The following is a 71,756-nucleotide window of genomic DNA, read 5'->3' as shown; positions in this document are numbered from 1 at the left end:
TTCAGCCCCATTTAGCACGGTATTTTTTAATTTTGATCACTGAGTCACGTTGATCAGCCTATGGAGGCTACTAGAAGTAGGGCTATTTTGGTTCATGTCATCAAGGTAAATGAGAGCTATTCTTAGCAGCCGCTGGTATTTAACTCATGCTGCTTCTTATCGCCCATAGATTAAAGCTATAAATTGCCTCCTGTAAAGTTGCTGAGCAGGTGTGGTTGCTCCAGCCACCAGCTGCAATAAACGTGTTCTGACTCCTAGCGAGGTGCATGTCTCCGGTGGCCAGAGTATGGAGTACAGAGTAAGGTATAGGGTGGTGTTTATGTGACCATCACTTATTTGCACTGTAGGGTCAAGGAAGTGGATCTCTTGTGTGGACTGGTCCAGGCTGAGGTTGATGGTGGGGTGGAAATTGTTGAAATCCTGGTGGAATTCCTCAGCGGCCTCCTTCCCATGGGTCCAGATGATGGAGATGTCATCAATGTAGTGTACACCCTTCTCTGCCAGAGCACAAGGGAGGCCCCTGCATCTGCTTTGGCTGGCCAGGGGAGCGCTTCGCCTCCCATTTCAATCTACTTTAACCCCTGCCTGCCTCTAGCTCCCTCCAGCAAGATGTTCAGTAAGGGGGGGGGGCAAGGTTGCTCTGTGATAAGTGCAGTGACTGGCTGCTGTAAGTAGCTGGGAAGAGCCCCGTGTGACAGTGTCCGTTCTGTAAAGGAGCCCAGAAAATGCTGTCACTCCTTGTCATATAAACAGCAGAAAACCCTCCTCACAAACAGTTAAACTGCTCAGAGCACTGGGCAGGTCCCAGGCCAGTCTGATCTCAGGTTATGTCTACGCTGGCAGAGTTACAGCGCCGCTCAGAGAGCGCTGAAGGGAAACCGCTGTTGTGTGTTCACACTGACAGCTGCCTGTGCAATAGCATGTTCATACTTGCAGCACTTGCAGCGGTATTCAGAGCGGTGAACTCTGGGCAGCTATTCCACGGAGCACCTCTTTCTCTTCTGCCGCTAAGAGTTGTGGAGAGGCGGAGGGGGTCGCGGGGCATCCTGTCCCAATGCCCCGTGATGCATTGCTTCGCATCCCAGCAATCCCTGTGCTTCTGTCCGCATTTGGCACCATCTTTCAACAGTTTGTGTACTGTGCACTCTGCATCTTCAGTCTACAGCAGGGGTGGCCAACCTGAGCCTGAGAAGGAGCCAGAATTTACCAATGTACATTGCCAAAAAGCCAGCATACTACATCAGCAGCTCCCCAGCAGCTCCCTTCCCCTCCTCCCCCGCTTCCAGCACCTCCTGCCCACCGGCAGCCCCACTGATCAGCACCTCCCCCTCCCTCCCCACATCTCCTGTTTCGTGGCGTGCAGGAGGCTCTTGGGGGGAGTGGGAGGAGGGAGGAGCGAGGGCACTGCAGGCTTGGAGGCGGGAAGGGGTGGAGTGGGGGCAGGGCCTGTGGCAGAGCCAGGGGTTGAGCAGTGAGCACCCCCCGGCACATTGGAAAGTTGGTGCCTGTAGCTCCAGCCCTGGAGTCGGTGCCTATACAAGGAGCCGCATATTAACTTCTGAAGAGCCGCATGTGGCTCCGGAGTCACAGGTTGGCCACCCCTGCTCTACAGGAATGGATCCTGCACTGTTGACCAATATGCTGCTCGTTCTCACTAACATGTCATGAGTGGCTGTGGAGTTATTTCTTAAACTACAAAGGCAAGAGGAATGTGACATTGATCTCGCCATGCATAGCAGCTACGACACGAGATTGTTTGTGGCTTTCACAGAGGTGCTGACCACAGTGGAACGCCACTTTTGGGCTTGGGAAACAAGCATTGAGTGGTGGGATGACATCGTCATGCATGTCTGGGATGACGAGCACTGGCTGCAGAACTTTCAGATGAGGAAAGCCACATTCATGGGACTGTGTGATGAGCTTCCCCCAGCCCTGTGGCGCAAGGACACGAGAATGAGAGCTGCCCTGCCATTGGAGAAGCATGTGGCAATTGCACTGTGGAAACTGGCTACTCCAGACTGCTACTGATTGGTCACTAACCAGTTCAGAGTGGGAAAGTTGACCGCTGGACTCGTGTTGATGGAAGTGTGCAGGGCCATTAATTGCATCCTGCTCCGAAAGACCGTGACTCTGGGCAACGTGCGTGACATTGTAGATGGCCTTGCACAAATGGGCTTCCCTACCTGCGGAGGGGCAATAGATGGCATGCATTCCAGTTCTGGTACCAGACCACCTAGCCTCCGAGTACGTTAATCGGAAGGGGTATTTCTCTACGGTTCTCCAGGTGCTTGTGGATCACCGTGGGCGTTTCACAGATATTAATGCAGGCTGGTCTGGAAAGGTGCATGAAACACGCATTTTTCAGAACACTGGCCTGTTCAGGAAGCTGCAAGCCGGGACTTTCTTCCCGGACCAGAATATCACCATAGGGGAAGTCGAAATACCCATTGTGATCCTGGGAGACCCTGCCTACTCCTTAATGCCGTGGCTTATGAAGCCGTACACGGGCTCCTTGACAGCAGCAAGGAACGGTTCAACAACAGGCTGAGCAAGTGCAGAATGACTGTGGAGTGTGCTTTTGGCCATTTAAAGGCTCGCTGGCACTGCCTATATGGGAGGCTGGACCTGGCCGATGACAATATTCCTGTGCTTATAGCCGCGTGCTGTACGCTCCATAATATTTGTGACGGGAAGGGTGAAAGCTTTGCTCAGGGCTGGACCACTGAGGCTCAGGGCCTGGAGGCTGAATTTGAACCACGGCTATTAGAGGGGCGCAGTGCAAGGCCAGGATCAGGGGTGCCTTGAGGCAGCAATTTGAAGCTGAAAGACACTAATATTTGTTGCTATGCTCGGGAGTGCAGTGCTTGTAATGCTCGGAGGTGATTGTGATTAGTGCAAACGATGCAATATGAAGGTTTATTTGTGGGGCTCTGTTTGCTTTTAATTAATAGAATAAAGATTGCTTTCAAACCAAAACAATTCTTTTATTTAAAAAACAACAACAACAAAAAAGACAACCGGAGGAGAGAGACAAACAAAAAAACATATCAGCACTGAGAGAGCTGGGGGAAGGGAGGGTCCCAGGAGGAGGTGGGGTCCCGGGATGGTTAAAGATTTGTGTATGCCCAGGAATCATATCCAACCTTCTCCATTGGAGTACAGTGCAGCGGGTACTGTACTTCAGCAGGGCTACACTGCAGAGGGACGGGTGTTGAGTGCAGTGGGGTACTGGGAGTCCGCAGGGCTGGGCTGTGATAGGGCAGGAGTGGAATGCAGCAGGTAGAGACTGGAGCCAGGAGGTTGATAAGAGTGTGTTGGCGGTGTCTGGGGGGCGCATGGGAAAGAGTTTTGCAACAGCGACTGCAGGGGAAGGGGGTGCGGAGCTGTTCGGCTTGCAGTGCTAGTAGCACCTGGAGCATGTCTGCTTGGCGCTCCATAATGTTTAAGAGCCACTCCGTGGCTTCATTCGGGCGCACCACATTCTCTTTTCAGTCCCTCTTCTCGCTGTCCCACCACTCCTTCAATTCTTGTTTTTTGGCCGGGGAGTGCATCATGACAGCATGCAGAAAGTCCTCTTTAGTTCTTTGGGGTTGCTTTCTACTTCTGCGCAGCCATTCAGCCGGTGATAACAAAGAGGGAGGCTGGGCTCCCAAGGTCATATCTGTGAAGCCAAAATGCAACATTTTACAGAAGCAGTATTGTTTGCAACACAGAGACCACTGATTCAGTGATTTAAATACAGCCAGTATTCACGTACCTGTCACTAACTGACTGACATCAGACAAGCACACATGAGCCACAAGACCCCCAAACTGGTGAGTAACCGCAGGGGCAGGGGAAATCAGTGTTCCAGGACCGTACTGTACACTGGGCACGTGGTTCTTGGGGAGAGCCAGCACTGTAGGGGGGGGCCTCCGACAGCTGTGACTGGCTAGAGCTCCTGGCTGAATGCATCTCTGGCCTCTGAGTCATCCTCTGCCTCTGGGTCCCCCTCCACATCCTCCTCCAAGATTTCCTCCTCCTGGTCCACTCTTGACTGGCACGCGAGCCAACGAAGTATCCACAATGGTCTTCGCAGTGGAGGTGGGGTCGCCACCGAGTGTCGCATCCAGCTCTGTGTAGAACCGGCAGCTTGTGGGCGCAGCACCGGAACGGTGGTTTGCCTCCCGCACCTTGTGGCAGGCGTTCTGCAGCTCCTTCACTTTGACCCTGCACTGCAGTGTGTCCCGGTCATGGCCCCTTTCTGTCATGCATCTAGAAATCTGTCCGTAGGTATCATAATTCCTACAGTTTGAGCACAGCTGTGACTGCACTGCGTCTTCTCCCCAAATGCCGATGAGGTCCAGCAGCTCGGCATTGCACCAAGTGGGGGATTGCCTGGTGCATGGAGCAGGCATGGTCACCTGGAAAGATGTGTTGAGACCACTGCATGCATCACCAAGCAAACAGGAAGGGGACTTTCAAAATTCCCAAGCAATTTAAGGGGTGGGGCTCACAGTTGGTCACCTGAGGGCAGGGCAGTAGAGTTCAAACCGATGACCAGAGAGGCAAGAAGAGGCACCCGGAGGCCAATCGCAGTGCTGTAATTGACCAGGATGTCTACACTGGCACCGCAGCGCTGGAGCCCCGGCGCAGAAAGCTGAACGCCTCCCGTTGGAGTGGTTTTTTTACAGCGCTGCAACGGTGCAGTTTCTGCGCACTCAGTGGCTTGGCAGTGTGCGCACATCGGGAGTTACACTGCAGAATGCTGCTTTACTGCGCAGAAATTTGCCAGTGTAGACAAGGCCTCAGATACTCCAGTATGAATGTGGAGTAACTCCACTGAAGAGATATTCACATCACTGTCACCGATGGGAATCTGACCCAGTTGCCACAGCTACACAGTCCAGGTGTGCATTACGGACCTGGCCTCATCACGTCTGCTGTCAATCCACCTTTCCAGCTATGCTTGAATAGACTGTTGTGTGTCCATTACTGACAGAAGCTAACTGGAATAGAGTCTGGAGTGAGAGCTGTGTGTCCTTAGGAGAGGCTGTTTCCAAATGGAAAAACATTTTTCTGGTGAGCTTTGGATTTAAATGACTCTAAAACTTCTGAACCCACTTGGAAGCAAACATCTTCCCTTTGGCAAGAGCTGACTCTTCTGGTCACCCTGCACCAGTCCCAGACTGCCAAAGGAACGCTGGCGGACGCTTGCCTCACACAGAGAGGGGTGGGTGGGTCTCACATCACTCAGCGGGACCTCTGGCCGAGAACTGCATTTCTTCCTGTCTTTTTCTGCTGACTTTCATGGCAATTTTAGGAACATGCAAGTGCCAGACTGGATCAAAGCTGGGGCCCAACTGCTCTAGCATCCTCTGTCTGCCAGCTGCCTCAGAGGAAGGTGCAAGAACCTCCACAGTTATTGGATAACCTGTCCCCAGAGAAGGCTTCCTTCTAACCCTGTTAGTTGGAGGCTGGCTTATGCTCTGAAGGAGAGTTTCTGGCCCTTCCAAAGCTGCTCTTTATTTAATTCATACTGTTATACCCATGAATACTGTTATCCAGAGAAATGTCCAATCATTGTGTGAACCCTGCTCAGTGCCTGGCTTCAGTGTTACCTTGTGGCAATGAGTTCCACAAGCGAATGGCACATTGTGAAAAGTATTTCTTTTGTCAATTTAGAACTGGCCCCCTTTCAATGTCCTTGCATGTTTCCATGTCCTTTTATTGTCAGAGGGTGAATACAAGTTCCCAATCTGCCTCCTTTATACCAGTGTTGTTGTAGCCATGTTGGTTCCAGACATGGGTGGCGGGTACCATAGGCTGGGGCAGGCATGGCCCTGTTCATGCTCTGCCCCCAAACCCTCCCCCTCCTGCTTCCGCTCGGCACGGCTGCTCCAGTCTCCCTCTGGGGTGGCCCCAGCTTGGGCCGCGCCACCAGCTCTCCCTTTGCTCTGGGGCTGGAGGGCTGCGGGGGGTCTGGGCTCCGGCGAGGAGGTGGCGATGCAGAAGGGGCGGGGCTGGGGGCTAGCCTCCCCCAGCCAGAGAGTCATGAGCCACCCATGAGTCCCAGACCTGAGGAAGTCATGAGTCCCAGACCTGAGGAGGAGCTCTGTGTAGCTCCAAAGCTTGTCTCTCTCGCCAACAGAAGTCTGTCCAATAAAAGGTATTAGCTTCCCACCTTGCTTCTATACCATAGGTTACATGTTCACCATGGTAAACAGTCCCAATTTCCCTCTGTGACCTACTATACCTTGGGGGAGCGTCTTGTAACCCCCATATTCCTCATCTGTATATAATGGTGATATTGCATATAAAGCAGGCCATGTGAGGTATCAGGGAAAGGTTATGATCTGCTGAAAGACATTGTTCTATCTAAATATGTGTATCATCAATGCATATGAAATTATAAGAATTGTGTTGTATGGTTGTCACTAAAATATGCTGTGGGTTTGGGAGGCGCTCAGATACGAGCTCTCCAGAGACAATGGCAAGGGAGGTAACCAACACCCGGGTGGATGCTGCTGAACAGACATCACCAGCCATTGTCCAGCAAGGGAGCTAGAATGCAATGACTCACCTACATAAGGCCACACCAGGGGAATTGCTCAACCTTGCCTGGGGACTCAGCAATGCTCCCAGACGTGCCTGGACTTGTGGTCTCTAAGCACATGGACTAAGGTAGGGTTACCATACATCCGTATTTTCCCGGACATGTCCGGCTTTTTAGTTCTTAAATCGCCGTCAGGGGAGGAATTTTTAAATATCTAAAAATGTCCGGGAAAATACGGACATATGGTAACCCTTACACAGGGCAACTTCTGACACACACGTGTGCAGAGCCCACGACAGGGAGGCGGGAAGCAAGGGCACCCCCTGGGCAGGCGGGGAACTCCACTCTTAGTTTGCAACCTGTAGCGTCCCCATCCCCCTTCCCCGGTGCCTGGGACTCCACCCGGCGGGGGAGCCAGGTCGCCAGCCCCAGAGCACAGTGGTGGTGGGTGCTTACATGTCTCCCGTGGCTGCAGGGGTGGCTGGTTCCTTCTCCCGCCGCCTCTCGCTGGCAACTCTCAGCAGCGGCTAGCAGTCCTCGCTCGCAGCTTCCCAGGCTGTGTGGAGTGCGGAGGAGCGCTCCCCCGGGTCCTGGTGCTCGTCGTCACTGTCGGGCTGAGTGCGAGGGGGGTGCATGGGAGCTGCTGGAGCCGTGGAGCGGGGCTTGCAGGTGCCAGCAGCGTGCACAAAGCCTTCCGCTCCCTCCCCCCACCTCCCGACCGAACCCTAAGAGCCAGAGGGACCTGCCAGCTCTGGCAGCTCCCATTGGTGCTTTTCCCGGCCAATGGGACCCACGGAGCTCGCGATTGTGGCGGGGGCAGCACGTGGAGACCCCTTGGCTGCCCCTGATCCTAGGACCAGAGGGACCTGCGGCAGGAGGGGTGAGTAGGTGAGCAGGGCAGGGTGAAGAGGCGAGCGGTGAGCCAGCAGCGGGTGGGGAAGTGAGTAGGCGAGCGGGGGGTGGTGGTGAAGAGGCGAGCGGTGAGGGAGCCAGTGGCGGGCGGGCAGGTGAGGAGGCAAGTGGCGGGCAGGGATGGTGAAGAGGCGAGCGGCGAACCAGCTGCAGGTGGGGAGGGTGAAAAGGCCAGCGGCGGGCAGCGGGGTTGAAGAGGCGAGCGGCAAGGGAGCCAGCGGTGGGTGGGCGGGCAGGGGTGAGGAGTCAAGTGGCGAGCCAGTGGCAGGTGGGGGTTCTCAAGGCGGGCATGGGGGTTTCTGGCAGGGGAGTGAGGAGGTGAGTGGCAGGTGGGAGGAGGCGAGCGGTGGGTGGGGGACTGAGGAGGGATGCAGCAAGCCAGCGGCGGGCCAGAGAGTGAGGAGGGGTGCGGTGGTGGGGCCGAGGGGGGAGGGGGCGGGACCTGGGGCAGAGTGGGAGCGTGGGAGGAGTGGGGGTGGACTGGGGGTGGAGCTGACACCCCCTGTGGAGTGTCTTCTTTTTTGAATGTTCAAATATGGTAACCCTAGACTAAGGGTATAAAACAGAACACAGTGGCCACAAGCTTGGCCTTTTCTCCTGCCTCCACCTATGCTGCAAGCAACAAGGACACTCACTGAAGACTCCAGCGGAGGAGACTGGCCCAGGTTTCAAGGGTGAAACCTGTGTACTATGAACTGCAATATGCAGTGGGGTGAGAAAAACTGCTTAATCTAGTTGCTGCCCAGTCTAATAGGGTTGAGAGTTTAGACTGAGTGCTTATATTTTATTTCTTTTGGTAACTGACTTTTTGCCTATCACTTATAATCACTTAAAATCTATCTTTTGTAGTCAATACATTTGTTTAACTGTTTATCTTTATCAGTGAGTTTGCCTGAGGCGTTTGGTAAGGGTGCTTGCTCAGGTTTGCAAAGGCTGGTGTATATCCACTTTCCATTGATGAAGGGGATGACCCAATTAATAAATTTGCATTGCTCGTCTTGAGCAGCGCAAGACGGTACATTCCTGGGGTACAGTGCTGGGAGCTGGGGGGATTTGGCTGGTGCCTTTCTCTGTGTGATTCATGAGTGGCTCTGGGAGCATTCATGCAATCCAGCTGGGTGTGGGGCTCCACATACTGCTGTGCTGAGTGATAACAGCTCCTGGAGGGGTTTGCTGCTTGTCACTAGCAAAGCATTATGAGAGACAGTCCTGGCTGGAGAGAGTTCAGGGGGCACAGTGGTCCCACAGTCCCAGGCTGCACCCCGGGGGTCCCGTCACACCCTCCCTGTGAGAGTTTTCCATGGTCTGAATCATTCTAGAACTCTGTTTCAGAGATCAGGCGAGCAGCACTGCACATAGTGTCCCAGGGAGATAGTATCACAGTCTCCATACCATGCTATATGTGTCCTACCATTGAGTTTGCTCTTTGCCGCTTCTGCTTAGCTCCAAAACCCCTTCTGTTTAATGCTGGGTCTGGAAAAGCAGGAGCAGATGCAGTATATAGCAAGTGCAGACAGCCCTGCGTAAGATACAGTAGAACCTCAGAGTTACAAACTGACCATTCAGCCATTCACCTCATTTGGAACTGGAAGCACACAATCAGGCAGTAACAGAGACCAAAAAAATCAAATACAGTACAGTACTGTGTTAAACCTAAACTACTAAAAAAATAAAGGGAAAGCAGCATTTTTCTTCTGCATAGTAAAGTTTCAGAGCTGTATTAAGTCAATGTTTGGTTGTAAACTTCTGAAAGAACAACCATAACGTTTTGTTCAGAGTTACGAACATTTCAGTTATGAACAACCTCCATTCCCGAGGTGTTCGCAACTCTGAGGTTCCACTGTAGCCCTGAAGAGACCTGTGTTCTCTGCTCTGTGCCTCCTCCCTCTGTGCAGCAGCTCCAGAACGCCACCAGTGGCAGCAGGTGGTACTGTACCCTGTAATACACCTGCCTCTCCACACAGGTGTGTGTAGGGGTGGTTGAAAATTTTCCATCTAAACTGTTTGTTGATGGAAAACTGTGGGGCTTTTTGACAATTTTTTTCATGAAAAGTGCCTGCTTTTTATGGCGGATGTAGTGGTTTTTGTCAACAAAACTCAACACCCCAAAACAGAAATACTGTGATTTGGAAATACTGCTGCAGGGCCTCATGGGAGTTGTAGGTTGGTAGCCTCATGTTCTCAGTCTCATCTAAGGCTGGGTTCACAGGCCAGACTACATCTATGATGCACCACCTCCCCTCACCCCTTTGCAATGGTGCATTATGGGAGATGTAGTCCAATCAGGGAGCCTGACCTATAGAAGGGAATCAAAGCAAGAAGCACTTAAACTGCAACTCCCACAAGGCATGGTGGCAGCATTTCCAAAATGATTTTTTTGGGGGTTTTGGCTGAAATTTTTCAATATTTGAATTTTTACTGAAAAGTCAAAATCTTCTGCTGTAAATTTTCCCCCTTCCCCCGACCCCCAAATCAGTTCTGGTGAGGAGCCCAGTGATTCCCTAATCCCAAACTGCCCCGGATCCTGAGGCAGCGTCTGTCCAAGGTTTGTGGTTGCCTTATTTAATCCAGTTTCTTTTTCCAACAGTTGGCTGAGCGGGATGCTTTTTGGCAGCGGCTTCTCTAGTATAATTATGAGCTGTTTCAGATTCATAGATTCCAAGACCAGAAGGGACCAGAGTGATCATCTGTCTGATATCCTGTATAACACAGGCCAGAGACCTGCCCCCAAATAATTCCTAGAGCAGATCTTTCAGTCTATCTTGACTTAAAAATTGCCAGTGATGGAGAATCTACCACAACCCTTTGTAAATTGTTTCAGTGGTTAATTACTCGCTGTTAAAAATGTATGCTGTATTTCCAGTCTAAATTTACCTAGCTTCAACTTCCAGCCATTGGATCATGTTCATCCGTTCTGTGCTAGATGGAAGGGCCCATTATTAAATATTTGTTCCACATGTTGGTACTTCTTGCTGGTAATCAAGTCACCCCTTAACCTTCTCTTTATTAAAATAAATAAATTGAGCTCCTTAAGTCTATCACTATAAGGCATGTTTTGTAATCACATCACAACTGCAGTTCTAGCAAGGGCTACTGTTTAGGACAGGAGACTGGCAGCAGTTTGAGATTTCATCTGAGTCAGAAATGCAGATGAATAGCCACATACCTGGTATTTACTGGATACCAGGAAGTGCAATCACATCTTAGAGTGTTAATTGAGGTCTTTGAACCACTTCTAAGTGTTAATGGAGTTTCAGGATTCAAATCCTACCTGGTGTTATGCAAGTGGGCAGTGGCGGCTCCAGGCACCAGCACTCCAAGCGCATGCCCGGGGCGGCAAGCCGCGGGGGGCGCCCTGCCAGTCCCTGCGAGGGCGGCAGTCAGGCAGCCTTCTGCGGCATGCCTGCAGGAGGTCTGCCGGTCCCGCGGCTTCGGCGGCAATTTGGCGGCGGGTACGCCGAAGGCACGGGACTGGCGAACCTCCCACAGGCATGCCGCCAAATCCGCAGGACCGGGGACCTCCCGCCAAAGGCAGCCTGCCTGCCGTGCTTGGGGCGGCAAAAAAGCTGGAGCTCTGCTGTCTGTACTACCAATGCAAAGTGCCAGTGAGGCAGAGAGCCTGGGGCACTGAGGCCAAAAGAACTGACGCACAGTGAACTTTCTTTAAGTTCGATTATTCACTGAAATCTCAGATTGGGAGCATGCTATCTGAGAGAGAAGCCTGTGCAACTTAGTAAAAGGTCTCTGCATGAGGCTTGAAGAAATGTGGAAACAGGGTGGGAGAGTGAGGCCCCCTCGTTGCCTATTGCTGCATGTTTTCACTAGATAGGTGTGATCCTAAAAATACAGTGAGCCGAGGCCTAAGGAAAACATTCTGCCAGAGCTCTCGCCAGACTCCCTGTCTCATGCTGGTGTTATATTAAAGCGCTCATCGGGCACTGCATTCATGAAATAACCTCACAGGAGGCAGCTGCTTTACATTTATTCTACCCTCCCACGCCCGAGGGTAATAGTGACTCACCATCCCCACAAACCTCTGCTAGCTCCCTGTCTGACTACCCCAAAACGTCCAGGAGAACAGATGAGCAGTGCAGTGCTCCTAGAAGATGAATAAAGCCAAGCTCTGGCTAAAGAAGGGCAGGAGAAAATTCCAGAGTCCAACACCTCCAGCAGTGAATGCCTGTCCAGAAGCCTTCTTTCCTGGAAACCATGGGCGAGCAAACTGCAGGGTCTCCGCTGACCACAGGTGCAGTCCCGTTGAACTGTCAAACCATGCACCTTCCTGCTAATAGAAAGGGGTGTGGTGTGCCCCAGAGCATATGCAGATCTTCTTGCAAGACCAAACGGGCTCAACATCACAGACAGGTTGCAGATACTGTAATACATGCACAAACTATGGACCTTTTGAAGCTGTTTGCCACACTAAGGCCTGGTCTATACTACCCGCCTGAATCGGCGGGTAGAAATCGACCTCTCGGGGATCGATTTATCGCGTCCCGTCGGGACGCGACAATCGATCCCCGAATCGGCGCTCTAACTCCACCAGCGGAGGTGGTAGTAAGCGCCGCCGACAAAAAGCGGCAGAAGTCGATTTTGCCGCCGTCCTCACAACGGGGTAAGTCGGCTGTAATACGTCGAATTCAGCTACGCTATTCACGTAGCTGAATTTGCGTATCTTAAATCGACTCCCCGCTGTAGTGTAGATGTACCCTAAGGCAGTCAGGGAACTGACTACTACAGACAGTCGAGCCACTGGTTCTCGGATCTGTCACGTGATGACACCCACCCTGCCTGCAGAGTGAAACTGAATGGTCACGGAAGGATTATTGACTTTCAGACTGACTCAGAAACAGATGTGACAGTCTTAGCGGAAGGACTGCATCATCGCCTTCAGCCCCTCCCAGAGCTGAAGTCACCTGACCCACACTGACTAGCCCTGGAGGGATCGGAACTGCCTGGGCCAGCTCACCACAGAAACCACTTCCAAAGACAAAAGTAGTGTATGAAAGTATCTTACAGAGAGCACAACTCTTGCATCTCCTCCAAGGCCAGTAACCAGGCTCACTGTGCAACCCTTGCACTCTTTCCAACCCACGGCAGTATTTCCTGGAGCATGGCAATGCAGACTCCGCATGCACAGACATGCACAGATTTCCTGACATGCTCAGCATTGGCCTGACGGCTCCCACTGACTTCAGTGGTAAAACTCCAGGCAATGGGATGGGAGCAGAGAGCAATGAGGAGCATAGGCAATGACTCTGTGGGTGCTCCGGGGCTGGGCACCCACCGGCAGCCCCCCTATCAGCTCCCCCCTCCCTCCCAGCTATTCCAGCCCACCGTGATCAGCTGTTTCGCTGCATGCAGGAGGTGCTGGAGGGTAGAGGGGAGGAGCGAGGACACGGTGTGCTTGGGAGAGGGGGGGAACGGGGCAGGAAGAGGCGGGGCAGAGGTAAAGCGGGGACGGGAAGATGCGGGCAGGGGTGGGACCTTCAGGGAAGGGGTGGAGTGGGAGTGGGAGTGGGGCCTGGGGCAGATCCAGGGGTCGAGCTCCCTCCAGCACATTGGAAAGTTGGTGCCTCTGATGAGGCGGCTGTGACATCCTGGGGGGCGGGTCACTTAATCAATCCCTGCCATTGCAGGGGCCCTGGGCATAGGGGTACCTGGGGCTCTCCTATTCTTTGCCTGTGGCACATGCTGGTTCAGTCTTCTGTGGGCTGTGATGCTTAAGTCTCATTTCAGTTTCCAGGTTTACTGTGCGGGTGCTGCGTGGTGCTGGTGGCCCGTGCTACGCAGGAGATCACACTAGATGGCTGGTGGGCCCTCCTGGCATTCAGCTTGATGACTGTGAGTTGTTGGGTGCTGAAGGAAGCCTGAAACCAGGAATCCCAGGCGATTATCAGCCTAGAGGTAACTGAGGCTTCCTGGGTGCCAGGCCCAGGAGATAGTGATCAACTATCAGAGCACCAATAAAGATCGCCTGTCCCTATGGCAGGCTTTGAGCCAGAGCAGCCGAAAGGCTCTTCAGAACACTGTAATCCTGACACCAGGGCCAGATTGCCACATCCAGGTCAAGGGTTAGCCTTTCCAAACACATGCACTGCTGCTTACCTGAAAGGGGCATTAGCCACTCGGCACTGTGTGCGGACTGAACCCGCGGCCACGGGACTTAAATGCATGAGGCTGTAGGGCTTCAGCTAACGGGCTGGCAGAGCCCCAAGCTGACGTGTGTGGTCTGACTGCTAGGGGGGGCAGAGAGCTATGTGAGTGCTCCAGCCCCTCACCCCACTGGGAACACAGATCTCCCATATAGGCCAGTACTGTATCAGCCACGCTGCAGGGACTGGCTGCAGTCCTAATGCGCCATGCGTGGTCTGACTGCTAGAGGGGGGCAGAGAGCCACAGAAGGCTAGCCTGGGTTCCATGTGGAAGATGCACTGCTTTCCCCAGTGTGTGTGTGGGTGGGGCTCTCCTGGGGCACTGGGACTCTGCCACTGTGCAAAGGGGAGGTCAGGGATGGGCACATGCCCCTGCACTATAGCCCAGAGCCCAATTCCCTGCACACTGTTACATGGGGGAGGGTGCTGGAGAGGCGCCAGGGTGCGGGGGCTTGGGGATCTGACACTACATAGTTCCTCTGGCCCCTTGCTCTAGGAGACAGGGGCTGCAGAGGCTGCTCCAGCCGCATGACTGGCACTTCGTGGGGGGCGAGGCCCAGACTAATCCGGCCTGGCTCTTCCTCCCCCTCTAGTGGCACACAATTAGCTGCCATCTCCAAGGCCATGATGTTGGTGCTTGTAGCCACACTGTGTTCCTGTGGGTCACCTGTAGAGGGATTCTTCCTTCGCTTCCCTTCCAGCCCCAGGCCCATTGCCTGGAGAGGCAATTAGTGTTAGTGAGAACCAACGGCCAGAGCCTTTGGCCTGGTCTACAATACAGAGTTAGGTCGACATAAGGCAGCTTACATCAACCTAACTCTGTCAGTGTCTATGCTGCAGTGGTGCTCCCACCGATGTAACTCACCCGCTACACCAACCTCCATGAGAGGCGCAGTGCTTCGGCCGATGTAGTTATGGCGACGCAGTGCCTATGTAGCCACTGCTTTGATTACATTGCCTGGTGGCTGACAACTGGAGCCCCCTGGCAGCTGACAGCCCACTGTCAGGCAGCAGGGCTCAGGCTGTCAGCCCTGGTGCAGGGGGGCTCTAGCTGTCAGCTCAGGGTAGTGGGACTCAGCTGTCAGTGCCCCACACAGTTAAGTCAGTGGACGATCTCCTGGTGAGGACAGAAGGAGCATAGTGTGGACGTGACCCACCTCTTTAGTTACTGTGGTGGCTGTACATCAACTTAACTTAAGGCGACTTAATTTTGTAGCGTAGGCCTGCCCTTACTGATGGGAAGAGCTATATGGCCGCTAGATCTTAGTACAATGAAAGCCCTGGTGAGCAGGGAGCTGGCTATTGGCACCTCGTGGTGAAATGAGAGAAGCATAGCCCAGAGCTACCTGAAAACTACGGTGGCCAGGGACTCCATAGGGGAGGGAGCGCTCTGGTGCCATCTCAGGGTGAGCCATGAGAAGTGAATGACTGGGCCAGGCCTCACTGTCATTTCGGTTATGTGACAGTTCAGGATATTTTAGTCAAAGTTCCATGACGTTTTAAGTGCGAGGGTGACGGGCCTTTATTATCCCTGTGGGAAACTCAGGGGGCAGTGAACAGCATTAAATGTACCTGCTGTGAAGGGTCACCCTGACCAAAACCACAATCTGGCAAGGTTGGGCAAGAGAGCCTGGCCCAGACTAGAAAGCGTGGGAGCAGTTCATATTTGCTGCTGGGAGTGGCTCCCTGGAAACAAGGAGAATATGAAGGGCCCTACATGCCCCTGACCCCTCTCTGAAGACTAGCCACCAAGCTGAGGCAGGTAACAGGGCCAAGCAGCTTGGGCTGACACCACAGCAAGGAGCTGTGTAATCCAGTGACTCCAGTGGAATCGCGCCAGGTAATAGAGCCCCACGCAGCAATCCCCATTGAGGCAGGAGACAGGCTGGCAAGCAAGTGTGAGTGGGGAAGCTGGGAAGCGGCTAGAATGCAGTAGCCACTCATAACTGTGAGAGGAGGACCGAGGGACTCTTGCTAAGACATCCTGGAGGGAGGGGTGGGAATCTTACCTCGGAGTACTGTTGGCTTATTAACTGCTGCCTTTCCCAAGTTTATTCTGGTGCCCACTCCCGATAAAGTTCTCTTTGTTTTAAACCCCTGGAGGATGAAGTATTGGCTTTAATTTAACCCAGCCCTTTTTGTTGCTGACAACACCTAACAGAAGGCTTACAAAGCTTAGTCTAGCCATGGCAGTGAGCTTTTAACAGGTTAAACTGCTTAGTCCCTGTTAGAAGCACACCATCTTATCCACACAAGACAGTTCAATCATTATTTAACATGTGTTTGCTCCCACATGATAGCACACCTTTTATCCTAGTCTAGCCAAGGCAAAAGAGTGCTTGTTAATACTGTGAGCTAGCTGCAGAGAGCTAGCAGTCTGGCTTTGTCTCGGTGAGGAAAAGTGGAGGAGGTTAGGTCTGGTTTAGCTAACATAGAATCATAGAATATCAGGGTTGGAAGGGACCTCAGGAGGTCATCTAGTCCAACCCCCTGCCCAAAGCAGGACTAATCTCCAGACAGATTTTTGCCCCAGATCCCTAAATGGCCCTGTAGCGGGGTGGCCTGGCTCCCAGGTGCCCCAGGAAGGGACGAGCCCGAACAGCCGCCAGAGTGGGCGGAGCCACCGCTGCCTGTCTCCGCCCCCCGGAAGTCAAGGGGCGGAACAGGAAGTATAAAGGCCAGGCCACAGCGCTCAGGAGCTGGCCGGCAGCGGGAGAGGACAGATGCTGGTGCCCAAGCTCCTGTGGGCCTGAGCCTGCCAAGAGCCCGGTATCCAGAGGAGGACTGGCTGAGCCTGCCGAGAGCCCGGTATCCTGAGGAGGACTGGCCGAGCCTGCCGAGAGCCCGGTATCCTGAGGAGCGGTCTGAGCTTCCCCCTGCCGAGGGCCCAGAGGGAGCGACAAACCTACCTGCTGCTCAGGGCCCGGAGGAGCCCATGATCTGGGACACAGCAGATGAGGCTCAGGACGTGCAGGTACCCATGGAGGAGGAGATGGGAAGTGGCCCGGGGATAGCAGACCCCGAACCCATGTCAGTGTGTTGCGGTCAGGATCCCCACTGACTGCGCGGCAGACGGACTGCTGTGGATAGGGCCCCGGGCTGGAACACAGTGGAGTGGGTCAGCCTGTGTTCCCCCTGCCACCCCGCGCCGGGTGGCAGTCTCTCCTCCTCCCTGCCTGAGGGGCCTGGGCCTCTGACAGACTATTGGTTTGCTGCTCCGCCCTGATCCAGAGCCAGGGCTGTTACTTGTGTGCTCAGCCCCGGCCTAAGGGCCTGAGCCCTGAACTGTTATTAGCTTTGTAGCGGGACGGCCTGGCTCCCAGGTGCCCCAGGAAGGGACGAGCCCCACCCTGGAACTACTACATGCCCCCTCAAGGATTGAACACTCAACCTTGGGTTTAGCAGGCCAATGCTCAAACCACTGAGCTATCCCTCCCCCCGAGCTTGCTAAGCCTGACCTAACTCCCCACTTTTCCTAGTGTAGATGAAGTTCACTGTTGGAGCCTAGATGTAGACTCCAGGAGCTAACTCCAGCTAACACAATTGTAAATGAATCAGGTTAACTCACTTGAGTGAGGTACCAGGATTTAAAAATGCCCTCTTTCATCAGCTAGACAAGGCCTAAGTGTGCGTGCCAGGGTGCAGTCCTGGGATCAAGTAAGTCACTCGCTGAGGAGGCAGCTCTGGTGATGCAACCTAGGCTCTCCAGGGAGGAAAGGGCAAGAAAAACCTTTGGCTGGACTCAGACTCTGGCTGTGCACAGCTTTGGGCTGGATACAGGGTAGCTACCAGAAGCATGTCTACACACAGGCTGGCACTAGTTTAGCTAAAGGTGCTCTTTTAACTAGTGCCAGCTTGTGTGTGACATGTGCAGTTTGGTTACAGGCAGCTTATTTTCGGTTTAGCTTCATCCCTGTGTTTTATCATGTAAGTTACATGGCCACGGAACACTCTGCAGCTGAAATGAGAGCGCTGCCCCACAACAACAAAGGGGGGGGGCATGCAACCCCATTGAGTTACTCCAGTGCTGGTTTGGGTGGAAACCAGTCTAAGTACTAACCCCCACAGCCAGGGAGTCAAGCTCACCTGCTGACCTGGGCTGAATGCCCAGCAATGCCCAGACAGTGGCCATTCATGCACAGATGCCATGGGTGCTCTCCTCCCAGCCCCTATCACAAGGTGGCCATCCCAGAGAGCTCTTGCGAGGCAGAAGCAGGAGGCTGTTTGGGCCCCTCTCTCGGCTGGCTGAGGCCTGCCCAAGTCATGTTTGTGCCCCGGGGGATGTGTGCAGTGTTTGTGCTCTGCAGTATTTGTTCTACGAACACAGCCAGGACTTCAGTCTCTGAGCTGGCAGGCTAGCAGCTTCTCAGCACTCTGCCTTCACGTGATTGCTGCCCAGCGCATACCCTCTGGTGGCCTCCCCCCACTGTACTCACTCCAGGTGGGTTTGATATTCCCAGCTCGCTGTAGGGGGAGGCAACAGCAGCAATGGGAGCCAGTGTGGGCTCCTACAGGAGAATGGGGTGTGCCCTTGGAAACTGCCTTCCTCCCCTCCGTGCCACAGAGCGTGGACCTGGGGGGTTCCACCCTGGGTGTGACACTGACACAGCATAAGCCTTACCCAGAAGGAAGGGCCTGGATAATAATTCCCTCTCCATTGCTGTGGTAAGCCAGGGCTACCCACAACCCCGCAAATGACATCCTGGCATGTCTTCCTCTCTTTACTTTTCTTCCTGTTTCTGGCTATTGAGCCAGGCTTGGCCCCCCCTTGGCAGACTGAGATCTGATCATTTGCACCTCTCCTTGCCTGGCTGCGCTTGCTGCAGTACCCCTCAGCACCAGCCAACACCTTCCAGTCACATTCCTGAGTCAGCTGGAAGCCAGGTGCCTCGATGGGAGCAGAGAGACATCAGCCAGTGCCTGCTTTATCTGTCTGTCTGCCTGAATTTCAGTGAGGTCACCCATGGGGGTATCTGAGTGCCCCCCACAAGGAGCAAACCCCAATTCTCTCTCCCCACCTGGCCCTGAGTGGGCATTGGGGCGGCTGCACAAGGCTGCAGTGTAGCCGAGGAGGTTTCTGGCTTTGGGGAGGCAGCGAGCCCCGTAGGCTCAGGCTGGTCCCTGGGGAAGTGCTGTGTCCTGTGCACGCGAATCTGCCCCTGTGCAGTGGCAGTTTGAATCCCACCATGGACCAAAGCTGCTGAGGAAAGCCATTAGGGGACCTTTCTCCGGTAGCTGTGGCCAGGCCCACTGTCACGGGGTTGCTGGCCCCTTTATGGGGTGTCCATGACCGGTCTATCCCAAAGAGCTCACTTAAAGGGAACGAGGCCACCTGGGCAGTTCATTGACTAATGAGCAAAGCCATCAGGGCTGGGTTGGAGAGAGGAGCTCCTGGAGGCAGCAGCAGGAAGAGCTCTGAGAGAAAGGGGCCAGCTGGGAAGAAGCTGACTGAGGGCCATGGGCCTGAAGCAGTGCTTGAGTTACAAGGGAGCTGGACCCCCTTATTACTTCTAGGAGCTACCCCACTTCTCTCCTAGTCAAGAGTGCTGGGGGAGGGGCCCTGTTTAAATTTGGCCCCCTTACTTCTCCCACTGTTCCCTGCAAACTGTGCATCTCAGCAGGGAGCGCATGCCCACTGCACCCGACCGGGAACATGCACAGCAAAGGAACAGGTGCAAGCCTAAAAATGTGCCCATCGTATTTAATCAGGCCTGGAGGGTCATCAAATTCAAGGTGTGTACAACTGCCCAACACTAGCAGGGAACATCCACAAATTTCCAACATGGTCAGAGATTACAGAGATACATTGATCTTTTGCCATATTAAAACATGTACTGTTTGCTTGCACCCAGCTTATAAGCGATCCAGATCACTCTGTATCAGTGTCCTGTCCCCTTCATTATTTACCATGCCCCCAACTTTTGTGTGGTCTGAAGATGACTTTATGGTTTTTTCCCCGTGTCATTGATGAAAATGTTGACTAGTGTAGGGCCACGAACTGATGTCTGTGGGTCCCCTCTAGAAACACACCCACTTGGTGATAATGATTCCTCGTTTATAATTACATTTTGAGACCTACCAGTTACACAGCTTTTAATCTATTTAATATGTGCCATGTTCATTTTATATTGGTCTGGTTTTTAATGAAAATGTCATGCGGTAACAAGTCAAATGCATTACAGATGTCTAAGTATACTATATCAACACTCTTACTTTTATCAATCAAACTTGTAATCTCATCAGAAAAAGAAGTCAAGTTAGTTTGACAGGATCTCTTTTCCATAAGCCCACGTTGATTGGCATTAATTATATAACCTTTCTTGAAATCTTTATTAACTAAGTACAATATCAGCTGCTCCAAGACTGCCAGGTCTATAATTATCTAGGTCATACCATTTATCCTCTTTAAATATTGGGGCAACATTAGTTTTCTTCCAGTGTTTTGGAAATTTCCCAATGTTCCAAGTCTTACTGAAAATCAACCTTAAAGATTCAATGAGCTTCGACCAACTCTTTTAAAACACTTGGATGTAAGTTATTCATACTTGCTCATTCAAAAAGGTCTAACTTTAGAGGCTGCTGTTTAACATCCCCATGAGTTACTGTTGAAAGGGAAAGAGTGTCATCATCATCATGTGATAGGAGCACATCATCTCTTTTTTTTCCCAGGTACAGAACAGAAATATTGATTTAATGCGTCTGCCTTGTGTGCATTATTACTGATACTTCTACCATTTCTGCCTAGTAATGGACCAATAACATTGTTAGAATTCTTTGTGTATCATACTTAAAAGTCTCCTCCTTATTCTCCTTAACTCTGCTGCTCATAGATTTCTCTTTGTGTCCCTTACCAATGTGCTACAATTCCTAGCTTCTGATTTATATTCATTACTATCAGCATCCGCTTTCTTCCATTTATTATATATATATTATAGCTCCTTCACTTCCCCTTTAAGGTAGATCATTTTTTTAACCATACAGCCTTCATCCTTGATTGGCCTTTTGGGCATCTAGTAAAATGTTCTTAAACGGTTCCCACTTGTGATTCACAGTTTTCTGACTAAATTCTTCCTCCCAGATGATTTGGCTCATGATGGTTTTCAGCTTTGTTAAACTGGCCCTTTTAAAGCACCAAGTATCTATATTGCTGGTCTGGACTTTGTTCTGTTTGCACATTACAAAAGTCACGATCACTTTTACTTCAACTGCCACTGATTTACCACTCCTGTGACTTCAGTGGAGTTATTCCTTATTTACACCAGTGTGAGATCAGAAACTCTTCCACTGCACTCTTCTGTCCAAAGTATCCCAGCCCTGCCTCACCCCTACCTGCATGATGCAAATGTCCTGCCGTTCTGCAGGAGATGGTCCAGCGCTGGGGCCTTACAAAGGAACTGAGCAGAAATGCATTTGGTCTCTTTCCACTAAGTGCTGAGCTGGCAAAGTGTTTCCACACAGCATTCTGTATTGTGTTTCAGTGGGTGGGTGATCCAGAGGGTATTAGATAGCTTTGCTATCACGTTTCATGTCCTCTGAAAACACTCTGGGGACACCGTGCTTTGGAAACCACAACTCCTCCAATTGGCAGGATCACTCTGGCATGGTGTCCAAGAGATCGGATGAGCCTTTCCTTTTGGTTTTACCTCAGTCAACCCTTGTGTTTGGTTTTATTTTAAGCTTGTCCCTTATTATTTCTTTGGCAAAGGAAGGACTATGGATGGCCATGCAAAAACAGCAAAGGGGGCAGGGCAGAGATTTCTGCTAGGCAAATCAATGGCTTTTAAAATTACTAATAGCAATATGACAGCTACATTGAAAAGCACCTTGATCTGAGGCCCTCATCTTGAGAGTCCCTACTCCACACACATTCATGCATGAAACTTCAAAGTCTGTACAGTTGGTAAATGATTCACAGGGGTTACTATCCCCCATACACTCCAACGGAATGAGAGCCTCTTCTGGGTGTAGTAACAGAGCACAGAAATGCTACATAGGAGTTTAGGACAGGAAGTCAAGCCAGTGGAAACTATAAGGGGAAGCATAACTATCCCTTCCATGTAGCTACATGAACTGTGATTATCCGAGCTGGAATGTAGTCAGGACACTCAAATGTTCGGGGCCTCTACTTCCATCTTAAATGTATCCCAAATGCTGGTGAGATGTTGCCACCAACCACAATGTGTCAGGAATGGACTCTCCCTCCAGGAGCCCTTGGAGGTTTGTTTGTTTATTTAGCTTAACAAAGACCAGGCTAAGGGGTGACTTAATTTTAGTGTATCAGCCTAGAGAGAGCAAATATTTGAGAAGAGGCTCTTCAGTCTAGCAGAGAAAAGTCTAACACAGTCCAATGGCTGAAAGCTGAAGCTAGTGAAATTCAGGCTGGGAAAAAACGTAAGTTGTGACCAGTGAGGGTAATTAACCGTTGGAACAACGTACCAGGGGTTGGTAGAGTCTCTACCACTGACCATTTTAAAATCAAGATTGGATGTTTCTTCTGAGAGGAATTATTTTGGGGCAGGTCTCTGGCCTGTGCTCTACAGGAGGTCAGACTAGATGATCGCAGTGCTCCCTTTCCCTTCTGGCCTTGGAATCTGGGTATCCATGAAGTCTTATGCCTCCTTTCTGGGGCAAACTCCTCTTCTCCCATCTGCAGGATGGATCTCAGATTCAAAGAGATCTCATTGGCATGACAAGCTACACAAATGTTTCCCCACTGTGAATGTCTGTCACTCATTCCACACCCGGTTCCCAGGTAAAGCTCCCTTTCATAGGATCATAGAATATCAGGGTTGGAAGGGACCTCAGGAGGTCATCTAGTCCAACCCCCTGCTCAAAGCAGGACCAACACCAACTAAATCATCCCAGCCAGGGCTTTGTCAAGCCTGACCTTAAAAACCTCTAAGGAAGGAGATTCCACCACCTCCCTAGGTAACCCATTCCAGTGCTTCACCGCCCTCCCAGTGAAAAAGTTTTTCCTAATCTCCAACCTAAACCTCCCCCACTGCAACTTGAGACCATTACTCCTTGTTCTGTCATCTGCCACCACTGAGAACAGTCTAGATCCATCCTCTTTGGAACCCCCTTTCAGGTAGTGCCAAGAGCTGGACTTAGGAGCCTAACTTTAGACTACTTTTTTTTTTTTAAATCTTGGCCAAGCAAACTAGGTTTGTGGGTCCAGCTAGCGGGGTTCTGGCATCCCTCTAATTCTGTTGTGTTAACACTTGTGGTGTTTTCTCTCCCACCTTCCTATGCAGAGGAAATGAGTCTGTGACCCCTTGGGCAGAAAAACAGCTCTTTCTGTTAGACCTGGACAAGCATTGGAATGAGATTCCTTGATCCTGCTCTACCGCGTGCCCAGAGAGCTGGAGCTAGGGTGGAGAGCAAGGTTGGTGTGAATGTCACGGACAGGGACAGACATTCTGGGCTGGGAGGGGCAGAGGGAGGAGGGGCAGGGAGGAGAGTCTCAAACAAAGCTGGGCCATTGTTTCCAAAGCAGCAGGTGCTTCTGCCCAGCAGTGTAATGAACCAAAGTGAATCCTTTGCTTTCCCCAGGCTTATGTTCCAGGAATGTCTCAAGTTACTTATGATGTTGATGATTAAATATTTATCTTGCTGAAGCACACACAGGCCCCAATCAGGCCAAGGCCCTGTTGTGCTGGGCCCTTCACAAACCCACCTGAAGACAGCATGCCTGCTGCTGTCACAGGACTCCTCCTTTTGTGGGCTTTCACAACATGATCATTGCACACTCTGGGTTGCTTGGGGCATAACAAGAGACACATCTGGTATCAGAGCAGGGGGTAGGTAAGCCATGGCGGGGGAGGGAGAGGCAGTGCAAACAATTAAACATCAAAGGAGAAACAGCAGCAATGTGACTTGGGAAACAAAGACTGGGGAATAAAACAGGCATATGTTCAGAAAAAAAACCAGCCAATTTGCAAGTCCAGATCACAGGAGACTCATTCAAAGAATCAGGGCTTCGGCCCAAATGTTACCGACTCTGGCACTGGTACGATCCTGAAGGGGAACCTTGTGGGTTCTACATGCTTTTGTCTTTCTAAAGAGGTGATGAAGTGTTTTTCTGAAGAACTAGGAAAGCTGAAAGTGCTGTTTAAAATTGCCATGTTCCTTTTGATTCCATGTGAAACACAGTAAAGGAATTTGACTCACTGCAGCCTTTTGCAAACTGGCAGAGTGATGAGGAAGATGAGCTTAGGTACATGCCTAGGTGGGTTAGGTACATAACTCTCATTGATTTAAATGGGAATTAGGTGCCTAACCTGCTTAGGTGCTTTTGAAGACCCCATTAGGTGTTTACCTGCTTCTTTGTGTGTCTAAATACTCTAGAAAATCTGGCCCTGAGGCACTTCTGAAAATGTTGACCTTGAGCTCTGACATGCCTAAGTCACTTTTGAATATGGCACTTAGGGCCCTAAATCACTTAGGCATATTTGAAAATGGTCCCTCTCTTCTTTCCCTCTTCTGGGGCAGGAGGAGTCTGCCCCCTCTCTCTTTTTGTGCACTTTATTCTCGCCCCAAATAAAACTGCAAGAAGAGCCCATGCTGGGTTCATGTCTCATTAGAAACTGACAAGAGAAAGCAGGCTTGTTTGGAAGGCGCATGGAAGATTCTCAAGCCTTTCTGGGGATCCTGGATCCAGCTGCAGTCAAACCTGGGCTGATCTGTGCTGGTGCATTGAAGTTGTATAATGCCTGTGCTTTCATGTGGCCTCTCAACCTGTCAGTTGCTTTAAATACAAAACTCAGTGAGATGAGGGCATTGGGAGGTGATGGGGGGGGGGGGGCATGGCGATTGTGTGCAAAGCATTAGTGCGAGCCCAGCCTGGCTGACAGGCTCCTGTTGTGCCCACCACCATTCTCTCTAAAGCAGGGGTGGCCAACCTGAGCCTGAGAAGGAGCCAGAATTTACCAATGTACATTGCCAAAGAGACGCAGTAATACATCAGCAGCCCCCCATCAGCTCCCCCCCACCCCCGCTCCTGCCTACTGGCAGCCCCTCCGATCGGCGCCTCCCCCTCCCTCCCCGCATCTCCTGATCAGCTGTTTCGTGGCATGCAGGAGGCTGCGGGGGGTGGGGGGAGCAAGGGCACTGCAGGCTTGGAGGCGGGAAGGGGTGGAGTGGGGGCAGGGCCTGTGGCAGAGCCAGGGGTTGAGCAGTGAGCACCCCCCGGCACATTAGAAAGTTGGCGCCTGTAGCTCCAGCCCTGGAGTCAGCACCAATACAAGGAGCCGCATATTAACTTCTGAAGAGCCGCATGTGGCTCTGGAGCCACAGGTTGGCCACCCCTGCTCTACAGGATCAGACTGGCTTCATTAGAGCCCTTTGGTGCCATGCGTTACATGACCAGAGGAGGTGCAGCAGTTCTGTGTGAGGCACTTTTTCCCCTTACCCCACTCCTGACATTTTGACTATTCCATTTAAACTCGTTTGTTCTACGCCTCCTGTTTTCCCCACCTAATTTATTTCCTTGAAAGCTTGTGTATTGTTGACCAAATGCAAAAATATCCCACCCATCATGTATGTTCGCATTTCTTAATCTCTTATTCATTAGCAAAAGGCCCAGTTCCCACATACATGGCTCTCCGTGTAATTCCTCCTTTCAAACAGAGCTTAAAGAACCCCTTGAAGATTTTGCACGGGTGGCAGACAAGTGTCTGCAGCATCAGTTTGCAGCCGGGGCCAAAGATCATAAATGGTACAGAGTCTAAAGAGTGGAATACGGGGCACAACACTTCTGTGATTTTAGTTAATGTGGAACACAGCTCTCTGTGTGCACACAAATGTATGTGTGTGTTTGGTTTTTGTAAAACAGCATGAGAATTCATCCAAAGGGCAGAAGGATCGGGACAGATTGCTAAAGCTAACATAAGATTTATTGTATTTTATTCTTTGCTATGAAGACGGTGGTTGTGTATTGCGGGCAACACTTCACCTCTTCTGTCTCTCCTCTGTGTGTACCATTAACTAGGACAAAGTAGAAAGTGTTTAGTATGTCCACCTGCAACATGGGCATGAGGACACCTGATCTGCCATGAGGTGTTGCTCACACATCTCAGTGCATCCCCAATGCATGGGGGACGGGTTAGAGTCCTGGGTGAACGTCCATACAAATTCCCCTGAGCACTGAATTCCTAGAATGGGGATTATGGAATGGACTGCGGGGTTGTGTGGAGAAAATATCTTGTGATAACATCAGTGCAGAATGTGTCATAATGCGTCCACACAAGGGGACTGAATGAAGGTGTAGGCCTACCCTGACATAAGACCTCATTTCCATGGGCATGATTGGGAAGGCGAATGGAAGATTAAGTTATAAATAGGCTGGAGAGGGTCTAGCTCAAATAAGCAGGAACATTCTGGTACTAAGGACAATGGAGAGGATAAACCTGGAATGCAGCACTCAGATTATAGTGAACATGGACAGAGCATGTTGTACAGGGATTGGTTCCTGAAAAGTAGCCAAGCCAGTCATGAAGTATGCGATACAATGTATAGTCAGGAATGCAGGTCTTAGTAGAGATGAGTATAAGGAGAAGTTTTGTGGTGTGACGTTGGGTTTATGACGTACCCTGCATCTGCCCCCCTGCGCCTGAGCCTGCCCACCCTGGGTGTAGTGTTGCTGTATGCCAAATAAAGGTACCTGAGTGGCGAATTCTGGAATTGAACTGTGTGTGGGACCCAAGCAGAAGAAGGTCTCGGGACATCCCAACAGAAGGTCTCATGGAGACCATAATTCTGGCATGTCCTAACTTTTCAGGGCTTGACTCTTTGGACATAAAACTGATGTGGTGTCCCAAAGACAAGCGCAGAGAAATGAGGCTGCCCTGAAGAGCTAGGTGGGCACTTCTCCCACGTGGGGTTGGGGAGTTCAGGAAGTGATTACATCACGGGGGAGGAGGGTACAAGTTATCTGGGAGTGGAGTTGTGCTGGGGTTGGGGGAGGGGGCATGCACCTTCGTGCACTTCAGGGTTGGTAAGCAGTGGCAGGAGCACACAAGAAGAGTGCATGCGTGTGTGTGTGTGTGCTGGGTGCCTCTCCACCCTACCCCCTGTAGGGTGATGCATGGCCCCAGCCCCTGCACTCCCTGTATTCCCCCAAGCACAGTCCTTGTGCTCTTCCCACGCCCTCTGCAGCAGGGCCATCCCTCGCTGGGTCCCTAGTTAAGGTCAGAACAACAGGAGGAGATGCCAGCACAGGCTGAGGCCGAGGGAGAGGCTGGTTGGAGTATATGGCCATGTGTCAGGTTCAGACAGCGTGGAGAGGATAACAGAGAATGGGGTTACGAGGACAGCAACAGTCTCTGTGCCTCCTCCAGGGAGCTGGGGGTAACGGCAGAGCTGCCCCTTCTCCTGGTGTTGCTGAGGCCCAGAAGGGGCATTCCAAAGTCCTGGTTACAGTAACCAACCCCCACTCCACTTCTAGCACTGGCTTGACACAAAGCTGCAGAACTGAGCGCCTTGTTAGTCTAGTCTGGGGTGGAACTAGACCAAACTGTCTGGGAAACTTGCCCAGACAAGGGCCCAGCTCTCCAGCACTTTCTGTCTCTACAGCAGCGATACTCAGACTGAGGCTTTTGAGTCACAAGTGGCTCTTTAATGTCTCCCCTGTGGCTCTTTGCAGCACATGATATTAAAGTGATTAACCAATCAGGATACTTCTCCTATATTATTAACCAATGAACTTATCAACATGTTATTTCCGGGAGAATGATATATATATATTATATCCAAACGAAATATTTCCCCATCATATTGTTTACATATGAACAGTAGATGAAAAAATGAATTCACATGACTGTGGCTCTTGTGGGTAATGTTCATTGCTAATTTGGCTGCTGAACCGCTGAGCTCTGAGTATTGCTGCCCTACAGTGTAGCTTCCCGAGTTATCTCAGAATAATACAAAATTATCCTGTGAGCATCTCAGGGTCTGTAGGAGATACAGTCGTCTAGTGCTGGTGTTAGCTAACACCATGGTTGGTGATGGCAGACATGTCACTCTCTGTGTAGCTATGGTCCAGTATCTGTGCATGTCTGGATGTGAGGCATACACTGTGTGTGTGTGTGTGTGTGTTTGCACATATATCTATATGACTATGGATACATGCTCACACACATATATCAAACCTATAGATACATATGCACACACATACATCTGTCTCATATGTGTGTATATATGTACTGTTCCCCCTGAACCTAATTCATATTGAGCCTGCAATGCATTCTAGAATCCTGACCGCTTTGGAGAGAGCTGTCGATATTGTATTTGTTCCTTAAGGCTGCTCAGGATCGGATCCTGACCGGAGCTACTTCCTGATTGCTCAGCTGAGGAGGACACACTCTCTGCCAGCATACTGCACTCAATAGCAATTCTCTCAGCTCAGTGGGTGCAGCAGGGATCGCGTCAGTCCTTTTCTCAAGCTGGCATTAGCTTCCTGATCTCCGTTCTCTAGCAGGTCAGGTCAGCGGGAACAGGCTGTGAGCCCCGCTGGCTGCCTGTCACTGACACCTAGTGCTGTGCTATTTCACCATCCTCCCATCTGACACAGCTCAGGGACGCTCAAGGTTACGCTGTTTGCTACAGTCTGGCGGGCTAATCTGGGCCTGGAACAAGCTTTTCCTTGCTGTGGTTCAAGTCTCTCCTGTGTGCCCTGCTAATGAGCTCAGAGGAGCTCAGTCCGTAACAGCTGGGTCCTCTTGGGGACCCCCCCGGAAATAATGCACTAGAATGTAAATATCATTATAATGACAGCATTTATTAACACTCTCTACACACTGTATAACTCCATCCTGTGTGGGACACATGAACTACAGGAGAATCTCCAGTCATTGCCTTACAAAGGGAACGGTCAGAGGAAGATTTAAACACTTAATAAAACTGACAAGCATCCAGCCTGCCACTGCCTGGGGTGCTGGAGTCCCTGGGACAGCCCCCATCAAGGACTGCCCGCATCTTTTTGGTTTCAGCCTTTAACTGCACAGCCCTGATCTCAACATTTCTATCTCGGAGGTGAGCAGTGCCCCTTGCCAGGCTCTCTGAGCGAAATGCAGCCCCTGAGCGCTAAGCCTGGCTCTAACACCAGGGCCCATTGTGGTCCCTGCAGAGCTTTGCCGTCTGACTGGGAGGGGTGATCCCGAGCTTCCTTAAGTTACCCGCTGTGCAGGGACGAGGTGAAGGGGCCTGGCTTGTGAAGGGCTGCTGGGCAGAGCAGCAGGAACACCTTCCTTGGCTTGGGCACCTGCTCCATAGTGAATAGCTGTTATTTCCTGGCATTTCCTGGCACTGAGGACTGAAGAATGAGTGCCTAGTCACAACCGTTATTAATGTCTCCCTCAGAGCACCCTGGCAGGTAGGGCTGCGCCCTTGCTCCCTGCAGGCAGGTTAGAAATGGAGGCACACAGAGACTGAGGCCAGACTTTCAGAAGTGCACAAAACCCCAGTTGGAGGGAGCTTTTCAAAAGAGCCCAGCTGTCATTAGTGGCCTGATTTTCAGAAGCGCTCAGCAGGTCAGGTGCAGTTGGGTGCTGAGCTGTTTTGATGATCTGTCCATAAGGGTCGTCGTGGGACCTGCACAGTTTGGAAAATCTGGACTTTATTTATGTGCCCAAATGGGAGTTGAGCTGTTGAAAATCTGGCACTGAGGGATTTGCCATGGGTCCCACAGGAAATCTGTAGTAGAGCAGGGAAATGAACCTAGAGCTGAAGGGTGCCAGTCCAGAAGGCCAGCCAGGTATGGAGCAAAGGAAAGAGAAGACAATCTAGAGCAGCTCCTGCACCCTGTCTTGCACAAGTGAGACTAAGGAAAGCTATAGACCATTCCCTGTGTTGTGGTCAGGATGTTGGCGATGTGGTTTTGATTTCTCAGTTTAATAACAGAGAATTCTCTGAAAACAGGGCAACTAGCTCAGCTGTATGTTCTCTGAGCCTCACTGCCAAATTTTGGAACAAAAGTCTCAGCAACTGTTTTTATTCCCCATTTCTTATTTTGTTCAGATCCTGCGTTAATAATTTAAAGGGCTCTTTGTCCTTGAGACATTTTGAGACAATGTTTACTTCGATACCAATAATCAACAGCTCTCTTAGTTCAGTATACTTGTATGCATGTAGTTATCCTAGAATACCGGGGTTGGAAGGGACCTCAGGAGATCATCTAGTCCAAGCCCCTGCTCAAAGAAGGAGTAATCCCCAACTAAATTCCTAAACAGCCCCTTCAAGGATTGAACTCACAACCCTGGGTTTAGTAGGCCAATGCTCAAACCACTGAGCTACTGATCTGATAAAATAACACGAGAAAAGGATGTAGTTTAAATAAACACCAATTAAAGTATTTTATGTTCTACAAAAGATAATTAAAAAAACATTATTCAGCTGTGGCTGAGGGTTTGGGGATCCACACTGCTGATGGCTGTGCATTGTGGAGGTTCCTGGGGTTAACACTCTAGCCACAGCAATGGCATCTGTTCAGACCATCAACATGCTGACATGTTTTGTTTAAAAGCGCGCCAGTGCTGGAACTGGGCTGGCACTGAGCCCTGGTATTTGAAGGTATCCCAGGACCTTGCATATGGGGAGGTCAGACTAATGAGAAAGGGGCCCCCTTCACTCCGCAGCTATATTCCAACCCTGAGCACAGCAAGACCGTAGTTCAGGAGAAACAAAAGTGGAGCTGCAGTGTCCTGAGCCGTGGCCATTGCCATGAAGTTAGCAGCCTCCTGCTACGTGCCTAACAGGGACAATGGTCTGTGCTCCGAACAACTGCAGCCCCTTTCTCCTCTACTGGCTGGAGTGACTGGAGTGGAAGTCAACCTGAGAGCTGCTGTCTCATTTCCTTGAAGAAAGCCCACAGATCCTGCATGTGCGACAAACCGAGGTTAACAGAGAAGCAGTTCTATCAGCATGAAGGGTATGGCTGCTCCCACATGGGAAGTGAATGAGCTGCACCAGAATAAGGCATGTTTATAGCAGTAGAACTGCATCCTTAATAGGGATTTTACAGGTAAAACTGGCCTAGCATAAACAGTATACCCCTCTGTGACACAGCTACAAAAGCTGTATGTAGGCCAGGCCTATCCATAAGAATGGCCATATGGGGTCAGACCAATGGTCCATCTAGCCCAGTATCCTGTCTTCCAACAGTGGCCAGGTGCTTCAGAGGGAATGAACAGAACAGGCAATGATCGAGTGTCGGCCAGTCCCAGCTTCTGGCAAACAGAGGCTAGGGACAACATCCCTGCCCACCCTGGCTAATAGCCATTGATGGACCGATCCTCCATGAACTTATCTAGTTCTTTTTTTGACCTCAGTTATAGTTTTGGCTTCACAACATCCTCTGGCAACAGGTTCCACTGGTTGATGGTGAGTTGTGTGAAGACTCTGCATTGTTCTCCCTGTCCAGGAACTCCCTCTGGCTAAGCCAGGGAGGTGGGATCCATCCTTCCTGCCTTGGTGCAGCAGCTCTTAGTCCCCTTTGTGCCACCAGGGGCTGTGGGGAGGGGGAGGGGTGATGCACACCCAGGGTGTGTGTGTGGGGGGGGGGGGGGGGATGTACAGCTGGCATGTGGGATGTGTGGGGGGGGTGATGCACACCCAGCATGTGTGTGTGAGGGGTGATGCACACCCAGCAGGGGAAAGGGACGTCTGGGGTGAGGTACAGCCAGCGTGGGGGAGAGGGGGGAGGTGATGTATATCCAGTATGTGTGTGTGGGTGTGATGCACACCCAGTGTGTGTGGAGGGGTGTAATGCACACCCAGTGGGGGGGATGATGTACACCCAATGTGTGTGTGTGGGGGGGAGGGGGTGATGCACACCCAGCATGTGTGCATGGGGGTGTGATATACACCCAGAGTGTGTGTGGGGGGGGATATGTACATCCAGCATGTGTGTGTGCGGCGGGTGAGTGATGCCCACCCAGCGTGTCTGTTGGGGGATGATGTACACCCAGCATGTTTGTGGAGGTGATGCACACCCAGCATGTGTGTGTGGTGATGCACACCCAGCGTGTGTGTATTGGGGAGGGTGATGTACACCCAGTGTGTTTGTGTGTGTGGATGGGGGATGATGCAAACCCAGTGTGTGTGTGGGGGGGATGATGTATACCCAGTATATGGGGGGGTGATGCACACCCAGCTTGTGTGTGTGGGGAGGGTGATGCACACCCAGTGTGTGTGTGTGTGTGGGGGTGTGATGCACACGCAGCGTGTGTGTGTGTGGGGGGGTGTGATGCACACGCAGCGTGTGTGTGTGTGGGGGGGGTGATGCACATGCAGCGTGTGTGTGGGGGGAGTGATGCACACGCAACATGTGTGTGGGGAGGTGATGCACACCCAGCGTGTGCGTGGAGGGGGGGTGATGCACACCCAGCATGTGTGTGTGGGGGGGAATGCACACGCAGCATGTGTGTATGGGGGGGTGATGCACACCCAGTGTATGGGACGAGGGGTTGGGGTGATGCATACCCACCCTGGGTGTCCTGGGTGTTAGGGAGTGAAAAGTGGCACTGTGGCTGTCCGGCTCCTTCACATTCCTAGCTGCCCCAGCACACATTACCATATGTAGCATTCCCTCTTGCTGCCATTATTCCTATTTATGGACCACTTGAATTCTTGTCTCTTATCAGGTTTTCCAGATTCCTCTCATGCTGTGTTCTGACACCACCAGCTGCTCCCGCGGCAGCCAGCCCTTCCCAGCATTGCACAGAGCCAGGGGTGGCTCGGGATTTTTTTGACAGGTGAGGCACAAATCACAAAAATGATTTCCACCCCCACCCAGTGTAAGGTTTATGGGCTATTAAAAGCTTATCCTCTTTACAGTGCAGCAGCAGCAGGCGGCCCCAGGAGCTGCTCTGTGGGCTGGCACAGGCCTGGGGCCCACCCCATGGGAGAGGGGCCAGGCAGGTGCATGGCACAGGGCCCATCCCTGCCCCCTGCAAACTCCCTCAGCCCAGGCTTAACTGCTACCCTCCTGTCATAGCCTCACCAAGCAGTGGTTACCACAGCAACGTCCTGATAAAGTGTCTCCTGGGTGTGGTACATTGCCATGGTAACAGGGCAGCTTCCTAAGGCACTATTAGCAACACCAAGACTGGAGCCTCTCGCAGCTCCACATCCGCAAACTGTCTGGTGTTGGATGATTTAGTTGGGGATTGGTCCTGCTTTGAGCAGGGGGTTGGACTAGATGACCTCGTGAGGTCCCTTCCAACCCTGAGATTCTATGATTCTATGATCTCGCTACCAGAGAGAGGGAGTTAGGACATTTAAATCAAATCACCACTTGTCCTTTATTCTGAATGGATTTAGCAATGAAGCAAAAAAGACTAGGCAGGGTGTATTTTTTAGTTGTGGGGAACTGTCGGTTAGGCTGTGCTTCACTGGCCTGGGCTGACAAGCCGCCCCCGGGCAGATCTGGCCCTTTTTCTCTTACAGGAACTGGGCTGATGGGGAAGGAGAGCACTGAGCTAAAGCCAGAGGGGCTGAATCACTAACTCATGACTGCCCAGTGGAGCTGAGAAATGCTAACACTCAAGGCTACATAAAGAAAAACAAACGGAACTTTCAGGAGGTGCATGTGTGTGTATGTGCGTGTGTGTGCGCACGAGTGTGTGTGAATACACACTTTAATGAGCTTCAACATCATTCCATGCCCTTGTTTATTGTCAGCCCTTGTTGTATTTCTTTAATTCAGAATGTGAGATCCTCAGCACCTATGGTTTTAATAGGTCTGTAAAGTGCCATGAGGAAATAAATAATAATAATAATAATAATAATTAATGGAGATGCTAGGAAATGTTACTTGGACACATTATAGTTTCCTGTGTAGCTAATGCCCAAGCAAATGTCATGTGGAAAATTGACAGGAAGTCCAGTCCACTGGTCAAAGCACAGGTCTTGAATCAGAAGATCTGAGTTCTGTTCCTAGCTCTGATGTAGATTTGTTGTGTGAACTTGGTAAGTAACTTTACCTCTCTGGCTTGAGATTGCCAAGAGCCCAAAGCAATTATTTGGGCCCCTGACTCCTTGAGGCTCCCTTGAACACACCAGATTCAGTGTGGAGGTTTGTCCATCTGTAAAGCAGAGTGATTAGTACTTTTAGTATTACAGGAGGAACCAGTCCCATTGTTCCGGGCACTATTCAGACACACAGTCAGAGACAATCCAGGCCTGAAGAGCTCCCAGTCTAATTGGAGACAAGCTGCAGCACGTGGCCAGGGCCGGCTCTGGCTTTTTTGCCGCCCCAGGCAAAAAAGCCTCCCGCTGCGCGTTCCCCTCCCCCCCCAGTGTGGCAGGGGAGGGCGCCGAGCCCGGCCTCGGGCCCGCTCTCCCCGACCGGCCAGAGCGCCGGAGGGAGGGCGGCGAGCCCGTCGTGGCTCTGCTGGTGGCCAGAGCCTCGGGAGGAGAGTGGCGAGCCCTGCCGAGGCTCCGCTCTCCCCGGCGGCCAGAGCGCCGGGGGGAGGGCGGCAAGCCCTGCCGGGGCTCCGCACTCCCCGGCGGCCAGAGCGCCGAGGGGAGGGCGGCGAGCCCTGCCGGGGCTCCGCGCTCCCCAGCGGCCAGAGCGCCGGGGGGAGGGCGGCGAGCCCTGCCGGGGCTCCGCTCTCCCTGGCGGCCAGAGCGCCGGGGGGAGGGCAGCGAGCCCTGCCGGGGCTCCGCTCTCCCCGGCGGCGAGCCCTGCCAGGGCTCCGCTCTCCCCGGCGGCCAGAGCGCCGGGGGGGAGGGCGGCGAGCCCGCCGCGGCTCTGCTCTCCCCGGCGGCGAGCCCGATGCAGCTCTGCTGTCTCCGGCGGCCGGAGTCGGAGCGCCGTGCCGCCCCCCTCCTGGTACCGCCCCAAGCACAAGGTTGGTGGGCTGGTGCCTGGAGCCGGCCCTGCACGTGGCTATAGCTCTGAGACAGAGAGAAAGCAGAAGGGAAGACACACATGGTCACACAGACAGTGGGAGCAGTGTGCAGTCAGATGGCTTACAGGGCATTCACAGCTGTATTGTTGCTTAAAGTACTAAGTTATAAATCTCAGCAATCCCTGCTGGCCGCCCACCTCCCCATTTGCAGCTGGCAATTTTCCAGGGGTATCACAGGAGGGGCGGGGCTGGAGGAGGGATTTGAAGGAGCACATGGAAATGATGCACAGATTACCAGCGATGCCATGGAAGAAAGCACGACGGTGCTTGTGGGAGAAGGGGACGAATGGGCAATGGAAGCTGGTGTAGGCAGTTGAGTAGAAGGGCCAACATTCTAAGATACAAGAGCTGATACACAGGAAGGGGCAGAGCTGGGACAGGCCTTTAAGGGGAGAATAAGAAGCTTCACTTTGCTGTGATGGAGGCGGGAGAACCAGTGCAGGGACTCAGAGAGAGGTGACATACTCAGAAGGTTTCAGAGGAGCAGCCGTGTTAGTCTGTATCCACAAAAAGAACAGGAGTACTTGTGGCACCTTAGAGACTAACAAATTTATTAGAGCATAAGCTTTCGTGGGCTACAGCCCACTTCTTCGGATGCATATAGAGTGGAACATATATTGAGGAGATATATATACACACATATAGAGAGCACGAACAGGTGGGAGTTGTCTTACCAACTCGGAGAGGTCAATTAAGTAAGAGAAAAAAAAACTTTTGAAGTGATAATCAAGATAGCCCAGTACAGACAGGTTGATAAGAAGTGTGAGAGTACTTACATGGGGAGATAGATTCAGAATTAATGGACACAAATCTGACATCAGGAATCATAATACTCAACAACCAGTGGAAGAACAGGAGTTTGAGGCGCAAGTGGTGTTCTTGTCCATCCTTCCTGTGCAAGGAAAAGGCCTGGGTAGAGACCGTCGAATCGTGGAAGTCAACGAATGGCTACGCAGGTGGTGTCAGAGAGAAGGCTTTGGATTCTTCAACCATGGGATGGTGTTCCAAGAAGGAGGAGTGCTAGGCAGAGACAGCCTCCACCTAACGAAGAGAGGGAAGAGCATCTTCGTCAGCAGGCTGGCTAACCTAGTGAGGAGGGCTTTAAACTAGGTTCACCGGGGGAAGGAGACCAAAGCCCTGAGGTAAATGGGGAAATGGGATCCTGGGAGGAAGCACAAGCAGGAGAGCACAAAAGAGGAGGACTCCTGTCTCATACTGAGAAAGCGGGACGATCAATGAGTTATCTTAAGTGCCTATACACAAATGCAAGAAGCCTGGGAAACAAGCAGGGAGAACTGGAAGTCCTGGCACAGTCAGGGAACTATGATGCGATTGGAATAACAGAGACTTGGTGGGATAACTCACATGACTGGAGTACTATCATGGATGGATATAAACTGTTCAGGAAGGACAGGCAGGGCAGAAAAGGTGGGGGAGTTGCGTTGTATGTAAGAGAGGAGTATGACTGCTCAGAGCTCCGGTATGAAACTGCAGAAAAACCTGAGAGTCTCTGGATAAAGTTGAGAAGTGTGAGCAACAAGGGTGATGTCGTGGTTGGAGTCTGCTATAGACCACCAGACCAGGGGGATGAGGTGGACAAGGCTTTCTTCTGGCAACTAGCAGAAGTTGCTAGATCGCAGGCCCTGGTTCTCATGGGAGACTTTAATCACCGTGATATCTGCTGGGAGAGCAATACAGCGGTGTACAGACAATCCAGGAAGCTTTTGGAAAGTGTAGGGAACAATTTCCAGGTGCAAGTGCTGGAGGAACCAACTAGGGGCAGAGCTTTTCTTGACCTGCTACTCACAAACAGGGAAGAATTAGTAGGGGAAGCAAAAGTGAACGGGAACCTGGGAGGCAGTGACCATGAGATGGTCGAGTTCAAGATCCTGACACAAGGAAGAAAGGAGAGCAGCAGAATACGGACCCTGGACTTCAGAAAAGCAGACTTTGATTCCCTCAGGGACCTGATGGGCAGGATCCCCTGGGAGAATAACATGAGGGGCAAAGGGGTCCAGGAGAGCTGGCTGTATTTTAAAGAATCGTTATTGCGGTTGCAGGAACAAACCATCCTGATGTGTAGAAAGAATAGTAAATATGGCAGGCGACCAGCTTGGCTAAACGGTGAAATCCTTGCTGATCTTAAACGCAAAAAAGAAGCTTACAAGAAGTGGAAGATTGGACAAATGACCAGAGAGGAGTATAAAAATATTGCTCAGGCATGCAGGAGTGAAATCAGGAAGGCCAAATCACACTTGGAGTTGCAGCTAGCAAGAGATGTTAAGAGTAACAAGAAGGGTTTCTTCAGGTATGTTAGCAACAAGAAGAAAGTCAAGGAAAGTGTGGGCCCCTTATTGAATGGGGGAGGAACCTAGTGACCGAGGATGTGGAAAAAGCTAATGTACTCAATGATTTTTTTGCCTCTGTCTTCACGCACAAGGTCAGCTCCCAGATTGCTGCACTGGGCAGTACAGCATGGGGAGAAGGTGACCAATCCTCTGTTGAGAAAGAAGTGGTTCGGGACTATTTAGAAAAACTGGACGTGCACAAGTCCATGGGGCCGGATGCGCTGCATCCGAGGGTGCTAAAGGAGTTGGCGGATGAGATTGCAGAGCCATTGGCCATTATTTTTGAAAACGCATGGCGATCGGGGGAGGTCCCGGATGACTGGAAAAAAACTAATGTAGTGCCCATCTTTAAAAAGGATCCGGGGAACTACAGGCCAATCAGCCTCACCTCAGTCCTGGAAAAATCATGGAGCAGGTCCTGAAGGAATCAATTATGAAACACTTAGAGGAGAGGAAAGTGATCAGGAACAGTCAGCATGGATTCACCAAGGGGAAGTCGTGCCTGACTAACCTAATTGCCTTCTATGATGAGAGCAGTGGATGTGTTATTCCTTGACTTTAGCAAAGCTTTTGATACAGTCTCCAACAGTATTCTTGCCAGCAAGTTAAAAAAGTACGGGCTGGATGAATGGACTGTAAGGTGGATAGAAAGCTGGCTAGATCGTCGGGCTCAACGGGTAGTGATCAATGGCTCCATGTCTAGTTGGCAGCTGGCTTCAAGTGGAGTGCCTCAGGGGTCGGTCCTGGGGCCGGTTTTGTTCAATATCTCTGTTAATGATCTGGAGGGTGGCATGGACTGCACTCTCAGCAAGTTTGCAGATGACACTAAACTGGGAGGAGTGGTAGATACGCTGGAGGGTAAGGATAGGATACAGAGGGACCTAGACAAACTAGAGGATTGGGCCAAAAGAAACCTGATGAGGTTCAACAAAGACAAGTGCAGTGTTCTGCACTTAGGACGGAAGAATCCCATGCACTGTTACAGACTAGGGACCGAATGGCTAGGAAGCAGTTCTGCAGAAACGGACCTAGGGGTTACAGTGGACGATAAACTGGATATGAGTCACCAGTGTGCCCTTGTTGCCAAGAAGGCTAACGGCATTTTGGGCTGTATAAGTAGGGGCATTGCCAGATCGAGAGACGTGATCGTTCCCCTTTATTCGACATTGGTGAGGCCTCATCTGGAATACTGTGTCCAGTTTTGGGCCCCACTCTACAAGAAGGATGTGGAAAAATTGGAGAGAGTCCAGCGGAGGGCAACAAAAATGATTAGGGGGCTGGAGCACATGACTTATAAGGAGAGGCTGAGGGAACTGGGATTGTTTAGTCTGCAGAAGAGAAGAATGAGGGGGGATTTGATAGCTGCTTTCAACTACCTGAAAGGGGGTTCCAAAGAGGTTGGATCTAGACTGTTCTCAGTGGTGGCAGATGACAGAACAAGGAGTAATGGTCTCAAGTTGCAGTTGGGGAGGTTTAGGTTGGATATTAGGAAAAACTTTTTCACTAGGAGGGTGGTGAAGCACTGGAATGGGTTACCTAGGGAGGTGGTGGAATCTCCTTCCTTAGAGGTTTTTAAGGTCAGGCTTGACAAAGCCCTGGCTGGGATGATTTAGTTGGGAATTGGTCCTGCTTTGAGCAGGGGGTTGGACTAGATGACCTCCTGAGGTCCCTTCCAACCCTGATATTCTATGATTCTATGCTTTAGAGGACAGGATTATAATTCAAAATGATCTGGACAAACTGGAGAAATGGTCTGAAGTAAATAGGATGAAATTCAATAAGGGTAAGCAAAACATGAGAAATAATTCTTCTGCTCTACTGCATGCTGATTAGGCCTCAACTGGAGTATTGTGTCCAGTTCTGGGCACCACATTTCAGGAAAGATGTGGACAAATTGGAGAAAGTCCAGAGAAGAGCAACAAAAATGATTAAACATGGCCTATGAGGGAAGATTGAAAAAACTGGGTTTGTTTTGTCTGGAGAAGAGAAGACTGAGAGGTGACATGATAACAGTTTTCAAGTACATAAAAGGTTGTTACAAGAAGAAGGGAGAAAAATTGTTCTTAATCTCTTAGGATAAGAAAAGAAGCAATGGGCTTAAATTGCAGGAAGGGAGGTTTAGGTTTAGGTTGGATGTTAGGAAAAACTTCCTAACTGTCAGAGTGGTTAAGCACAGGAATAAATTGCCGAGGGAGATTGTGGAATCTCCATCATTGGAGATTTTTAAGAGCAGGTTGGACAAACACCTGTCAGGGATGGTCTAGATAATACTTAGTCCTGCCAGGAGTGCAGGGGACTGGACTAGATGACCTCTCGAGGTCCCTTCCAGTCCTATGATTCTGTGATTGGCAGCACTTAAAGCTTGCAAGATGTCAGTTAAACATGCAGCATTTCCTTTAACTCTTAAGAGTTTATATTTTTAAGTTGATCCAGGCAGTATACAACCTGCTCATTGTCTTCCATTTCTTTTTGTGTTTATTCAGTAATATACAGGACTTGTTGATTGTCCTAAGCTCGGTCTGTTTTTGCTTTCTTTAACACTGTGTTCACAAAAAGGGGGCCGCAGAATAACGTTAGCCTCAGGCATCCCATATCATTAATCCAGGCCCCAGAGAACTCATGAGTGCAGCCTCTCTCAGGGTCAGGTGCGTGGCATCCATATTTGAAAACTTTAGCCTAATGACCATCTCTACAGACAGACAAATTAGTGTTTAAGATCAACTATAACCAGATATAGCACTTTCAGGCACAGAGCTCAAAGCACGTCTCAAAGAAGCATCAATATTATCACTCACGCTACAGAAGGGGAAGTGACCTGTACAAGGTCACACAGCAGAACCAGGAGTAGACTCAGCTCCCTGGCACTGCAAGCCAAAGCTTTATCCGCTGGGTCACGTGGCTGCTAGCCTGAAATGACCTCCTTTGTGAGCCAAAGACCTACCACAGCAGAGACAATGTCAAACAATCTTGATCTGCTCAAGGATGTTGCTAATTCTTCACTTGAAAGGTGCACTCAGGAAGATCAACCACCACCTCCAGACCGTTTCACAAACCCTAGTTTGAACAGAGAGGTTTTCATGATTTTTCAAAAGATGTGATTCTTTCTCATTTAAACACCCCTCAGCAGCCTTCTCAACCTAAACAAAAGCCCCCGTCCTTAGCTCTCCTACATGTAACCCCCACCCTCGTGACCTGCAAAAATGCAGACAGAGGTCTGCTCTCCAAATTGATTTCTTGACCCAAAACTACATGCAATATCTTAAGTGGGAAGTCCAGAATAACAGGTTAGAGGGGGAAAGGGAACTGTGGATGGTTGGCTCTACCTCAGTACTGTACTGTTTGTTTATGTTACAGACGTACGTGAATTTACCTACTAAGGCCAGGTCTATACTACAGACCTATATTGGTATAACTAGAGCCCTGCAAAGCCATGGATATCCATGGACCATGTTTGTGGATCACGGATTGGATGCGGATACAAATTCCGTATGCACGCAGGGCTCTAGATATAATTACATTGCTCAGGGTGTGAAAAATCCATCCCCTGAGCGACATAGTTACAGCTTCCTCCCCCCATGTAGACAGAGCTATGTCAACAGAAGAACTTCTCCCACCAACACAGCTAGTGCCTCTTGGCGAGGTGGATCAACCAGGCTGATGGGAGAAGCTCTCCTGTCCCTGTCTTCACTGAAATTCTGCAGCTGTGCTGCTGAAGACAAGCCCCCAGGGAAAATCACAGCTCAATAGCAGGAATGAATTAAGGGAAGAATTCAATAGCTGTGCATAATCCCACAGTATAGTAATAAAATACCATGGGCTTTTGCAGAGTGGCTGTCTGTGTGCCCTGAAATACAGAAACACTGGCTTTATCTGTGTGATAGCAACAGACTTAATAATGCCTTGCACTTCATTAGCATAGCACTCTCCAGCCACAGAGCTCAAAATGCCTGACAAGCAGAAATAAGTTGAGCCTCCCCAAAGCCCCCTGTGTATGGGGCTATTATCAAAGACCTGACATCTCCTCCTGGATATCTCTCTACCACTTACATGTGCCATGGGCAAACCCTCCCTCGAGAGCTGCCTGCCCAGTGCCATCCCCCTGTCTGAGGGTGCTCTCTCTCACCCTCCCAGTTGCTCATTGTGATGAAGTTGGGGATTTTTGTAGTGTTTTACACGAATAGTGTGTGCATTCCTCAGTTTCCCTGTGTGCTGCATGTTTAACAAGGTGCTGGGAGAGAGTTTGTTGTTGCAGAGGACCAGGAGTGACCTCGCCTAGCAGCGGACAACGGCCTGGAGATGGGAACCCTAACAACTGGTGACCTGGTGACTAACAAGCCCACCCCAACTTGGCAGCCAGCTAGTTTTGGCCAGTGGAAGGACAATGGGCTGAGGAGAGAGGACCCCGGTGACCTGACCAACCAGTTCCAGCCAGAGGAGAACAAAGGATGGAAGAGAGAGGGCCCCAGTGACCAGTTTACCTTGGACTGAAGACAAGGGACAGGGGAGAAGCTGTTGAGGCCGGTGATATTGGATGGGGTCTCTGGACTGGAGAGAGAGAGCAGGCAGAGCCTACCTTGATGCAGGGGAGACTTAGATGTACTGTGCTGACGGAGGCCAGGCCTGAGGGGCCTGAGAGTTTCCTGTGTGGGGTTCAGACGCTCAATAAACCCTCCTGTTTTATGCTGACTGAGAGTCACTCTGGTCTAGAGAACAGGCTTGCATTATTCCCTCTGGGAGTGGAGGCCCTGGGGGTCCAGAGTGAGGGGACTCCCTGAGGGTGCCCACGGCGAGAGACAGGCATGCTAAGGCTCAGAGAGGTGCGGTTCCACGAGGTGGAGGGGCTTAACCCCCAAGGGAGAGTGAACCCCCCGAGAAGGGCTATCACACTGAAGGGGGTTCCCCTCAGGGACAGTACAGGACCAAGACTGGGCCCGACCTGTGAATCTGTGACACTCATGCAGACACGTCTTTCAGTCTGCCCTGTCTGCAGCCCCACACAGCCATGCTCTGTCACAGCCCTGTCACTAAGGCTGCTCAATAATATTTCTTTTGAAAGTGTTTTTCAACAGAAAATTGGGGTTTTGACTAAGCAAAATTTCTCATGAGAAGTGTCTGCTTTCTGCCAAGAGAACTGGTATTTTATTGAAAAACTTAGCACCCGAAAACCAGCATACTGTGATTCGAAGACGCTGCCATATTGCCTCCTGGAGTTGTAGTTCGGTTTCCTCATGTTCCCATTCCACTCTATGGGCTGGGCTCCCTAGCTGGATTACATCTCCCATGATGCACAGGGCATCCACCTCAACTCCATTCAAAACATTGCTAGTAGGGCATGGTCCTCGCCTATCCTGCTGAATATAAAGAACAGGAGTACTTGTGGCACCTTAGAGACTAACAAATTTATTTGAGCATAAGCTTTCGTGGGCTACATCCCACTTCTTCGGATGCATAGAATGGAACATATGTTAAGGAGATATATATACACATACAGAGAGCATGAAAAGGTGAGAGTTATCTTACCAACTCTAAGAGGCCAATTAAGTAAGAGAAAAAAAACTTTTGAAGTGATAATCAAGATAGCCCAGTACAGACAGTTTGATAAGAAGTGTGGGAGTATTTACATGGGGAGATAGATCCAATGTTTGTAATGGCTCAGCAATTCCCAGTCTTTATTCAAACCTACACTGATTGTGTCTAATTTGCATATCAATTCAAGTTCAGCAGTTTCTCATTGGAGTCTGTTTTTGAAGCTTTTCTGTTGTAAAATAACCACCCGCAGGTCTGTCATTGAATGACCAGACAGGTTAAAGTGTTCATAGAATCATAGAATATCAGGGTTGGAAGAGACCTCAGGAGGTCATCTAGTCCAACCCCCTGCTCAAAGCAGGACCAATTCCCAACTAAATCATCCCAGCCAGGGCTTTGTCAAGCCGGGCCTTAAAAATCTCCAAGGAAGGAGACTCCACCACCTCCCTAGGTAACGCATTCCAGTGCTTCACCACCCTCCTAGTGAAATAGTGTTTCCTAATATCCAACCTGGACCTCCCCCACTGCAACTTGAGACCATTGCTCCTTGTTCTGTCATCTGCCACCACTGAGAACAGCTGAGCTCCATCCTCTTTGGAACCCCCCTTCAGGTAGTTGAAAGCAGCTATCAAATCCCCCCTCATTCTTCTCTTCTGGAGAATAAACAATTCCAGTCTCAAACACATGAAATACTGAAATCTTCACCACCCCCTGTCCCGAAGGCAGGGCCACTATGCGCATTGGACAGGTGGGCATGAAGCTCAGAAGGACTAAGGTCCATGTCCTCAGGTATTTAAGCTCCTAACTTCCATTGAAATCCCGTTCTCACAGGGAGTCAGTGACAGAGCACGGAACTGAGACTGTGTCTCCTCTGTACTTGCTAGTCCTGGCCCAGGGTCCACTGTTCCTGTCCATCACCCTTCACACACCCAGTGTGAATGAAAACATGCCACTGATGGCATTCAATGCAAACCATCTCGCGTTAGCCGCTAGCAGCATTGTCCAGCGTGCTGCTACGAAACACTGCTGGCTCCTGTCCAGCCCAGACCATGAGACTGTCTGTCACCACTAGAGCTAAAGAGGACTTAGGGGCACTGCATGGTGGGAGCACCTGCTTGTCTGGGGTCCATCTGTTCTTAAAGCTGCAGCTTTAGGATAATGACAAAACAGCTCATTGGCTGTCCAAAATATACTCCGTTTTCTGCCACCTGCCAGAAGTGAAATGCTATTGGACTGGTGCCAAACAGGTTATTGTTTAGGTGCTTATGTCTGAAGTACTATGGCCAGGCAGTGGGCGTGATCACCAAATCCTTCATATACAGACAACTATTTAAGGTTCCAACCCTTGGAGCCAATGGGGCTGTTCATGTTTTCAGGGGGGAGGGATACCTCAGTGGTTTGGCCTACTAAACTTAGGGTTGTGAGTTCAATCCTTGAGGGGGCCATTTAGGGATTTGGGGAAAAAATCTGTCTGGGGATTGGCCCTGCTTTGAGCAGGGGGTTGGACTGGATGACCTCCTGAGGTCCCTTCCCACCCTGATATTCTATGATTCTATGTCAAGGCTACAGAATTAGGCCCAAATCAAACATATAGCTGCTGTGAGAGAGAGAAAGGAGAACAGGGACTTGTGACCCTGCAACTCTTTAATAGCAGCTGCTGACGGGTTTGACTTTTTCAACCCGATCTCTCCTCCTTTCTGCAAACAGCTGCGTGTGTCTGATACCCCCCACCCAGACGTGTATTTCCCCCTGCTGAGATCAAGGAAGTGGGGGCTATTTGGAAGAAGGATTCCTTGTGACTAGAGCAGAAGGAAACAGCTGCCAACTGTCACTAGAGTGAATTTTACAACTCAAGTCAGGTGACATTGGCCTAACAATCCATAAATGGTGATTTTACAAGGAAGCACTTGACTCTCCTCGCAGACTGATGTCACACAGATAATAGTGCTCCTGGATAATTAGGACAGAGCATACTGGGCCTTCTTCAGGAACTCTCCTGTGGGCCTGGGTCAGCCTCGGGGGAGTTAATAAAGCAGGAACCTCATACAGCGGGGGCATGTTTTGATATATGGCACACCCTAGTCCTGTCCTTAGAAGATAGCACCCTAATGAAGGGAAGCAGCCTACAGCACAGAGGGAGTGATCTCCCGATGATAAGCAGACCGGGCTAGGGATATGCCAGCATGGTCGCTGTCCATTCTGTTCCAGACACGGCATCTGGGCTACATCTGCTCAGTAGTCATGCTACCCTACCTGCACCAGGTTATATGAAGCATATTAGGCTTGGGGGGGGGGATTTGCAGCATGTGTCAAGGAGTCATTTACACACCAGGGCAGTAGTCCGGACACTTTGCTCTGTTTTATTTAAAGAGGATTAGTGGTTTGTTTTAATGATTGTGTTTGTGTCTGACCTCTGAAGATGACATGACCTCACTTGAATTTATGGCACCACATGCTATAGAAGCTCAATTAAATTTCCTCTTGTATCATGCAACTAAATAATGATGTTCTAGCAGGTTTGGAGACATCTCCCCCTGAGTGCTGCCAAGTTTTGATATCACTGTGTGTGTCCCTTATGGAACAAATATGGCACAGTAGCGGGGATTATGAGGCTGGAATTCACTCAGGTGTGGCTGAGCTGACATCCTAAACAGAGAGCAGCTCAGCCTTGAGATCAAAATACAGCCTCATTGCAGAGCCCAGAGATCCCAAACCCAGTATTAGCTTCAGGGTCATCACTTGCTATTTATAGGTGCTTCACAGAACATTTAAGGGAGAGATTTTCAAAAGCCCCAAAGGGATTTAGAAGCACACCTCCCACTGAAAGTTAGTGGTACATGAACTCCTGCATCCCGTAGGCACATTTGAAAGTCTCCCCCCCCAAAAGTTCCGTTTTTATGATAATTAATGGCCAATTGCCTCTTAGCACTGACTGGCTCTCGTGGCCTGTTTTGGCTGTGAGTAGAAGCAGTAGAGAGTAGGTTCCCGGGGAGGCAGGAGGAGGATTAACCCGCTATTGGAACTCTGGCACAGTCCATCTTAACTTTGTTCCTAGCACCATGCTGCACATTTCATGTACCATTCACCTGGAAATAGCAGAGTCCAGCCCAACAGTGTTCATTGGCTACAATCCAGCCACCCGCCCATGAAGTGTGAAGTACTGAGCTCACTGACAGCTTGTTTGGTAGTGTCTCTTTTAGTCTGAATGAATGTTTACACATTTGTAAAAGATTCCGAGTTATTCTGCAGCCAACCCAGCTTGAGCTGTGCTCAGGTTATATCTAAAGGAAATTGGGTTAGGCCTTGGATGGAGACTCTGCAAGGAAACCATTGTGCTTGTTAAAGTAGTGGAGATAATTCAGTAGGCACTTCTCTTGGTAAGACAACTCCTACCTGTTCATGCTTTCTGTATGTGTGTATATATCTCCTCAATATATGTTCCATTCTATGCATCCGATGAAGTGGGCTGTAGCCCACGAAAGCTTATGCTCAAATAAATGTGTTAGTCTTTAAGGTGCCACCAGACTCCTTGTTGTTTTGGTATACTAACATACCACTCAGATGAGCGGCGTAGTATACCTAGCATAATTCATTCAGAGAATTAATTAATGTTTCTAATGTGCTTTGTGATCATCAGATGACAAGAAAACTGTGATTAGTTTGAGAAATTCAGTGCTTGTTCTCTTTCAGGCAGATTATATGCCAAGAATCCAAATGCTGCAGGAAGATCATGTTCTTAAGTGCCAGTGATATGAGCCCCGGTAATTAGTGTAGAGACCTTTGCAGTGCTGATGCCAGCGGCGTGGTTCATTGCTGTACACTGCAGTGCCACACATTCATTTCAATGTAATGACAGTGGCACAGCATTAGGGTCACGCAATGGAAACCAATATCTTTTTAAAAGAGCAGCAGAGCTGGTACATCAGAAGACCCTGGGGAACAGGTCTTATCAGGTGTTTATAAATGTTAAAGATTTCTGTAATCTGTTTGAATTGATTTGTGATGAAAGACTGGACTATGATGCAGTTTGCTGTGTGGAACTCCTCTGATCTCCATGCAAATGACAATATATCTGTTATTAAAAGCCTTCCTCTTTGGGATCATTTGATCCTGATTAGCAAGATAGGCCATCTGTGACCATGCAGAGCACAAGCCTGAATCGTATATTCACAGCCTTCACTAAGGCAATCATATATGTCTTTCCGTACAGGACTGATACCTAAACATTGTGCAGCCAAGACACTACATGTGCTTCGCGCTCAGTGATACGCATGTAACTGTCCTTCTGCACAATAAATGAAAAGCCAAAAATCTTTGACCTGATCTGTTTTCCCTTTTTTTCAAAGCATGGCCCTTCAAAATCAGATGACACTGGTCAGGTAAGTATTATGGGAGCAGATTTCCAGCTGGTGCAAACTGTCAGCTGAGAATATGTTCCTTTTCCTTTAGTGTGACTAATTTCATGTGCAGCTCTATTAGCTAATTTCAGTTTGATGTTGTGTATTCCTTTATATTGAGTTTCCTATGGGTCTAATCTTTCCCTTGTCTTTTTCCAGATTTCCCAGGCCAGAGCCTTAGATGCTGTGCATTGGCATGGGCCACACACCTTTGCAAAGCATGGGCCACTGAGTGTGGGAAATGGGCATTATGCCACTGATTTCCTTGGGCTGAGGATGGAGTAGGCAGTTGGGTGGAGAGTGCAGTTGGGTGGAGACATAAGTGGTACATTCTGTAAAATGTGGTCGAGTAGGACATACAGGCCACCTATGCTCCCTGCTCCAATAGTTCCTTTCTGTTTGGAAGGGCCAATACACATCAGGGGTCAATACTGCATTCTCATTCCTGGCGAGATTCCCAGTACATTACCAGCCAGCAGCATTCCTAGCCCTTCTCCTTCACCCCAGCAGTCCCCTTCCAAACTCTAAATTTCACCTCCATTCCCTGCCTCACTTCCCCCAACATCGCTCCCTCCTTGCCCTATGTAACACCCATGCAGGAACCTCGGGACCAAGGAGAAACGTATCCAAGGGAACGATTTGCTTCACTTTTGTTACCCGCCAACTGTTTCCAATGCTTTGACTTGCAGTCACTACAGGCGCCCGCGATTGCTGCCGAACCTGTTTAAGCAAACAGCTGATCTGAGCGAGCTGCTGCTGCTGGGCTCCCTCCCCCCACCCACCCCATCTGATACCCAGGGAACAGGATGGATTTGGACTAAGAGATGAGACAGGGGCAGGGGGGAGAACGAATGAGACAGTTGAAAATGTTTAGCGGTTCCCGCGGCACGGGACACATGCAGCGCCCAGCTGTCGGCCGTGGAATTCTGGTCAGATTACAATCCTGACAATCTGACTTTCTCCTCATAGGTCAAAGTAAATAACAGGCTTTCTATGAATAGATGGCTTTCCAAATCCTGTACACCTAAATGAAGCTATTTGCCACTCCCAGAAAATTCCCCGGCCAAGGTGCATTTTCTAGTCTCTATAAGCCTGACCTACAGGGTCTGTAGCACTGCTCATATGGCAAAATGCTGTTTGTTTGGTTAACACTAATGCCATGGATCTCAATCCCAGGCCTGGGAGTGCCCAGACAGCTACCACAGCCTGGTCTCCACCCACTACCTGCCAAAGCCTGGGGACTGAGAAGCTAGTAGGTCTATAGCCTCAGCCATGGCACCACCCATGGGAGCCCTGACTGGAGGATCACCTGGCTCCACCGATTGGTCCAACACACTATTTAAGCCAAAATGAGGCCCAGGAAGTTGTCTGAGACTGAGTAACAAGGTGATTTCCTATTGCGGCTGCTTCCAACCTGTTCCTGATTCCTACTCTGCTCCTGCCTGACCTCTGCCTTTGCTCCTCCCACTGTGTTCCTGCTCCATGCTTGATCCTTGCCTCTCCTCAGTTCCTGCCCTCACCTTGATTCCATCGTCACTTACCAGTCCTGACTCTGAGCCTGGCCTCTGACTCCTGACCCCAGCTCTGACGCTCAGCTTCAACTCCTGACTCTGACTCTGGCTTGACCCCTGATTCTGGTAACTGGCAGGTGACTCTGGTGCTGATCTTTGGCTTTACTCCCCAACCTGGACACCTGCTCTGCCCACAAGACGTGGCTCCTGTTCTAACTACTGGGCCAGACTGCCTGTGTCCCACTCCATAACAGAATCTGTTGGATTCACACATTCCAAGGTCAGGAGGGACCACAGGAATCATCTAGTCTGACACACGCTAGAACACAGGCCAGTGACCTGCCCCACAATAATTCCTAGAGCAATGCACCCCGTGATAGACCAGAATAAATACAGAGTGCCACAGCCTGAGTGCTGTGAATCAGCAACGCTCCATTGATTTCAGGGGGGCAGCACTGATTGACACCAGCTGGGGTTCTGGCCCATTGACTTCAATGGAGCAGCCCCCATTTACACGAGCTGAGAGTCTAGTCCAGTGTCTGTCACCCATCCTTAAGTCTTTACTCAGGGTCCCATGCTCCCCTATTTGGGTTATTCCTGTAGCAGGGACAGGAAACCCCATGATTTCAGCTCTTGGAGCTTCCTGGGTGTAAGGTTTGACCTTCAGTGGCTAGGGCTGTTTATTCTCATGAGAGTTTGGTGATAAGGCTACAGATCCCAAGAGACTTGCCTGGGTCTGCAGGGATCTGCTGGGACAAGGGCCATTCATGCAGAAGTATCCTGCCTCCAGATGGAGTGGTAAAGTGCTCTTTAGAGAGTGGATAATGCTGCGCTGCAAGTGTTTGGCACACTGGCATCTCAGGCTGTCCCCTTGGCTTTGAAAAGGCATTTTCCAATTTTAATTCATGAGTAAAGAAATAAGATAAGGACACAGGAAAGACTTTCTGCTGGCACAAAGCTCAGAGCAGACCTGCCCTCAGCCATGCCTCTGGTTAAATTAGGCAGATACTGAAACATGATCAAGTTACCTGGATTATATAATGCTTAGAGCCCTACCAAATTCACCGCTGTGAAAAACATGTCATGGACTGTGAAATCTAATCTTCCCCTGTGAAATCTGGTGCCCATGTGGGGCCTCCTATCCTGCACAGGGCTCCAGCTGCTAGTCTGCTGGGGATGGGAAGGGATGAGACGTCCTCTTCCCTTGCAGAGGCCACTCCTGGGGTGGGTCAGACCCACTTCCGGGATCTCCCCCAGCTGCAGGAAGCTCTGCAGCCCCAGCTGTCTCACCCCCCCACCTCCACGTGGGGAGGCTGTAGCTCGAGCTGTCAGCCCCACACTGTAGCCAGAGACTGCCGGGAAACTGTACCTATGGGACCCCACCTCCCATACCTTGCCACCCTCATTTCTGCGCTGCTGCTAGTGGTGGCGCTGACTTTAGAGCTGGGTGCCCAGCCAGCAGCCTTCCTCTCTGGCTGCCCAGCTCTGAAGGTAGTGCCCCTGCCAACAGCAGGGTGGAAGTACGGGTGGCAATCCCATAACCCGACCAACCGGCTAAGCAGCAGTTCTGCAGAAAAGGACCTGGGGATTACAGTGGACGAGAAGCTGGATATGAGTCAGCAGTGTGCCCTTGTTGCCAAGAAGGCCAACGGCAAATTGGGCTGTATTAGTAGGAGCATTGCCAGCAGATCGAGGGAAGTGATCATTCCCCTCTATTCGGCATTGGTGAGGCCACACCTGGAGTATTGCGTTCAGTTTTGGTCCCCCCAACTACAGAAAGGATGTGGACAAATTGGAGAAAGTCCAGCGGAGGGCAACAAAAATTATTAGGGGGCTGGAGCACATGACTTACAAGGAGAGGCTGAGGGAACTGGGATTATTTAGTCTGCAGAAGAGAAGAGTGAGGGGGGGATTTGATAGCAGCCTTCAACTACCTGAAGGGGGGTTCCAAAGAGGATGGAGCTCGGCTGTTCTCAGTGGTGATAGATGACAGAACAAGAGTAATGGTCTCAAGTTGCAGTGGGGGAGGTCTAGGTTGGATATTAGGAAACACTATTTCACTAGGAGGGCGGTGAAGCACTGGAATGGGTTACCTAGGAAGGTGGTGGAATCTTCATCTTTAGAGGTTTTTAAGGCCCGGCTTGACAAAGCCCTGGCTGGATGATTTAGTTGGGGTTGTTCCTGCTTTGAGCAGGAGGTTGGACTAGATGACCTCCTGAGCTCTCTTCCAGCCCTAATCTTTCTATGATTCTATGACCCCCCTGCAATAGCCTTGTGAACCACCTGCCCTGACTGCCTTGGGGGTTGGGACCCCCAGGGTTACAACACCATGAAATTTCAAATGTAAACATCTGAAAATGTGAAACTGACTAATTTTAAACCCCCAGCCATGAAATTGACCAAAATGGACCATGTGAACAGTCTAATGCACATGAAACTGTAGCAAAAAGGTGATTTAAAGAACCTTTCCAGGTTACATTTAAAAAAAAACTAATTTAAAAGAACATCGTGGTTGCAAAGTCAAGCACTCAGAAGTTAGGATATGCCAGAATGAAGGTTACCCAGGACACCTTCACTTGGCCCCTTTATGTGCATGCATTATGATGCAGTCTGTACTGACAGGATCACATATTATTTTTTCCACAGGATCCTGCCTCATCAGTGCCTAGGATGGAGAGTGTTGCCTGAGTGAGTAGCTGTTTGATTTGTAGCCCCCCTCTCTTATTTACTCTGCCCATCCAAAGCCTACACTATTACATGGCTCCTGGGCTTTTCCATGCTGCTCTCGTCATAGTGCTTTAAGATGGTAGTTCTCAGGATTCCCATGACTGTGAGTCAACTTGTAACCCCCCTGCCTCCAATGAGAAAGAGATTTGCTTGTGCAGGGTGTCAGCTCCTGACACTTCCTGTCCCATCCATTAGCCAGCCAGCCAATCTCCTCAGGGCTAGGCCAGCACTGACTTTGCCTTGCAGGTTAACAGTAGGAGCACCCCAGTCCCTGAGCCCCTTTGAAATGTTCCCCTCTAATGTCCAGCTTCTTCCCCACTGAACAGTCACAGAATTCCCAGCTCTGCTGTCCTCACAGGGACAATGCACACACCAGCTTGTATGAGTCAACTCCGGATCAACTCCTTATATGATATCATAGCACGGAGATATATGCAGAGTGAAAACAACCATACATTTATTATCAAAGATCAAGATTTAAGAAATAGTGAGTAAGGATGCTGGAAACAGAAGGGTTATATATAAAACAAAATCAATATATGCTTTCTAGGGACTAAATGTAACAGGTTAACCTCCAGTCTAGAGCAGTCTTATCTCACCCAAAGCCTTTTGCAGCATATCCAACGACTGGTTTTGTGTATTTAAACATGCTGTCCATTTACTGCCTAGGTGCAGAATAACAGGGTGTTTTCCTTATCCCCCAGTATTAGTTCAGTAAGCCTGTGAAGTGCACCCCCAGATAAGGCTCTTCCCCCCGCTATTCTTCTCTTCCTGTTTTCCATGTGCGTTTAGCTTAGCTTGGGGCTTGTGAACAAGACAATATTCAATTTCAGTTTCAGCAGATAGATGGATAACCATCTCTGGTCTGGCAGGAAGCCAGTGTTTGATTTCTGCTCGGCATTAACACCATGATACAAACTATAAGAACATCTCTCCAGTATGTAGACATAACTCAGTACGAAGTAGCAGTACATACATTTTATAATGAAATTCATAACCATTGTGACACCAGCTTTCCTTTGATCCCTGACATTACAGTCTTTGGTGAACCAGGAGGTACTGTGACATTATTGACGTGAACTGTGACCGTATAGATCATTGTTGCAACCAGGGTCCTATAGTTGCATCAGGTCTTCTACAGAGGAGGTCAAATGGGGTGTCTAAGGAAAGGTTGTAGTTTGCTGGTTATGATTATGCTGTCTATATGTGTGTATCATTTTTGTATTTGAATTTATGAATATTGGCTATGTACTTGTATCTCAATGTGTTTGATTCTAAGTAGCCTCAGTGAAGCATTTGGTCAGCTTCTTGAGAAAGGACTATTCTCAGTAAGTGCCCAACCAAGAAACACTTAAACTGACAATGAACTTTGGGAGATGTCAGTCCACATCTGAGCTTTCCTGGAAACATTCAAACTAACATGTAAACAAAGGCATCGGCCTGCAAAAAGCTGAATCATTCATGAACATGTGACTTGCCCAGGTGGCTACAGACTCCATCTTGTTGCTGTGACTTTGCATAGAAGAACAAAGGGGTTTTCACCCACAAGAGAGAATATAAAAGGCCCTGGAAACCTCTCCATTTTTTCTTCAGCTGGCTCAAGAGATGGCCTCTTCACCCCAAAAAGATGTCTGAAAGAAACTAGAACAAAGGACAGTAACTATGGGGGTGTGAGTGATTGCTGGACCCAGACTATCAGAAGGAGTCCAGTCTGTGAAAGAAGCTTATTGGAACATCTCTGGGGGTGAGATTTCATCTGTAATCAGTTTCTTAATGTATTAGGCTTAGACTTGCGTGTTTTGTTTTATTTTGCTTGGTAACTTACTTTGTTCTGTCTGTTATGATTTGGAACCACTTAAATCCTACTTTTTATATTTAATAAAATCACTTTTGCTTATTAATTAACCCAGAGTACGTAATTAATCCCTGGGGGGAGCAAACAGCTGTGCATATCTCTCTATCAGTGTTATAGAGGGCGGACAGTTTATGAGTTTACCCTGTATACGTTTTATACAGAGTAAAACGGATTTATTTGGGGTTTGAATCCCATTGGGAACTGGGTGTCTGGGTGCTGGAGATAAGGTAACCTGTTAAGTGGTTTTCAGTTAAGTCTTCAGCTTTGGGGCGTGTGGTTCAGACCCTGGGTCTGTGTTGTAGCAGACTGGCGTGTCTGGCTCAACAAGGCAGGGTTATGGAAGTCCTAGGCTGGCAGAGAAAACAGGCCACAGAGGTAGTCTCAGCACATCAGGTGATAGTCTCAAGGGGTTCTCTGTGACCGAACCCATCACATGTACATACCAGAATCAGGATATTCTTGTAACTTCTATGCACCCCCTCTGTGCCCCTTTGCCAGCTGGTATTAAGAGGTTCTTGGGTCGTGCTTAGTGCTTTACAAATATTAAGGCATTTATTTCACACCTGGCTATGAGGTGAGGGGGTATTGTCCCCATTGTTATCCATGGGAAACTGAACTTAGAGCCAAAATTGTTGGAAGTATCAACTAAATTTGGATACTCAATTTGAGAAACTAGCAACTTATTTTTCAGAGTGCTTAGTGTTTTATAGCACTTTAGTTTTGGAGCACAGCTCCCATTGACCTTAGTTGCAGCTGTGAGTGTTCAGCATTTCTGTGAATCAGGCCCCAGGAGTCTCATGGTGGGTGCCCAGAAAATCAGAAATACACAAGTAGTAGCCACCTGTGAAAAGTTTGGGTTAAGTGACTTTCCCAGCATCACATAACTGTTTATATGCATAAAACATGTTCTAAGTATTGTCATAGGAGTGGATTTCATGAAACCCAAACATATTGCATTTCTGTTTTCCCTGACATGATGTAAAAGATTTCTTTAGTCCGTAAAAAAGTTAGCAAACAACAGCATAAAAAGGTGTTTGAGAGACATGTTTCTTGGGCAAGATGACCTCCATGGTGGATTTGTGGAAAAATCTAAATTCCAGAGAGAGAGAACGTACTGTAGGCCGGTGTTTCTCAATGACCTGTCTGTGGACCAGCGCTGGTCCCTGAGATCTCCCTGTCACAGTACAGGAAGGCAGAAAAACAGTCCCTGGTATCAAAAAGGTTGAGAAACACTGCTTTAGGTCACATGTGGGAAGAGTGCATTAAAAATATTCTCAGCGTATAGAAACATGATTGCTCACGAGCTGGAAAGAACCAGAAATGGCCTTGCACGCCAACAGGCAAATGATGCTAGACTGTAAGAATGGCAGGCACAGGCACAGCCAAGGAAGTTAGCACCGAGGGTGGATGCAGGGTTGTTGTAGCCAGGTTGGTCTCAGGACATTAGATAGACAAAGTGGCTGAGGCAATAGCATTTATTTATGAGAAGCTGGTCCTCACCCACCTTGTCTATCTACCACAGAGGGTGCTAATTCTGTTCTACGGAAACCTAGAGCCCCAACTTGCAGTCCTTATTGCTTCCTTACTCCAGCTAGACTTCCATTCATCCTGTGGGAGATTTTCCTGAAGAAGGGCTTCCGGATTTGGCTCTAGGTGTAACACAACTCTGTGTGAATGATCTAGTCCAGACATGCTGATCCTTCAAAAAGAGTTTGTAACCCTATTTATTATAAAGAAAGAAAGGACTCCCATATTTTGAGCTTTTGAAATCTTATTTTGTGCTCCTCTTTTTTGGACTTTGTCAAACATGTGAGTATGGGCAGGGCCAGAAAAGTATATTTCAGTTAAAAACATTTTGACTCATGCAAAAAATTACCCTTAGATTCAGTTTGCCCTATCTGGATGGGTATAGACAAGTCTTTGTCTCCAACAAAGGTTGGTGGTGGTCCTAAGGCACCAAAGTTGAAATATACAAACGTACGTGTCAATTCCAGATACAAATACTGTGAGTGAGATCCTCAGTTGGTGTACATCAGCATGGCTCCCCTGAAGTCAATGCAGCGCACGGATTTACACCAGCTAAGGATCTGTTCCTATCTCCGTCACCTCATTCATGTGTTAGCATAATGCTCAGCCACTCAGCAGAAATGGCACTGGTTCTTTGTACTCTTTTTGCATCCTATACTTTCAAATGAAGAACCTTTGTGTAACCCCAGCATAGCTTTATGTGAACGTGGACCTTCCTCCTCCTCCTCCTCCTCCCCAGGCTTACATGGAATGCAGTAGTTCAGAGCAGAAAGACGGATCGTGCTGGAACTGCCTGAGGCCCTACCTGACCTGACCTCTCATAAGGCAGACATCTGAGGGCTGCAAAGGATCATTTTGATGAGGTTAATAAAATGCTTCCTTTGCTCCACTTAGCCCTCTGGAGGCTGAGTCTTGCTGATGCAGGGGCATCATCCCCATAAATGAGAGGACATGATTATTCTGTCACTGTGCGGCTCCAGAGCCTCTCCAGATGTTCACCACTGAGTCTCCAAAGAAGAAGAAGAAGACAGCTGTGCCATTTCTGCTCACCTCCAAGGTACATTGGAATCTGACCCTTTGCCCTCTAGATCCACAGCACTAGGAGAAAGCCACTTTTTGTTCATCCCAACAAGTTGTATACATGCAGTCATGAAATGCTAGCTAACAAAAACCTAGACGCAAAACCAAAGGGGCCATGTTCCGAAGAACTTCAGGGCTGGACCCAAAGCAAAGGTGGGAGGCCACTTGGCTAGTGTTAGGTAAGCACAAAATCCAAAGCACTGAGCAAGGGAATGAGTTTGGAAATGTCCAGGATCCACTGCTTCAGAAGAATGCTGCAAAATAGCTGTATCCTATTGCTTACAATAGCAAAAAAGCTACATAAAAGAAAGCAACTGAGTCCAGGTGTTGCAGATAACTGGAAAGGCTACATACTTCTTCTGCAGCTTGGCCATCTCGGTGGTTGCACCCCTGTCGTTAGCACTGTGGCTATCTGCAGTAGGGATGCCAGTTTTCTCATCCCTCCTACCTGTATTGCCTGCAAAGGATGATGCTTCCAGAAATCACATCAGAGTGTCAAATACTTTAGGGCTATCCAGATGGTGGGGGGAGGGATTGCTCAGTGGTTTGAGCATTGGCCTGCTAAACCCAGGGTTGTGAGTTTAATCCTCAAGGGGGCCACTTAGGGATCTGGGGCAAAATCAGTACTTGGTCCTGCTAGTGAAGCAGGGGGCTGGACTCAATGACCTTTCAGGGTCCCTTCCAGTTCTAGGAGATAGGATCTCTCCATATTTAAAAAAAACATAATTTTTATGAGGTTAATAAGTAGCCACTTACTTTGGACATTTTTTCTAGGTAAATGGAGGGTAGTCAGAGGCTTATCAAACAATATGTTCTCTCCTTGTGCATTCAACATAACTGTCCTACTGGTGCCTTCCCAGTTGTTCAGTCATTTCTAGTGCCAAAGATTGTTGACTGGCTAGGTACTGGATGAGCCAGGCTCTGGGGACCCTGTCACTACAATAGAGAGGCCCCCACACAGTAGAACTTTGATGCTTCAGCAAATGCAGGGCACAAAAGCCTTGTGTCCCAGATATGGGATTTCAGGCACAGTCCCTGCCCTTCTCCCACTTTTAGGAAGAGATTGGAAGTCAGGTAATCTTATCTCTTGCAGCCATCACGCAGGCAGATGTGCAAGGGCTGGGGAGTAGGCCAAACTGGTTTGGTGTTCATCTTCACTAGGAGAAAAGGTCTGTTCTTAACATGAAGTAACAACAGGAGGCAAAATCCTAGCGGAGATGAGACAGTTTGTCATTTTCTTGTTAGAAGGTCGAAGTAAAGACTATGGGGAAGGCTGGTGTCTACGTGGACCTGTGAACTCATGTGAATGCCACAAACTGCCTTGGATTTTACCTCAAGTTAGCTAACTCTAGTGACTGCTTTCAGGCCTGCCCATCTACTCTGCCTTGCAAAAAAGCCCCAGCAAGGAGCAAAAAAAATCCTTGGAAGGTTCTTTCATTCAGCCTGTCCTGCTAAAAGGAGTTCTGCTACAAGCTGCAGTTTTTGAAGCTTTAAAAATCCCAGCTGGGAGTGACCCTTCCCAAGGAAAGAAGAGTTAGTTCTGTAGCTTGACTTTCCCAAGCCCAGTTTCCCAATTCAGCCTTTCGGATATAAGTAGTGTACAAAATAGAAACAGGTGTTTAGACACCTAAAGATGCAGATAGAAGCCTAGTGAGATTTTCAAAAGTGCCTAGGTACTAATTACCATTGATTTCAATGGAAGGCACCTAAACACTTTTAAAAACCTGGCCCTTAGAGTCTAATCTCAGGGGTATTTCTCTCAGCAAGGGGCCACTGGCTGCCTCATGCCACCTGATTAGCTGGTTTTCTTGCTCATTACTAGTTAGCTCTGCAGTGCTGAGTCATCTTGGGGTAGCCACATGCTGGTATTCAGTTATGGTGTAGTTCTACTCGGAACAGCTATGTATTTGTAAGGAATAGTAACCCCTTGCTCACACAGAGCTGGTCTGTTGAGTCAAGTGACAATAAGTTTTGATTGCAGGAACCAATCCAACTGAAAGAGACTTTATATCCACTTGTGCTTAATGAACAGAATTGTTCACTGTAGCCCAGTCTATGAATCATATTAATTATAGTTAAGGTTAATATTTTGTCACAGGTATTTTTAGTAAAAGTCACAGACACTTCATGGGCAATAAACAAAAATTCATGAAAATTGGTGACATGTCCATGACTTTTACTAAAAATATCCTGAGGGGCACTAACAATTGCAGGCCTGCTGTTAACCCTAGTCCTGTAGTTCAAAAGGTCGCTTTTCTCATCTTTGCCTTCACGAACTGAAGCACAACGTCAGAGAGATCCAAAGACTGGCCAATGCCATTTTCAAGTGATAAAATAGCAAGCGATGTCAGTCTCTCGTCGGTCATCGTTTTAATGAGCCTGAGCTTCAAAAAGCTGTGCTCACCACTCACGACTATGACCAGCAGCGTGAGCAGAATCCTCAAAGCTATCCACCCATTGGGAAAAGTGTCCTTCAGCCCTGCATCGTGACTGAATTGGAGAACTTGCAGTGAAGAGTGCTTCCCGTGTTGCAAAATGTGATGGATGTTGTCCAATTTGACACAGATGTGTCTTTATCACTGATGTCCGAACATTGCCCATGTGTCAGCATCTGGTTAAGGTCCATACAATTGTTCAAGAGTGTTTTCCTGTCTATCGGCAGCTTACTACGGTCATACAAAAATCCCTAGGTCTTTCGTGGTGCTTCATTTCTCCGAACCTTTCTTTGACGGACACTTGAGCAGTGTCAACGAGTGAGCAAAAAAACTCCCTCTTGAATTTTTCTTCCAAGCTTCCCATCTCCTCATCTCTGTCCTCGTAACCAAACTGTCTCTTTTTCCAGTGAATATGAGTTTCCTTGAAGACAGGCTCAACCTCTAAGTTTTCTGTCATTTCTTTGGCAGCAGTGATAGCATCTTCTCTGTAGGCCACAACGAAATCAAGGCAGCTTCTCATCAAAGTAGCAGCAGTTGCGATGTCCATCAACTGAGTTTGTAATGCCTTGCTTACAACGTTTACTTGGAACAGGATATCGTGCCAAACCACAACAGAGACCAGAAATTTGAAGCCTCAGCTTTACTCGGCTCCGCAAGTTCCATTAGGGTGTCATAAACCTCAGTCACTGGGTACCTCTCTGGCCTTATGCTGTCCATGCAGCTCTCCCAGTGAGTGTCACTTAGAGGCTTCACAGTCAGATTTGTAACATTGAGGATCTTCCACCTGAGAGTTGATGATGAATACAGGACATATCACCTTTGCAGTACTCCGAAAAGAGATACTGAATCTAAAGATGACAATGCTGCATCTGACACAACCAGGTTGAGGGAGTGGCAGCCACAAGGCATGAAGAAATCTCTTGGATTCAGCACAAGGGTCCTTGCCTGGATGCCAATGTTTCTTCCCTTCATGTTCATGCTGTTGTCATAGCCTTGGCCATGGCAGTCTTGAAGCTTTATTTTATTCTCATTCAAAACATTCATAAACAGTCCTGTTAGGCCTTTTCCAGTACAGTCATCCACAGACCAGAAACAGATAAAGTGTTCCTTTACTTGGACACAGCCATCCTCATCGTCAACAAATCTTACTGTGAATAAAGAACAGGAGTACTTGTGGCAACTTAGAGACTAACAAATTTATTAGAGCATAAGCTTTCGTGGGCTACAGCCCACTTCTTTGGATGCATACAGAGTGGAATAAATAATGAGGAGATATATATACACACATACAGAGAGCATGAACAGGTGGGAGTTGTCTTGCCAAATGACATCTTTTCAGTGTGACTAATGGTGGCAGTACAGTCCATTATTATGGCGTAATACTTCACTTTGCTGAGCTGCATCAGTATGTTATCAAGCACCGTTCTTGCCATAAGGTCAATCAATGGAATTGTTTTGCTGCAATAATGGTCCATAGTTTCATTAGGAACTACTCGATATAGGTGCTCACGCATTACATTGTTGTAAGCTCTACTAAACTGAGAAAATTATTGTTATGTTCAGTGAACAACTCCTCTGACGAGCCCCAGAAAGCCAAATTATTCTTTACAAGGAAGAGGGTAATTGAGGTCACATGCTTGGCACATTCCTCCAATGCTGGGTTTCTACATTAACAATGTGCTGGTCTTCTGCATCTACACATTTATTCAGCTTGAGCCTGGACTCGACCTCCATCTATTCGGAGTGGGCCATAAAATGGTTAAGTGACTTTTCATGTTACTTCAGAGCATCAGCTAAGTTATGCCAGTAATTGTACCTGGAAAGCACATGCAATGATTTGGAATTCTTGTCAAATATTTTGTAACAAAGACAGAATACTTTGTCAGTTGATTTTGAGTAAACTAGCCAACACCGATTCAGTTTCTCACCATTCTCGAGCACTCTTTCACAGTGTGACTTTGAGAAGTGTCGCTTCTACTCATTTGCTGGAAACGTCATATCCTCAATTTTCCCCAGCCCATTCAAAATTGTACAATCCATATCAGCAGAGTTTAGGATCACCAGCCATAAAGCAGGATCTGATGTATCAATTTGTGGTGTGCAATTTTTCTCACGGCTGTTTCTGTCACCATGCAAGGCTAATTCTTCTTTATCATTACTCTCCTTTACGCCTCCTGGAAAACTTAACGATTCTCCATCACTTTCCTAGGGTTACCTAGGGAGGTGGTGGAATCTCCTTCCTTAGAGGTTTTTAAGGCCTGGTTTGACAAAGCCCTGGCTGGGACAGTTGGTGTTGGTCCTGCTTTGAGCAGGGGGTTGGACTAGATGATCTCCTGAGGTCTCTTCCAACCCTAATATTCTATGATTCTATGATTCCTCACATTTCCATTCCTCATCTTCAGATAAATCTGCTAATTCCTTCGTAATAGAACTTCCATAATTTACACTTCACTCCTCATTTTCTCCTGCACTGGGATGATCGCTACTGCCTAAAGCCCGGTCTGTGTTGTTCTGTTTCAGATATTTTCCCCATCATTTTTGCCCCTTGCTGCAAGCTAGATTGCAGTTGAGCTTTTCGCTTCCTATACTGAGTTCCTGAAGGATTCTTCAGGGACATCTTTTATTTTCTATGGGGGGAAAGCACAGTATTAGGGAGAGCAAAAGTCTATGTTCCGCAATCCTAGAAAGTCATCAAACGTTACGTGTTAAGCATGGCAAAAGAAGTAACAGTGTTTATGTTATATTGTTGTGCAGATAGGGGTTTGTTAGATATCTCTGGCATCTCAATAGTCACTACTTACACTCTTCAAGTCTTAAAACACAAGTACACAGTAAAACAAGGTTCATAATATTGCAGCTGGGCTCTCACTTCACTTCATTCTTGCATCTCACTGACTGACTGGTGACGCCCCACCCCTTATATACTTTTTGTGACCTCTGTGACTTCTGCAGCAGCCAGCTGCACCGGCTTCTGCTGGGGCAGTCTCAGGCCATCACCACTGCCCCCCATCTCAGGGGGGGGTTCCCCGGAAGCAGCAACATCTCTCGGTTCCTAGGGGGAGGTGCAGCCAGGGGGCTCTGCGCAATGCCTCCACCTGCAGGCACTGCCCACGCAGCTCCCATTGGCCATGGCCAGTGGGGGTCCCAAGCCACACACCGCCCCTCTGCCCCTCCCAGCACCCGCGGCACACACACACACCCCGGATTCCCCCAAGCACCTGTGGTGCTCCCCCCCAGGCCACCTCCCTTCCCAAGATTTAGTCTGGGGTATAGTACAAGTCTTGGACCAGTCAAGGGGCAGGAATTTTTTTTACTGCCCATGGCTTTTACTAGTAAAAGTCCATAACTTTTACTAAAAATACCTGTGTTAAAATGTAGCCTTACTCACAAGGGCATGGCTGACAACATTCTAGGAGCTTCAAGGAGAATGTAGTTCTCAAAAAGTCTGGAGGTTCCATGAGATTCTACAAAGGTCCAGAACATTCTAGGAGGTTAGTGAAAAATGAATCCACATATGGAATACCTGAAACATGTCACTTCAAACATTCTATTTTCCCTTTTGTCGCTAACAACAAGCCCCCCCCAAGCCCGATGCCCCTCCAAGTCCGGCACCCCAGGCGGTCACCTGGGTCACCTGCCCCTAAATCTGGCCCTGCATCTGCTATGGAAACTGCTGAGACATAATCAATATGGATCCCCAGTTCACAGAGTCACTCTGCAGAGTAGAAATTATTTTTAATATTATTTAATATGGGAAAACCCCTCCCGTTGGTGCAGGTAACGTCTACACTGAAGTGCTACAGCGGCATAGCTACAGCATTTCAAGTGTAGAAAAGCCCTCTGTTTGAAAACCTGTTGTGTAAAACAATGCCTCATAAAAGCCATCTGTTTGGATCTGACCCTGAGCCCTGACTTATGGCAGTGATCTCCTTTTATGTTATGTTTATGGGTGGAATCCTGGCCCCATTAAAGCCAGTGCAAGTTTTTCCATTGACGCCAATGGAGCCTGGATTTCACCCTATGTCCTCAGGATTAGACCCTTAGTAACCAATGTGCTCCATGTCCTTAGAGCTAACTCTCAGATAAGGGTAGGAAACTGGATCCAGAAATGAATGGGGAGGTGAGTGAAGTGCGTGGAGCACTGTTGTATCTTACATGTAGAGACATTCTATTGCATATCCATGGAATATAGCTTATTTTTCTACCATAGTTGTCTCCTTTGTTCTTGTATCAGCCTTAACGAGCCCAAGGAAGCTTTTGTCCCTGTGTTTTTCAAAGTCATAATGTTTCTGGACTATCTCATTTCTCCTCCCCCTCCACAACTGAGGTGGGCAGTGGCCATTGATTGTGTCCTGCAGGAAGCTACATGCCAACTCAAGACACAGGGTCAGGACTGACACATCTTTTCACTGAACTTACATATTTTCATGGTGTAAGTGGAAAGCAGCCCAGCTCCTGACTGCAAATAAAGGGGAGAAGGGAAGAGCTGGATCTTCTGAAGTGCGGAGCATATCGCTTAGGGGCTAAGCCCCCTTACCTCATGTTGAATTCAACAGCCATTGTACCTGCCTGGAGCTTCCAGCTGCTGGGAGATAGCTCACTCACTCAGGTGCCTAAATTTGGACATAGCTGCCTCAAGTTAACCACAGAAATTTGAAAACTTTGTCCTAATTTGTGTTGATTGTTTGTATTGTGGTAGCACCTAGGAGCTCCAGCCCTGGACCGGGTCCCCATTGTGCCAGATGCTGTACAACACAAACACAGAACAACAGACAGCCCTGTCCCAGAGAGCTTACAGTCTACATGCTGAGCCTGCACTCTGCGTAACTGTAGCCTGGGTCCCCCAATCCCGGTCTACAAGAGTTTCATTATTGATGTCAACAGCAGGTCGGGCCAAGAATGGAATTCCCTTGGCTTGTCAGTGCATTTTAATCAATGGCATTGGTTTTAGTGTATGATTCTGAGGGTGCAGGTATGTGAGTTTGAGCACAGTAACATCTAGGGAATCCCGTCGTATAGCACCTACCACAATGACTGGCCTGAAGCTGCCACCTCTTGTAGCTGTGTTTTATGGGTTCTCCTCTGTAATCGCTGTGGCTGGGCGGCTCACATTGTAATCAGCTATTTGCAAGTTTTTATTTTAAAAGGAAGATACATTTTTTCTTGGCTCTTCACTGAGCTGTCCCAGCTCAGCTCCTTTAATACTGCTGTGCAAAGACAACTCTCTGCTCTAGGCAAACTAGAAAATGTATGCCCTTACAGCCTACAAACGCTATCCTTTTTGCCGCTTCTAATATTTTGCTGACTTTGGCAACCACCTCATCTGTTATAGCCAGTTCTGTAACTATGACTTAGTTATTCCACTGAATAACCGCTTCCCGTTTTAATTACTGGACCAGTTCCCTAGTAGAACAAGTACTCTTGGTTATGCAAGCCACTCTGAAACCAAACTTTTATTTAAACATTTTTCATGATGTAACATCAGTCTAAAATTATCTTGTCCAGTAGAAAGCATTCCAACTTGCACGTACAGGCAAACCTTAGAAAAAACCCTAACCAATGTACATTATTCTCTAATCAATGATTGGCCTGAAGGCCACTGCAGCTACATGGCATAAACAGCCTTAAATGGTGCCAAATTCCAGGGAACTGGCTTGTTCTTATTCATAATGATGCAACAAGAAAGGGAAAAAAGGTGACCCGGGTAACTACAGGCCTGTTAGTTTAACATCTGTAGTATGCAAGGTCCTGGAAAAAATTTTGAAGGAGAAAGTAGTTAAGGACCTTGAGGTCAATGGCAATTGCGACAAATTACAACATGGTTTTACGAAAGGCAGATCGTGCCAAACCAACCTGATCTCCTTCTTTGAGAAAGTAACAGACTTTTTAGATAAGGGAAATGCGGTGGCCCTAATATACCTTGATTTCAGTAAAGCGTTTGATACGGTACCGCACGAGGAACTACTAGTTAAATTGGAAAAGATGGGGATCGATATGAAAATCCAGAGGTGGATAAGGAACTGGTTAAAGGGAAGACTGCAGCGGGTCATACTGAAAGGTGAACTGTCAGGTTGGAGGGAGGTCACCAGTGGAGTTCCTCAGGGTTCGGTTTTGGGTCCCATTTTATTTAATCTATTTATTACTGACCTCGGAACCAAATGTTGGAGTGGGCTGATAAAGTTTGCGGATGACACAAAGTTGGGAGGTATTGCCAATTCAGAGGAGGATCGGGATATTCTGCAGGGAGACTTGAATGACTTGGTAAATTGGAGTAATAGAAATAGGATGAAATTTAATAGTGAAAAGTGTAAGGTGATGCATTTAGGGATGACTAACAAAAATTTTAGTTATAAGCTGGGGACGCATCAGTTGGAAGTAACGGAGGAGGAGAAGGACCTCGGAGTCCTGGTTGACCGCAGGATGACTATGAGTTGACAATGTGACGTGGCCGTGAAAAAAGCCAATGCGGTCTTGGGATGCATTAGGCGAGGTATATCTAGTAGGGATAGGGAGGTGCTGCTTCCGTTATACAAGGCACTGGTGAGACCTCATTTAGAGTACTGTGTGCAGTTCTGGTCTCCCATGTTTAAAAGGGATGAACTCAAACTGGAACGGGTACAGAGAAGGGCCACTAGGATGATCAGAGGAATGGAATACCTGCCATATGAAGGGAGACTCGAGGAGCTCGGTTTGTTTACCTTAACCAAAAGAAGGCTGAGCGGGGATATGATTGCTCTCTTTAAATATATCAGAGGGATAAATACCAGGGAGGGAGAGGAATTATTTCAGCTCAGTACTAATGTGGACACGAGAACGAATGGATATAAACTGGCCGTGGGGAAGTTTAGGCTTGAAATTAGACGAAGGTTTCTAACCGTCAGAGGGGTGAAATTTTGGAACAGCCTTCCGAGGGAAACAGTGGGGGCGAAAGACCTCTCTGGCTTTAAGATTAAGCTTGATAAGTTTATCGGGGGAATGGTTTGATGGGATAACGTGATTTTAGTCAATTAATCAACAGCGTGCCATCGCAGGTAAATAGTATCAATGGTCAATGAGGGTCTGGCTGGACGATCTTGCCTGCATGCTCGGGGTTCTACTGATCGCCATATTTGGGGTTGGGAAGGAATTTTCCTCCAGGGTAGATTGGCTGAGGCCCTGGGGTTTTTCGCCTTCCTCCGCAGCATGGGGCAGAGGTCGCTAGCTGGAGGATTCTCTGTGACTTGAAATCTTTAAATCACAGGATTTGGGGACTTCAACACCTGAGTCAAGGGAAAGGGGGTGGGTCAGCTTTTGTGGCCTGCATCATGCGGGAGGTCAGACTAGATGATCATACTGGTCCCTTCTGACCTTAAAGTCTATGAGTCTAACAAGGTGAGTCCCTTAAACAAAGACACTGACAGCAAGTGTTATTAGGGCATATGGCGTGTCAAGGAGTGTGCATAGCAGAACGGGAAGTCTATAAGGCAGTGGGCTCCAAACCTTTTACTTTCTGCCCCCACTTACCTTTGTCTGCCTCCCCTGGGGCCGGGAGTGGGGCTGCGGCTCTGGGATTGGGGCTGGGCTGGAAGCGGAGACTCAGCCAGGGGCCGAGGCCAGCAGCTGGGGCCCCAGGTACAGGGCCAGCAGCGGAGCCCTGGTCACGGGGCCAGCAGCCAGGGCCAGAAGCAGAGCTGAGTGGCACTCCCTCCCTGCTAGCCATGGGGGCTTGCCTGGGCCCCAGCCGTGACCCCCCTCCCGAATGTTCCTCTGCACCCCCCTAGGAGGGTGCCCCCCACAGTTTGGGGACCTCTGCTATAAGGACTGTGATGAATCCCACCAGACTTTGTGAATCCAGATTAAAACATCTACATCTCTGCCCTTCCCGACTTCCCCTGACCCAAACGCTCTCACGGCTGAAAGGTCATTGTGCAATTGTAATTGATTAGCTATGATGAAATGTGCAAATACTTATTGCTCCGGTTCAAGCACAGCGGAATTTCAGTCTCCCCAGAATTTTGGGTTTTTGGACGAAAGCAACACATCCGAGACAGCAGGCAAAGCACTGATTCTCTCAGGAGAGCAGAGAGACCTATATTCGACTGGTACAAGAATCCCAGAGATAAAGCTGGCTCCCAGAGGTTGGGCTGGAGCCACTGTTCAGGCTTACTGAGAGCTGCTGTCTTGAAGAAGAAAATGCATCTCAGTTCTAGGGCTCCCCAAGTGATCTCCATGTCGACCTCAGTTTGTGGGAGGTTTTTAATGTAGCACTATCCGGCTGGCAATGGATTCATGGCCAAATTGTAACTGAGCATTCCGTGGTTTGCTAACCTTTGAGACTTGAGTCCTGAAATCCTACATTCCTGGGCAAGGGGGAACTGGGGAAAAGTGTGTGGCAGCAGCCTAACCCCTCCGCAAGAGAACTTTTTGCAAGTGAAGAGGCATGGAAATTAACTGCCTCTTGCCCATTCCACACTGAGGTAGAGGCCAATGATCAGACGCTAATATTGGGGAATCTTGCACTACTGCCCTCTCCATGTTCTGTGCATAATGAGAATGTTCCAGTCTGCAGGGTTGGCAGGCTCACACCTGTCACCAGCACAACAATGCACTGACCAGTCTTGACCACATTATAAGACAATGTGCAGAGCACAGATGTGGATAATTTGGGGCCTAACCCAAAGCCCATTGCTATCAATGGGAGTCTTTCCATTGGCTTTTGGATCAGGCTCTCATGAGTTGGCTGCTGCTTGTTCCAAACCAGGATTATCTGGGTACATCTCATTTGGCTGAACAGTGAAATCCTTGCTGATTTTAAACACAAAAAAGAAGCTTACAAGAAGTGGAAGATTGGACAAATGACCAGAGAGGAGTATAAAAATATTTCTCAGGCATGCAGGAATGAAATCAGGAAGGCCAAATCACACTTGGAGTTGCAGCTAGCAAGAGATGTTAAGAGTAACAAGAAGGGTTTCTTCAGGTATGTTAGCAACAAGAAGAAAGTCAAGGAAAGTGTGGGCCCCTTATTGAATGAGGGAGGCAACCTAGTGACAGAGAATGTGGAAAAAGCTAATGTACTCAATGCTTTTTTTGCCTCTGTCTTCACGAACAAGGTCAGCTCCCAGACTGCTGCACTGGGCAGCCCACTATGGGGAGAAGGTGACCAGCCCTCTGTGGAGAAAGAAATGGTTCAGGACTATTTAGAAAAACTGGACGAGCACAAGTCCATGGGGCCGGATGCGCTGCATCCGAGGGTGCTAAAGAAACTGGTGGATGTGATTGCAGAGCCATTGGCCCTTATCTTTGAAAACTCATGGCGATCGGGGGAGGTTACAAATGGCTGGAAAAAGGCTAATGTAGTGCCCATCTTTAAAAAAAGGAAGAAGGAGGATCCGGGGAACTACAGGCCAATCAGCCTCGCCTCAGTCCCTGGAAAAAGCATGGAGCAGGTCTTCAAGGAATCAATTTTAAAGCACTTAGAGGAGAGGAAAGTGATCAGGAACAGTCAGCATGGATTCACCAAGGGCAAGTCATCCCTGACTAACCTAATTGCCTTCTATGAGGAGATAACTGGCTCTGTGGATGAGGGGAAAGCAGTGGATGTGTTATTCCTTGACTTTAGCAAAGCTTTTGATACGGTCTCCCACAGTATTCTTGCCAACAAGTTAAAGATGTATGGGCTGAATGAATGGTCTATAAGGTGGATAGAAAGCTGGCTAGATCATCGGGCTTAACGGGTAGTGATCAATGGCTCCATGTCTAGTTAACAGCCAGTATATCAAGCAGAGTGCCCCAAGGATTGGTCCTGGGGCCGGTTTTGTTCAATATCTTCATTAATGATCTAGAGGATGGCATGGACTGCACTCTCAGCAAATTTACAGATGACACTAAACTGGGAGGAGTGGTAGATACGCTGGAGGGTAGGGATAGGATACAGAGGGACCTAGACAAACTAAAGGATTGCGCCAAAAGAAACCTGATGAGGTTCAACAAGGACAAGTGCAGAGTCCTGCATTTAGGACGGAAGAATCCCATGCACTGCTACAGACTAGGGACCGAGTGGCTAGGCAGCAGTTCTGCAGAAAAGGACCTAGGGGTTACAGTGGATGAGAAGCTGGATACGAGTCACCAGTGTGCCCTTGTTGCCAAGAATGCTAGCGGCATTTTGGGCTGTATAAGTAGGAGCATTGCCAGCAGATCGAGGGATGTGATCGTTCCCCTCTGTTTGGCGTTGGTGAGGCCTCATCTGGAGTACTGTGTCCAGTTTTGGGCCCCACACTACAAGAAGGATGTGGAAAAATTGGAAAGAATTCAGCGGAGGGCAACAAAAATGATTGGGGGCTGGAGCACACGATTTATGAGGCGAGGCTGAGGGAACTGGGATTATTTAGTCTGCATAAGAGAAGAATGAGGGGGGATTCGATAGCTGCTTTCAACTATCTGAAAGGGGGTTCCAAAGACTGTTGGATCTAGACTGTTCTCAGTGGTACCAGATGACAGAACAAGGAGTAATGGTCTAAGTTGCAGTGGGGAAGGTTTAGGTTGGATATTACGGAAAACTTTTTCTCTAGGAGGGTGGTGAAGCACTGGAATGGGTTACCTAGGGAGGTGGTGGAATCTCCTTCCTTAGAGGTTTTTAAGGTCAGGCTTGACAAAGCCCTGGCGGGGATGATTTAGTTGGGGATTGTTCCTGCTTTGAGCTGGGGGTTGGACTAGATGACCTCCTGAGGTCCCTTACAACCCTGATATTCTATGATTCTATGATTCATTTTATCCTTTCCCGGCCATTGCAGATATTGGTGCACCTCGGTCCCTCTATTCACGGCTATGGTACAGAACAGGCAAGTCTCCTCTAGGGTGTAACACTTTGGTCTCGTATTGGTTGTTGGGCATAGGGTGCTGAGTGGTGTTGGTGGCCTGTGATGTGCATGCTGGACTAGATGATCTGATGGTTGGGTTACTACCTTACAAATGCAAAAAATCCAGTACTCTGCCCCCCACACAAGGCAAGCCTGACGCAACCCCAGCCCCCAACTACATGGCAACTCCACAACTTCCCCTTCAACAGCCACTTATAGTATCCAGAGAGAGAACACAATATAGATAAGATTAATAACATCACACATCTCCTCATGCCTGCGTGACTCAAACCCTCTCTTACACACAAACACGCGGTATACTTGTGTGTTGTTGAGCAGACAGCTGCTGTATTTTCAACAGTTTTATCTGTTATCACTTAAACTGTGGAAGTGGGAACACTGCATCTTTAGCTGGACACAAACTTTTACCCTTAGCTATCCCAGTGTATTGTGAGAATAATGCAAATCTTTAGACCCACGTAAAAAACCACGGCAGATTAAATTATTTTCTTGCAACTGGCAAATCCATTAAAAAAAACAGCCAGGCCATTCAAATACTGTCCAGGTGGTAACCCTATCTGGTGGTCCCTTCTGACCTTAAACTCTCTGACTCTAGGACTAACTCATGTTGTAGGAAAAAGAACAGGAGTACTTGTGGCACCTTAGAGACTAACAAATTTATTAGAGCATAAGCTTTCGTGGGCTACTGCCCACTTCTTCGGATGCATATAGAGTGGAACATATATTGAGGGGATATATATACACACATACAGAGAGCATGAACAGGTGGGAGTTGTCTTACCAACTCTGAGAGGCCAATTAAGTAAGAGAAAAATTTTTTTTTGAAGTGATAATCAAGCTAGCCCAGTACAGACAGTTTGATAAGAAGTGTAAGAATATGTTGTAAGTATTCTCACACTTCTTATCAAACTGTCTGGACTGGGCTATCTTGATTATCACTTCAAAAAAAATTTTTTCTCTTACTTAATTGGCCTCTCAGAGTTGGTAAGACAACTCCCACCTGTTCATGCTCTCTGTATGTGTGTATATATATCCCCTCAATATATGTTCCACTCTATATGCATCCGAAGAAGTGGGCAGTAGCCCATGAAAGCTTATGCTCTAATAAATTTGTTAGTCTCTAAGGTGCCACAAGTACTCCTGTTCTTTTTGCGGATACGGACTAACACGGCTGCTACTCTGAAACCATGTTGTAGGATTATAAACCCCCAGGTCAGAAATCATTTCTCACCTCCCTCTCCTAGACTCATAGACTCATAGACTTTAAGGTCAAAAGGGACCATTATGATCATCTAGTCTGACCTCCTGCACAACGCAGGCCACAGAATCTCAACCACCCACTCCTATATCAAACCCCTAACCTGTGTCTGAGCTATTGAAGTCCTCAACTCGTGGTTTAAAGACCTCAAGGTGCAGAGAATCCTCCAGCAAGTGACCCTTGCCCCATGCTGCAGAGGAAGGCGAAAAACCTCCAAGGCCTCTGCCAATCTGCCCTGGAGGAAAATTCCTTCCCGATCCCAAATATGGTGATCAGTTAAACCCTGAGCATGTGGGCAAGACTCACCAGCCAGCACCTCTCTGTCTGCTTTAGCTGTGCATCCACTGAGGACCAGAGTAATGTACCTAGATTGTAAACCCTTTGCCGCATAGACCAGCTTTGATTATGTATCTGTACAGCAGCTGGGATAACGGAGCCTTGCTCCATGCCGGGTGGGCCTCTGTGCTACCACAGTACAAATAATAAATCAGAATAATCAGTCATATTTGGATTCATTTCTCTATTTTCCTCCACAGATCTGAATCCTGCAGATTACACACACTTATCAACAACAATAAACATAAGAAAACCAATCGTCTTTCAGAACATTATTAGTTCTGCTGCTCCATGCAGCAGGATAAAGAGTTCCTGAAGAATATTATTAAATGCAATTACTTTAGGATTTTGTAAGTGCTAAGCTCTGCAGATGACACTCGGAGCAGGCCTCAGGCAGAATTCAGCCTGGGAAAGGGCTCGGGGGCAGCTGTTGGATCTGGCTTATACACCATTTATACTGGTAATTCAGTGCTCTGGGGTTATTGTTAGAAACTGGAGGAAACCTTGTTAAAACGGAAGTGTGAATGTGCCCTGCACCCTCCACTTCATACCTAAAACAAGGCCTCACAAAGTCTACCCAGAAAGGAGCACTATGTGGGCAAGTGGTTGATATATGTGTTGGGGGCGGAGGGGGAGAGGCAGAACAGAAACAACTCTGACACTGAGGGTATGTCTACACTACGAAATTAGGTCGATTTTATAGAAGTCAATTTTTTAGAAATCGATTTTATACAGTCGATTGTGTGTGTCCCCACTAAGCGCTTTAAGTCGGCGGTGTGTGTCCACAGTACCGAGGCTAGCATCGACTTTTGGAGCGTTGCACTGTGGGTAGCTATCCCTCAGTTCCCGCAATCTCCGCCGCCCATTGGAATTCTGGGTTGAGCTCCCAGTGCCTGATGGGGCAAAAATATTGTCGCGGGTGGTTTTAGGTACATGTCGTCAGGCCCCCCTCCTTCCCTCCCTCCCTCCATGAAAGCAATGGCAAACAATTGTTTCTCACCTTTTTTCCTGGGTTACCAGTGCAGACGACATACCACAGCAAGCATGGAGCCCGCTCAGCTCACTGTCACCGTATGTCTTCTGGGTGCTGCTGGCAGACGCGGTACTGGATTGCTACACAGCAGCAGCTCCTTGCCTTTGCGGCAGCAGATGGTGCAATATGACTACTAGACATCGTTGTCATCTCCTGGGTGCTCCTGGTTGACCTTGGTGAGGTCGGTCGGGAGTGACTGGACATAAATGGGAGTGACTCCAGGTCATTCTCTTCTTTAAGTTTCATCTAATGGAGATTCAGTCCTGCCTGGAATATCATGCCAGCTGGAGGCTTCTGCCTCAGGTTGCTCTCCCAGCCGGCAGCACCGCGCGGTCGCACCTACCCCAACCTACTCC

The 71,756-nt window shown here is 49.0% G+C and overlaps 1 long non-coding RNA gene across 2 annotated transcripts; it reads left to right on the top strand.

The window, feature by feature from the left end:
• Positions 1–16,521: 16,521 nt before the first annotated feature.
• On the top strand, positions 16,522–52,272 carry LOC117878293. Of its 2 annotated transcripts, XR_004645943.1 has the most exons (9): positions 16,522–16,576; positions 22,857–22,987; positions 30,927–30,978; positions 32,241–32,351; positions 33,023–33,181; positions 46,732–47,850; positions 47,959–48,168; positions 50,940–50,981; positions 52,059–52,272. It is a non-coding gene; the product is annotated as an uncharacterized LOC117878293 (long non-coding RNA). The 2 variants fall into 2 exon arrangements; XR_004645942.1 differs by lacking the exons at positions 46,732–47,850; positions 47,959–48,168; positions 50,940–50,981; positions 52,059–52,272 and adding an exon at positions 41,085–41,522.
• Positions 52,273–71,756: the final 19,484 nt, after the last annotated feature.

Source organism: Trachemys scripta, chromosome 5 (genome assembly GCF_013100865.1).
Source record: "Trachemys scripta elegans isolate TJP31775 chromosome 5, CAS_Tse_1.0, whole genome shotgun sequence".
Classification (NCBI taxonomy): Eukaryota; Metazoa; Chordata; order Testudines; family Emydidae; genus Trachemys; species Trachemys scripta.
The sequence above is the reverse complement of the archived record's forward strand: the minus strand, read 5'-3'. Positions and strand labels throughout refer to the sequence as shown.